Here is a 72089-nt window from a genome sequence, read left to right as displayed (position 1 = left end):
CCTTCAGCAAACCTGTAGTTATCTGATCCTCTCCAGCTGATTTCCCCCTTTTCATAGTTTCTAGTGCTTTCTTGACCTCGTCCTTCGTCACTGGTGGAACGTCTGACTGTTTTTCTCTACCGCCAATCTCATTACGGTCCTGACTACTTTGGCTACTGTAGAGATCTGTATAGAACTCCTCGGCTACTTTGACTATCTTGTCCATATTAGTGATGACGTTGCCCGCCTTGTCCCTTATCGCATACATCTGGTTTTTGCCTATGCCCAATTTCTTCTTTACCGCTTTAAGGCTTGCCCCGTTCTTTAAAGCATGCTCAATTTTCTCCATGTTATACTTCCTTATATCGGCCACCTTGCGCTTATTGATTAGCTTTGATATCTCGGCCAATTCGATCTGGTCTGTTGGATTGGAAGCTTTCATACTCTGGCGTTTCTTAATCAAATCGTTCGTCTCCTTAGACAGCTTACCGGTATCCTCTCTAACTATCCTACCGCCTACTTCTACCGCGCACTCAGTAATGATATCTCTGAAGTTATTGTTCCTTGCCTCTAGGGTAATGTCGCCATCCTCAGTTAGAGCTGAATACCTATTCTGTAGCGAGATCCTGAACTCTTCTGCCCTCCCCCTCACCGCTAATTCGTTGATGGGTTTCTTTCTTACTAATCTATTGCGTTCCTTCTTCAGATTTAGGCTAATTCGGGACCTCACCATCCTGTGGTCACTACATCGCACTTTCCCGATTACCTCTACATCCTGCACAATGGCGGGGGTTGAACACATTATGAAGTCGATTTCATTTTTAGTCTCTCCGTTAGGACTTTTCCATGTCCATTTACGGTTCTTCCGTTTGCTGAAGAAGGTATTCATGATTCGTAAGTTATTGCGCTCTGCAAACTCAACTGGTAACTCCCCCCTGCTATTCCTAGAACCAATGCCATAGTCACCTACTGCCTTGTCCCCTGCCTGTTTTTTCCCTACCTTGGCATTGAAGTCGCCCATTAGTACAGTATACTGCGTCTTTACTTTTCGCATTGCCGATTCTACATCTTCATAGAAGCTTTCAACTGCCTGGTCATCATAACTACATGTAGGTGCATAGGCCTGTACATCCTTCAGTTTATACCGCTTATTAAGCCTAATTACGATGCCTGCAACCCTCTCACTAATACTATAGAATTCATCTATATTACCCGCTATATACTTATTGACAAGGAAACCTACACCTAGTTGTCGCCTCTCTGGTAAACCTCGATAACACAGTACATGCCCATCCTTCAGTGCAGTATATGCCTCATTCGGCCTCCTAACCTCACTAAGCCCTATGAAATCCCATTTCATGCCCTCTAGTTCCTCTAACAGCACTGCTAAACTAGCTTCACTAGCTAGGGTTCTAGCATTAAACGTTGCCAGGGTCAATTTCCAATGGCGGCCGGTCCAGCGGAGCCAGGCTTTCTTAGCACCCCCTGCTGCTTCACAGGTCTGACCGCCGCCGTGGTCAGTTGTTCCGCAGCCGCTGGTGACTGAGGGCCGGGGTTTTATGGAGCTTATCATAGGAGGTTGTGGCCAATTACTGCACCAGGGTGGCCAACTCCTGTTCTGGTGAGGGAGTGCGTTGCCGGAGGTATTCACCGGCATCAGGTCGCACCCCAAACCTGTATATGCAATTCCATCTACACGCGGACTTTTTTTTTCTTTTTTTTTTCATCCGGTGGAGAATTGCGCGGCACCGGGATTTGAACCCCGGTCCTCTTGCATGCGAGGCGGATGTTCTACCGCTACGCCACCGCTGCAACGCGGGCTATGCGAAGAGCTAAAACCCCACCTTGGCCCAACGAGGAAACGCGCTCACAACAGAGCCAAAAGTACTCGGCGCGCTGCGGTTCTTTGCTACTGGAGGCTTCCAGGCGGCAGTCGTCGGTGAGCCGGACAAGTTTGGCCATCGCTCAGGCAATCGTGCGTGTCGGCACGGAGAAAAACTGGGTGTCGTTTCCTCCGATTCCCGAGGAGAAGGCCCGCGCCAAGGCAGAGCAACCGAGATGGGACCGCCCAGCAAAGCCAATTGGCTGTTCTCTGCCTCCAGCGTTCATCCCACCCTTCTCCCCTCAATGCCTACGTCAAATTGACGTCACGGCAAAGCGAACGCGTTCCAAAGCGAACTCTCTCGTGGATTCGGCCCCAGAGGCCCGAGGAAGGGTGGCAGTTCCTGGCCCTACGTGGCTAGGACGGTAGGTGAACACCGCTTTTTTTTATTGATTTATAGGAAGGGAAAGGCGCGGCAACTGTCTCACTTGTTTTCTGTGGGCACCTCAATCGCGCCGTAAGTGAAGGGAGGAAGGTGGAAGTGAAAGTGGAAAGAGAGAGAGAGGAGTCGTAGTGGAGGGCTACCGAGTAATTTCGACCACCTGGGGATCTTTAACGTGCGCTGACATCGCAGGGCACACGGACGCCTTTTCGTTTCGCCTCCGCGTGCTGTGCGATGTCAGCGCACGTTAAAGATCTCTTGTAGCGGGGGCTAGCCAGCCACCGAGTTTTCTATTGTAGGCCGTCATTGCACCCCCCACTGCTTCGGTGTTGGATGACGGCTGTTGTTGCAGCGCGCGTCTTTTTCTCCCTCTTCTTTTTTCTTTCTTCTCTATTTTCTCTTCTGTCCGCACGAGGCAGCGGACGTGCCCCGCCGGGGTGGTGCAGTGGTAAGACGCCCGACTACTGTGCCGGAGTACCCGGGTTCGATCCCGACCTCGGCGGCTGCGTTTTGATGGAGGCGAAACAAAGAGGCGTCCGTGTGTTGTGCGCTGTCAGCGCACGTTAAATATCCCCAGGTGGTCGAAATTACACCGTAGCCCTCCACTACGGCTCCTCTCTCTCTCTCTTTCCACCTTCACTCCCACCTTCCCCCGTTCCCTTAAGGCGCGGTTGAGGTGTCCACAGAAAACAAGTGAGATAGTAACCGCGCCTTTCGTATAAATAAAAATAAATAAATCAAGGCATCGGACGTGGCTCAGCTACATAGCCAGTAGCAGGCCCGTGAATTTTCTTTTACTTCTTCCTACACCTACAACAACAACAGCAGAGGCCCGAGTAGGAAGCTCATGCAAAACCTAATATCACGCGACCTTACGTCCATTAATTGCTCGGTCATGTCAGCTGCCAGCTATCACCTGCCAGCGCCATGCTCGTTATTTGCCCTCACTAGTGCCGACGGACGGCCGCCGAGACCGGAGTTTCACGAACGGGGCTTTTAAAGTTATAAAGCGACCACTGCATCATAAACAGTACATTTGGACCAGACCAATAGCAAAACCTACAACACAAACTCAACTCCCAGAGGAGGAGGAGGAAAAAACTTTATTAAACGAGCGAGTTCAGACCCTTCAAGGGCCCAGGGCCACCGCACGGCCCTCACATTACGTGCATGTGTCCAGGTCACGTAGGGCCATGGCACTGGCACCCCGGTCCACACAGCGACGTTGTATGTCCAGGTCCTGCGACGTAAGGAGGGCCTCCCATTCCTCCCATGATCCGATGGCGGGCTGTCCCTGCGGGGGAGGATCGGCAGGGCAGCCGAAAAGAATGTGGTCCAAGGTGGCGTGCAACTCTCCACAGAGAGTGCACTCAGGGGAAACGGGTCGGTAGTAGGATAGGCGTTGAGGGGTGAGAAGCGTTCGGGTTTGAAGACGCCTCCAGAGGATTTGTTGGGAGTGCGACAGCTGGGAGTGGGGAGGGGAGTAGAGTCGACGGGCAAGGCGTGCTTGCTGTGTGAGCTCAGAAAATGTATGTGCCCGCTCCCTCGAGAAGTCCCGGCATGGGTCGCCATTTGCCCGGCTAATAAGTCCTCGGGCTATGTTATCGGCGGCCTCATTTCCGGGATTGCCAGAGTGAGCCGGCACCCATATAAGCTCAATACGCCTGTCAGAATTCAGGGTGCACATTCTCAATATTTGCCACGCGGGAGGATGGACGCGTCCGCGGGCAAAGTTAAGTATGGCTGTTTTGGAGCCGCTAAGTATGTAAGCCGCATCTGTTTGGGCGATTGCTAAGGCTATAGCCACTTCCTCTGCTTCTTCCGAGTTACAGGGAGGGTCTATGAAGTGAGTGAGTGGGGGGGCTGCTGGATTGTAGGCCACGGCTACCGAACGGTCTGAACCACATGCGGCGTCCACCCAGCGGACATCCTCTGCAGTCCCATAGTGTTTATGGAGAGCTTTGGCTCGCGCGACGCGGCGGGATTGATGGTGTTCTGGGTGGACGTTCTTAGGAAGAGGTTTGAGGATAAGCGCTGAATGCACGGCCTGAGGGAGAGGGTTTAACTCTTCAGCATGTGCGGGTATGCGAATGCCGAGAGTGTCCAGTATATGTCGTCCTGTTTGCGTGCCAGCCAACCGAAGGTACTGTGTGTACCGATGTGCCTCTATAAGTTCTTGTATATTGTTGTGCATTCCTAGTTTTAAGAGCCTGTCCGTGCTAGTGGTCTTCGGTAGGTTGAGCGCTGCTTTGGTAGCCATGCGGATTAAGGCGTTGATTTTATCTTTGTCTGCACAGGAGAGGTTCAGGTAAGGAGAGGTGTAAAGAATACGACTGAGCACAAAGGCATGTAGTACCTTTAAATTGTCAGCTTCATCTAGGCCGGCTCGTGAGTGTGAAACCCTTCTCAAAAGATGGATGACGGAGTAAGTAGACTGTTTTAGTGCCTTCAGGGTAAGGTCGTTTTTCCCCGTGTCCTGTAAGTTCATACCAAGAATGCGGAGGTTGGGGGTTTGTGGTATGGGAGTATCGTGCAAATAAATTGTTATGGGGGCGGTAGGAACACGCCGCGGCCGGAGTAGAAAGAGTGCTGACTTTGTCGGGGAGCATTCAAGGCCAATTTTTTCCGTGTGGGTAGATATAGCTGTGGCCGCTTCTTGAAGTGTAGATTCTATGTCTCCATCCGAGCCGTATGTGGTCCAAACCGTGATATCATCCGCGTAAATGGTGTGTCCCAAGTGTGGGATACTGCTTAAAGCCTTTGCCAGCGGGATCATGGTAATATTAAAAAGGAATGGCGACAACACTGCGCCTTGCGGGGTGCCAATGTTACCAAGTGTGAAAGAGGGGGTCTGTATATCATCTATATGCAGGGAGGCGGTGCGTCCGTTCAGGAAGGCCCTGATATAGTTATAGACCTTAGGCCCTAGCTGCAGCTCTTGAATGCTTTGCAGGATAGCACTGTGCGTGACCTTATCAAATGCTTTGGTGAGGTCTACTGCCAGTATTGCTCTGGTGTGGTGTGGCATATCATTGAGGATAGCATTTGAAATCTGTAGTAGGGCGTCCTGCGCCGATAAATGAGCTCGAAAACCTAGCATGCTATGGGGATACAGTCCATGGGATTCCATGTGTTGCGTAAGACGGTTGAGGATGACATGCTCAAAGAGTTTCCCCAGGCATGATGTCGGGGAGATGGGGCGGAGATTTTGGGCATTTATGGGCTTGTTTGGTTTAGGAATGAATATTATTTTACCGTGCTTCCATTCATCCGGTAGCTGCCCCGCTTCCCAGCACTCGTTAAAGTATTCAGTGAGCAGGGAAAGAGAACGGTCATCTAGGTTTCTGAGCATGACATTGGTGATTTTGTCCTCTCCAGGGGTTGAGTTGCGTAGCTTAAGGAGGGCTGATCTAACTTCGATCTCCATAATGGCGGCATCTAGGGAGGGTTGATCAGGGCCTATGTAGTTTGGATAGGATATTGCTTGGCCCACAGTAGTATAAGTTGATTGCAGTTGGGCTAAGAGCGATTGCTGACTACATCGATGTTTATGGATAAGCCTTTTGAGGGTAAGCCGAGTTTCCTTTTTAGTTTGTGTGGGGTCTATCATGTGTCGAAGAAGATGCCAGGCCCTGGAGGAGGAGAGATTACCTCGCAACCCATCGCATATTTGGTGCCAGTTATGTTTACTGAGGGCGGCGCTGTGCTCCTCTACTTGCTTTTGAATTTGCGCCAGTTTAGGTTAAGCTTTCGATTATGCTTATGTTTTTTCCAGCGCGCAAGGATACTCTTCTGTGCTTCGAGAAGGTGCATTAACCTACTATCTGCAATGGGAGTCTCGGGGGTGGTGTCTAAAGTTTGCGTGAAAGCCTGGACATCCTCCTTGAGCTGTGTCATCCATGTGTGGAGGTTAAAGGGGGTCTTTAATGTTCTGGCCTCTCTATGCTTACGCAGATTATCCCAGCTAGTTTGCCGGACACGGTAGATTTTAGCTTTTTTGGCAAAGTCAAGCTCTATAGTTATTATATAATGTTCACTGCCCAGGGTCTCATTCGAGTTGCTCCATACCAGTGTTGGGAGGTTTCGGCCGAATGTAAGGTCTGGGCTAGTATCGGTGGTGACACTATTGCCGATTCTTGTAGGTGTGCTGAGATCATTATATATAGAGAGGCCCTATATCTGAAGGGTGTTGTGTAATTCCGCTCCTCCCTTGTTGGTGCGCATGTAGCCCCAGTCTACATGTGCGCAGTTAAAGTCGCCTATAATAATGAGGGGGTCCTTTTTTGCCACTGTGGATGCAGCTTTAATGAGAGCAATTAATTCGGCGACCGGCTGCCTCGGAAGGAGGTAAAAGTTAAGGATGAATAGGGGATAGGATTTCTGAGTAGACGGGATTAATTCTAAATATGTGTGAGCCACCGGGGAGTGTATTTCGTGACAAGTGTATGGAATTAAGTGTTGAACATACGTGGTAACCCTAGGGTTGGGAGTGATGTCAGAGGGTACCAGAGCGTAACCTGGTAGTGATACATTTGTTCCAGCATCCTGGAACGCTAATATATCGGGGTGTGTGGAAGAAGCAGATAGTAGTTGCTGCAGGGGGTCTCGTTTGCGGCGAAACCCCCTGCAGTTCCATTACAAAATGCGTAGTCGGGGGTTACTGCCTCCTGTCGACAGGGCCATGCTGGAGGGTAGGAGGGCGAAGGATGGAAGTTGGTGTAGGGTTGTTAGCTGGGGTGTTCGAAGGCATTCCAGCTATCATTTTTAGAATCTGTTGCATAATGGCTGTGGTTACTTGTCTGATAATTGTTTCTGTAAGCCTAGCCATGGCGGTTTCAATGTACGTTTGAGTCTGAGCCAGAATCTTGGCTTCTAGGTTTTGGGCAAAGTCTTTGAATTTGGAGTCAATGTCTGGAACGTCTTCTGGTCTGCGTTTTTTTTTGGGGAGGGGGTGTGAACGATTGGGGTGTTGGCGATTGAGGGGGTTGGTTGGATGTGGAAGGAATAGAGCTAACGGCTGCCCTTAAATGCCTTACCTCTTCCCGCAGGAGTGCTATCTCTTCCTCCCGCCGTGATGTTTGGGGTGTACTGCTGGCTTTGGTCCAGGCTGGCTGGCGATCCTGACGAGGCACTAGGGGTGGAAAGTCTTTTGCCGTGGGCACTGCTGTTTTGGGTTTCGGCGCTGTCCGTCGTCGATGCTGGGGGGTCCTGGCTTTGCATGAGCCTGTACCGGTAAGGTGGTTCCCACCACAAAGAATGCATTTCGGCGTGCAAGTGTCTTCTTGCCTGTCGTGATTCTCTCCACATCGGGGGCAGAGTCCGCTTCTTGGGAGAGGGCACACATCGTACCTGTGACCAGGTTTCCGGCAGTTTGTACAAGCTTCAGGGCTGCCCTTGTATTTGGTGCATCGATGTACAACACACATGTACTTGATGGTGTGGGGTACCGGACCAGAAGCAAATGTTATTAGAATTGACGACGTTTTCCCCATGCGTCGAGCCGCTATGATATTGGCCTCCGGGTTGCGATACTGCAAGTCCTTCAGTATTTCATCTGGTGCTTCATTCCAGTATGCACGGGAAATAACACCCTTGACTGCCGCTGGAGGTGCCGCGATATACGCGGCTACCGGGAATTTCTTTCCATCTATAGTGATTTCCTGCATGTTCACTAAGGCGAGAGCTGTTGCCTCCGCCACCGTCGCTACCGTGAAGGTATTGTTTGTGGGATGAACTCTGATGTGCAGTTCGCCCATCACTGAGCAGCTCGGAGTTGCATGCAGTGCCTGCAAGAGACTTGGAGCTGGAAGCTTTTCCAGGGAGAGCCCGCCTCTCGGGCGAAATACGACTCGGATCGTGCCTGCCGGCAGCGCGGCAAGTTGTTTACTTTTGTGCACAACCGCGCGCGTCATGCGTAGTAAGTGCGGCGTCTCCTGGTTTGGGGCTCGAGAGGTTCCAGGCGCAGCGTCCGACGGCGCGCCGGCGTTGCTTCCGTTAGGGTTGACGTGAACTGAGGCCGTTGATGGGTTTTTTGAGGCCGCGTTTGAATCTGAGGTTTGAGCTCGATAAGCACGTAGGACAGTTTTCCACTCACCAGGGCGATAGTCTTGTGGGTTGGGTATGTCTGCATCCACTGGTTCCTGCATGGTTGTTGGGGACTGAGGAACGCGGCGCGCCGGACAGGGTCGCCTCGATGAGGCGAGGCCTAGTGCGGCGGCGTGGCTGTCAGAGGCGTTTTCACAGGATGATTCTCGAAGATCGCGGGGCACATCCAAAAGATGGCAGTGGTTAGGGTCCGTGTACCTTCCTGGATCCGTTGATCGTTTTGACGTGTCACAGGAAAGATTGGCTGGGCACAAGAGCCAGAAATTGGCTGAGCTGTTGCGAACCGCACCCGCTCCACAGCACACGGACGCTGAAAACCCAACTCCCAGATTGGTCCAACTTTAGGCAAAATAACAAAACAGCGACATCAATACTTGCGCAAGGCTACTAGTCATGGTACCAACAATTGGTTTCTAGCCTTCGCTCCACCGGCGCCAAACTTCAGCTTTCCAAGGAGTTATCAGACGTGGATACCCCCCTCCGTCACCTTTGCGAAGTGCCGCATTGCCTTGTCCGCCGATGGCGCTGACAAAAGCATAACTGTAAAGTTAGGCCCCGCCGGGGTGGTACAGTGGTAAGACGGCAGACTACTGTCCGGAATTCCCGGGAATTCCGGGGTTCGAACCCGGGCGGCTGCGTTGCGATGGAGGCGAAACGAAGAGGCGTCCGTGTGCTGTGCGATGTCAGCGCACGTTAAAGATCACCAGGTGGTCGAAATTACTCCGTAGCCCTCCACTACGGCTCCTCTTTCTCTCTTTCCACTTTCACTCCCACCTTCCTCCCCCGTCCCTTACGGCGCGATTCAGGTGTCCACAGACACACGTGTGACAGATACTGCGCCTTTCCCTTCCTGTGAACCAAATATTATTATTATTATTATTATTATTATTATTATTATTATTATTATTATTATTATTATTATTATATTATTATTATTATTATTATTAAAGTTAGGCTCGAATTTCCGAGCTCACCCAGTAGGCGGCTGAGTATATGGCCCAGTTCCCAAACGCCAACGGGATGTGTCGTTGCGACAAGGTGGCACAGCAGATGTCCAGCAGGAACACCTGGCGGCTCTTCCGTGCCTTTATCGACGCAACGCAGACACACACAGAAACTCAGAAACATCTATAACGTGCCATACACATCTTTCAGGGCAACACAACTCAGCTAGCGTACAAGTTGCGGGACAAATACTTTTGCACTACCTAGGACCCCCGCTTACCTGCGCACTCCGGTGTCGGTTCGGAGAACGCTGAGCTGGATCAGCCGTTCCAACTCCACGACCTGCGGGCGGCCCCGGCGAAAATCAAATGGGGCACAGCCTCCGGTCGGGGAAAAATGTATAGTGAGAATACTGGCTAACTTACTCGACCCGGTCGACCAGTCCTTATTGGATTACATCAATTCAATTTCGCTCGGGGACGCACCACTTCTCCTCAATTGGAAGACCGCATTGGTCACTGATCCCAAAAGCTGGCAAGGCCATCAACACGGACAACCTTCGCCCATCTCTTTCACCTCGTGTGCGGGCAAACTAATGGAGACGCTGGTGCGTGACAGGTTGCCCGAGTTCATGGAAAATAAACACATTTTCGCAGACGTCATGTTCAGATTGCGCCCGCGCATGTCCGTGCAGGATGTTCTGCTACAACGTAATCGAGACGTTCATGACCAGGTCGAACGCCCTCACGACAGGGTTGCACTCGCCTTAGACTTGAAGGGAGCCTTCGACAGCAGCACTCATGACATAATACTCATTCACCTTTCACAAACCAGCTGCGGACGCAACGCGTTCAGATACATTTGGCAATTTTTGACAGATCGCCAATCATGCATTAAAAGCCAGGACAGTGAACATGGCCCGTTCCAACTTGGAACCTTAGGAACATCACTGTGTGTAGCGATGTCTCCTCTCTTATTCAGTCTGACCGCGCCTGCCGGCCCAATTTGGTGCTGTCGCTTGTATGCAGCATGCGCTGTATGCCGATGACATCACCCTGTGGGCAACGCAAGGCTCACTCGAAGATACTGAGGCCAACCTGCAGCAAGCGGCCTCCATAGTGGATCGTTATGTTCGCCGCTGCGGCCTTCAATGCTCCCCTCAAAAATTTTAATTTGTACACATAACCCCATCATCAAAACGTACGGTCCAAATTGAGCTCTCTTTGTAGTCAGGGCCATTTCCTGAACACACAGAAGTCCAGGTACTGAGGCTTTTCAATCACCAACACAGACGGTCGGACACTACTCTGGCCGAACTCCATAATGCGTGGGGACCAGATGGGTTCTAGCAAACGTGGGAGGTTGCGGGGCAAAGATGCCTTGCGGCTGTTGCGTGCATTCGTGACGAGCCGAAGCCTTCAGAAACAAGACCAGGTCATTCTGCCAAAAATTTTAGGAGAGCCCTCGATCTGTCGTAAACACCTCAAACTAGCGTCGCCTAGGTCTGGGCATGGTGAACACGTTCCGGGAGATCAGAGACGCTCAACTAACCAAAAAATACACACGTATTTCTGGGACACTGTTGGGTCGCAGTTTCCTTGCACGGCCACACATTCAACATATCACCCTTATGGAAGAGCGTGTATGTCTCCCTTTCGAGTGGAGATGCGCTCTCCCCGTACGCCCTCTTCCTAACAGCACGGCATGTGAAGACCACAATGATCGGCTTCTGGCGTGGGGGGATCCCTGAATACGTGGACGCCTCCGCCTCCCACATGGTGGACGGTACACGGCCGCAACGGTCCACCAGTCCCAAACAGCTACCGGACTTACCATTTCGCGCCCGCGATATAACTCACGCGGAGGAGGTCATCATTGCGCTATCTGCTACTCACACAGAATTCAAAATAATTATCTTCGACTCGTAAGGGGCCTCTGGGAATGTCGCGCAAGGCTGCGCTCCATACTTAGCCTACCGATTACTGCAAAACTGCACCTATGCCGGGAACCCCGCTCACCAGAACATCGTATGCGCTCATGGGTCTCGAGGGAAATGAGGCGGCCACCGCTGCCGCTGCCCGCGCGATCTCCTTGCGGGCTTCCTCTCTCGACCCCCTAGATCAGAACCTCGAATTCTGACCCGTGTATTCTTTAAAGATATTGTTCTTTGTTATTCATCCTGCCATAGCCTCTACCCTCGCCCGAGTAAAGGTATATTTCAGACGGAGGAGCGGCTTCTACTACGTCTCTATACCAACACTGCTGTGTCCGGCAGCACTCAAACATGTTAATCCTTCCTTCACGGGCAGTAGTTCGCACTGCATGGAGAAGTCTTTGGACATCTACCACATGGTGTGCGGTTGCCCACCCAACCAAGCTATTCCTCCTCCCTCCAACCCCAACCATCACCTGCAGGCCCAGAAGGCCTTGGCCGACGCCGACGCCACTGGGGTCCCGTACTAGGGACCCCGTCCCCTCTAGTATTTGTAAGGGCCAGAAATTTAAGATCCGGCTCATGCATGCCTCTATCCCCATTTACAACAATAAACGTTTTTCACCACCATCACCCCAGCCAAACATTCGATGTGTTTGGAAGAGGCAACAAGTACGCGTGCGCGAAAAAGCGGAGCAACAGGAGCGCTGCTTATGAAGTCACTGCTCGCCGCCGCAGCGGGCGCAGGCCGACTGCACTGCCGACTCAACAGAGATGCCCGAAAGGGAACATCTTGACAAGCAGAGACACCAAGACGCAGAGCGTAAAAAGCGGCGCATAGCAGCAGTAAAGAGAGAATGAGCTTAAGAAGGCGAAGAGAGCTCCAACAGAGAGAGGAACTGCTTGCCAAAGGATGATGCTGATCACGGCGGAAGAAAGGGAGGTAGTCCAACGGGGCTGCCGGGAGCGGCCGCTTAGTATAACTGAGGCATCACGCGGCTGTCAGGGGCAGCACCGTTACTGGGGGCCGGTCTCGTCCCTCGTTTCTCTCACGCTCCTATAGACGCGCCTGGGACGGTGTCACCCGTTAATAATTATGAGGATTACTAACGATGCGCCCTTAATGGTGAGCACACCCCCAGACAATCTTAGAGTGAGGGGGGGGGGGGGGGGGGGGGGTAGCTGTTCCGGTCACAAAGGAGATGCCTCGACCTGCGTGGAAAACTTAGCTGGAATTAAACTACCTTGTAGTGACAGAAGGGGGTGGCCGTTTGGTGCCCAGCGGTCGCCGGTTCAAGCCAGAGTAAGAGTCGGAGTCAGAAGTAACAAACAAAACAAACTTTATACACAGCTAGAGACGATAGAGAGGAACACAAAAACACTAAAATTGCATAGACGAGAGGTTCGCAGAAAAACAAACGCTGAGCATGCAACTACAGAGGTATTCAATAACACAGAGGCTTTACAACATAAATGAAACATGAGAGAGTCACATAAACAAACACCAAATTGTTCACCGGGCACTGTTGCAGTCCGACGCCTCGAGAGTCACGATGTGGCCGCCATGCAAGACGAGCGCCGCTCCCTCGAACGTCCGTGGGCTTGCCAGCAGCGGGTGATCCCCGGGAGTTCAGCCGAAGAACTTGCGAACACGCCGCTATTACTGACTGACTGACTGACTGACTGACTGACTGACTGACTGACTGACTGACTGACTGACTGACTGACTGACTGACTGACAGACTGACAGACTGACAGACTGACAGACTGACTGACTGACTGACTGACTGACTGACTGACTGACTGACTGACTGACTGACTGACTGACTGACTGACTGATTGACTGACTGACTGACTGACTGACTGACTGACTGACTGACTGACTGACTGACTGACTGACTGACTGACTGACTGACTGACTGACTGCACAAGCGGCGTGGTCTCCATAAATAGGGCGTGCCGCGTCTGTCTGTTAAGGCGCGCTAAGGCTAGCGCGCACACACTTAGCTTCGCTGGTTACAGCTAAAACCCCTTAGTTACAGCGCCCCCTTTTCCCCCGTCGAGCCGCGCGTCGTCATTGGCTAGGACCCGTAGACATTTCTGGAGACCTCTGGCATATTCCAAACCAATGAGTCACCATCATCGCCGGTTGATGAGAAAGAGGGCGACGGCGACGCGTACAAAGCTACGTTGTTTTTCTCGAAGCTTCCGTACGACGCTGCCCGGGCCTCGCGCCGCGCCTGGCTTAATGAAAATGTGCACCGATTTCGTGACACTGCCCCTTCCTTAAAGAATATTGTCCTACAATATTCTCAACGCACACGAACATCGTGCGCTCACATGCGCTCACAAACATCACGGGCAAATGTCCACATCACACACATACATTGATGTTCAACATAAGCGTCAAGAACTCAACTGAGTTCCCACCACATAACACAGTGACATGCCACCATAAACATGACACTTTACTCCAGATACATTCAACATAGGCCTATACTCGGCAACACTGCGACGAACTCTTACAACAAGAGTCGCACATAATCAACCATGATACTGCACTTTGACTCATACCACCCGCGCCGTGAGGCAGTCTACAATATACATAACATACAAGGTTTTCATGTTTCCTCATTCGTGGGTTCCAGTTCAAACCTATATCATTCTTCCGGGCGTTATTCCAATTTGCTATCAGTGCATGACGCGCTTCTGTCTGTCAGGTATTCTGTCTTCGCTCTAGGCTCTGGCAATTGAGGTGCATTCATGTTCCTAGATCGGGCTACTGCAAATTCCTGAAGACATGACTGATAGTCACCTTGCAAATCACACAACCAATGTGTGCCGATAAATGCCGCTACAACCAGTAACGCCGACGGATACACGGGAACATGCGCCGACACGCACAGACCCACAAAAAGAATCACTGTAGTAGTGCTTTTCCTAGGCACTGGTATTCCCTTGTGTGAAGCTTGAATATCAACAGAAATGCTCACATAAGCAGGAGAAACAATTGGGCTACCTGTATCAACGACGGCCTAGGCATTCCTCACTTCATTTCCGGTGTCGTCTCTTTCTTTTCGGTTTCTTCCTGAGGTGTTTCCTATTCTTTATTCTTTTCTCGGGGCTGTTTCTCCGGCTTCTCGGGGCCTTGCTTGCCTCGCCTTGGCTTTTTCTTTTTAGATTCACTGCAGCGCACAGGCGCGGAACTTCGATTAGGATCCTCGGGAAAATAGCTATCAGAAAAGTGTGCAGCGATCGCATTTACGGGAAAATATGTCAGCCGCGACCCGATTACTTGTCATGGAGTCGTAATACCGTATGTCTCCAGGCACAGATTCTTGGGAGTAATTATTGACCACCCAGTACCTAGGTCGAAACATATTATTATGATGAAGAAAAGGCTTATCAATTTTTGCCATGTACTTCGTTTTATAGCAGACTTCAAATGAGGTCTAACAGAGCGCTCCTTAATACGCCTTTACGAGGCTATTTGTTGGCGACATCCGGTAGAGTCTCGCAGTACTCTCTAATATGAAGATTTCCTGCTTGCAGATTTTAGACAGCGTGCAAGCACAGACTCTGAAAATTTGCTTTGGACTGCCCAGATGCACCTCTAACAAAGGCACATTTAAAGAGGCACAAGCTCAACCAATATCGTTATGCTTGTCACACGAACCACTACGTGTATATTTACGAGCACATACAAGACACCGTTTTCACCCACTGAGCAATATTCTGGATGAGCGGCCGCACTGCAGTTTTACAAGTCCACTCCGCTGCGAACAGTCGCAAGTGCCAACAGGATATGCCCTCCAATATCGTCCCACCCAACCACCTTGGGTGATGGATAAACATTTGGTGCACCTGCATGTTCCCGGAATACTAAAGAAATCAATGGTGCCACTCAGCGGTCTCAAACAACTTACTCTGAAGCACATCTGGCCACAATATCCTAATTATATTCAGATATAGACCGACGGGTCTATGTCAGCACAGGCATCCGCTGCAGCTGTGGTCATACCAGCTCAGAAAACGACTGTACATTTCCTTTTGGGACATACTTCTAAATCTACCGCTGCTGAACTTGTAGCCATTCAGGAATCTATTCGCTACATATGTAGGGACCACCTAAGAAATGGTGCATATTCACGGATTTAAGACTGCATTGCAAATTTGGAAAACGTCTTACGCCCCACTGCCGACCAGTATCTGGCACTAAACATTAAGAAGCTCCTCAGACCTGCCCAACTGCACGGCCATAGGATAATATTTCAGTGGATCCCCGCCTACTGCAGGCTCCATGGAAATGAACATGCCGATGTTCAAGGGAAAAGCGCACTCAGCAATGGCCTCCAAACAGATGTGCCTTTTTCAAGAGCAGATACGACGTGCCTTCTTACAAACTGTATGAAGAATGCTACGGCAGCTTACTGGGCCCAGCCAGACGCCCGACGCATTCGTCTAAGAAGGCTCGATCAAACATTAAAATTTTATGTTCCGCGTGATATTCCGCGTCATCATGCATGCTTGGTAAGTAAACTTCGTGTAAACGTGGCTTTCACACCCAGTTACATTTAATTGGACAGGTGGACCCCCCGGAATGTTCAACTTGTGGCATCCCCGAGACTCTAGACCATATATTATCGGTGTGCCCAGTGTATGCGTGTGAAAGAAGTGTGCTAGCCCCTTCCTTGAAGTGTTTGGACAAGAGGCCTCTGTCGGAGGAACTGCTGCTGGGCACTTGGCAGGATAAGGTCAACAATATCCAGGCAGTGCGGACTCCTTGCCATTTTTGTGCGACCCTGGACTTCTTTCGCGCTTGTAAGGCAAGCCGCCGTGCAGTACAATGTCACGGTGTTGGTGACGGACTAGCTAAAGAGAGCCGGTACAGGTGAAAATCCACGGGCACAGTTTTAAGATATGTCCTGTGAGGGCGGAGCCGGTTCACTTCAACGTCCTTCATTCCGAGCGCCCCCTGACATTCCTCTCTCCTTAAGCGTAACGCACACAGGCACACGTTCACAGAAGCGGACAAAAGCAAACAAAATAAAGTTTGCAAAGATAGTTTTTCAGTTACTGCGCAAAATACAGCTTCATTCGCAAGACATGAACTGTCTCTGGACGAGGCAGCCGACGGCCGCTCTGCTCTGGGCCATCCGAGAGCACCTCATAGTTGACGTCAGTGAGGCGCCGCAAGATTTTATATGATCGGAAGTAGCAGCAAATTAGCTTTTCTGATAGGCCGCGGCGTCGAACAGGAGTCCACACCCACACCTGGTCCCCGATGTTGTAGGAAGCTTGTCTGTGGTGGAGGTTGTACCAGCGTGAATCCGTGTCCTGTTGCTGGGCGATGTGAACGCATGCTAGGGGCATGCTTGCTCAGCATCTTGGGCAAACTGCTTGGCGTCAGAAGAAAACTCGCTATCTTTTTTGCAAGAGAGCATTGCGCCAAGCATCGTCCGAACCTCATAAACGAACGAAGCTGCGTGAAACGTGTCGTCTCTTGGACTGCCGTATTGTACACGAATGTCGCGTATGGTAGGATCGCATCCCAAGTCTTATGCTGGGCGTGGACATATATCGCCAGAATGTCCGCCATGGTCTTATTAAGCCTTTCCGTCAGCCCATTTATCTGCGGATGGTAAGCAGTAGCTTTTCAATGCGCCGTAATACTGAGATAAAAAAACTTCGGCCATCATTTGCGGAGTAAAGACCGTTCCTCTATCAGTAATAACACAGGTAGGAGCACCGTTTCGCAATATGATCTGGTATACACCGAAATAGGTCACTTCGGAGGCTGTACTACTAGGTAGCGCTTCGGTCTCAGCATAGCGAATCAGATACTCTGTGGCGGTGATTATCCAATGGTCGCCACCGGAGGACCGAGTGAAAGGAACGAAATGGTCCATGCGCGACTTGGTAAAACGGTGGGCGTAGTGATATAGGCATAAGGAGGCCTGTAGACTTTGATTGGGGAACCTTCCGACGCTGACATTGCCGACAGCTCTGGACATAGCGCTTAACAACAGTTGCAAGGTTAGACCAGTAGGATGTCTATTGTATTCTAGCAAGAGTGCGAGAATAGCGCAAGTGGCCAGAAGTTGGTTCATCGGGGCACGCAGAAAGAATTTCCTCTCGCAGAGCTGGGGCTACCACGAGGAGATAAGTTCTCGACTCGGATCTGGAGTTGTACTTATAGAGCACACCACTTCTCAAGCAGAAAGTTGAGAGGCTTTGAGAAAAGCACTTAGGTGTGGTGGCTGGCTGACCTTCTAAATAATCGATCAGGGCTCGCAACACTCGATTTGCACGCTGCTGGTTAGACATATCGGAAGCCTCAACAACTCCGAGGAAGCTGCCAGCGTCTTGCGTGTCCGGTGAAGTGAGCTCGACACGCGCACGAGAGAGCGCGTCAGCGTCTTACTTTTGTCCGGACTATTGTGAGGTCGAACTCCTGTAGGCGAAGGCTCCATCGCGCCAGGCGGCCGGATGGGTCACGCAGGTTGACCAGCCAACACAAAGAATGGTGGTCAGGCACAACTTTAAATTGGCGACCTAAAGGTAAGGGCGAAAATTCGCAGCAGCCAAAATCTGGTGGAGGTGAGGTCTGATGCCCCGTACCACTCCGCTAAGGCGGAGTGCTAGTCCTATATTCGAGGAGACGCCGGTTCACCGCACCAGCCGCGGAAAACGAGACCTACCACCTCAGTTCTCCCCATCGGGCATGACTACCGACAGACACGACTTCGTCGCAATACCTGGCGCGACCCCCACCTATGTGACGTTTCAGAACTGCCGCGTACCGAAATCTTTTCACGGGGACACCTATGAAGACGTCGACGACTGGTTGCAGCACTACGAAAGGGTAGCTACATTTTCAACCTCTGGGATGACAATTCCCGGCTTCGAAATGTCTACTTCTGCCTTGAGGACGGCACTTGGACGTGGTTCGAGAACCATGACGAGCAGCTGCCTTCTTGGAACGAGTTCAAGCGTCATCTTGCGGCAACTTCCTGTAGCTCAGAGGGCCGCGATAGGGCCGAACACGCTCTCCAATCTCGGGTCCAAATGCCTAACGAAACTGTCGCGGCGTGTATCGAATACATGATACGCCTCTTCAAGTGTGCGGACCCTACGATATCCGAGGACAAAAAGCTGCAGTTTCAGTTTTCGGCGATCGAGTCAAAAACGCCTGTGATGCGAAACACCTGTAGTTACGGAGTGGAAGCACCAACCTGCGCATGGCGTCTGCTCACGTAGCGCCCGCAACCTCGGCAGCCCGTTTAACATTCGCTATCAATGGGCGAAAGATTTGAAGACCGTGAAGACCGTCTGTCACGGCTCCGGAAGGGGTGCGAGACACCTTCTCGAACCGAGGCAAAGGTAGTTGGAATTTTGACACCCAGCGTTAGCCGGTTATGTTCAGCGTTGTGAATGAGAACAGAGCCACGAAGTGAATGATGGAAAAACAACTATATATTATCAGTATTATACACAGGATTATACGACGCAAGCATTTACAGACATTTAAAACAACACAGTTAAGGTAGCATACATGAAAAAAACTAGCAATTACAAATACATCAGTCAAAATTCTCACTGTCAAGCTACATGCAAATTGAACACAGACGTTTAAAACAAGATAAGACGAGTGCAGAAAAAAAGTTCGGAAGAAACTAGGAAACGGGCATATTGTCCCACGAGCGCGGCGGCACTCCACTCACAAAGACGACGCAGATGGGGAGCTCTCGAAGGCGATGGTCCTTCCGGAGCCCTGGGGCGAAGTCTTCGTGGTGCGATGCGGCGGCGGTTCGGGGAGCCCGGAGTGCTTGGAGGCGAGAGGCGCACTGCCGTTGGGTCCGAGTCGGCTTCTTTTCTAGCCTTCGGTTGACAATGCGTAAGACACGCCCACACAACAGTTCCCTCCCCAAGTCAGGGTCCGTAGAAACAAACACGCACAAGTGCACACGCAGGAAGGGGCACGTAGGCCCCGCAACTTCCACACTGCATGGCCGCCATGTTGCGGATGAAAAAACGTAAGGCACTACCAAAACAACCAAAAAAGGATGCACGTACGCCAACAACTTCGGCCCTGCTAGGGGTGACTTTGCAAAACAAGCTGGGAAGACGCCCCCGCCGCGCACTGCGAGGGGGTTTCTCGAACTGCGCGGAAACTACCCCGCGAGGAGAACGCGTACGTACGCGTGCTCTTGACATTACTACCGACAAAGCAGAGGCAAACAGAATACACTGAAAGATATCAATAAACTCTTCTAGAATACTACATATGGTTAATTGCCATATTATGAAATATAAATGTTGCCACTTTTGTGACACCGTGAAAAGTGTGAAGACCGCAGAGCCGGTACCACAAAAAGCCCCGGTGTTGGCGAAGACGCCCGACTACTGTGCCGGAGTTCCCGGATTCGAACCAGACCACGGCTGCTGCGTTTTGATGGAGGCGAAACGAAGAGGCGTCCGTGTGCTGTGCGATGTCAGCGCACGTTAAAGGTACCCAGTTGTCAAAATTACTTCGTAGCCCTCCACTACGGCTCCCTCTTCTCACTTTCCACTTTAACTCCCACCTTCATCCCATCCCCTACGGCGCGGTACAGGTGTCCACAGAGCAAGTGTGACAGATACTACGCCTTTCCCTTCTTGTGAACCAATTAATAATATTAATGCAATATCAATTAATTACACTGATTTAATTCGTTCGTCATCTACATTACACACTCCAGTGAATATCAAATCAATCAGTCAATTAAGCCACAGGCTAGTATGATAGTTTTTTACGCAGCCCCCGATTATTTCCGGCACGCGGTGCCGACTACGGTTATGTGATAATTGTAATTGATTCAATAAAAAATAACTAAAAAATGAAAAAAATGAGAAACCCGGGTTCAAGGGGGCAAAAAGCTCAGAATAAAATTCCAAGCACTAATGGTGCTAAAAAACATTTGCGTATGTTATTGATCAACTGATATATCGAAATAATTGAAAATTAAAAACGGAAAATAGCGCATTCAAAGTTGTCGAAATGCTCAATAAAAAGCTAATGCTTGATGATGTTACGAATAATTAAACCGTTAATTGATCATTTAGGTGAACTAATTAAAATGAGAAATTGCAAAATGGGATCCCCCTTTTTGTCAAGGTGTCATAATGCTAAGAATAAGAAATCAATGATTGGCGAGGCAAATTAGTAAAATCATTTGAGGAAAATGAAACATTGCAGAGCGGAGAGTGAAAAGGTATCGAATAATAATGATTGGTTCACAGGAAAGGTAGGGCGCATTATCTGTGACATAAGTTACGTGGATACCTGAACCGCGCAATAAGGCTGAGGCTGATAAAACTTTATGCACAATAAGTGGGAGGAATAGGGGGTCAGCTGGCGTGCCGCAGGCCGTGGAGACTTTTGGAAACGTCGGCCCATTCGACGGCCTTGAACTGAATGCCAGGGTCATCGCTGGACCTTAGCTTGTCCCAAGCTTCTTTAGATGGATCAGGCAAGAGAGGCGCAGTAAGGGAAAGCAGGGAGGAGGCAGTGAAAGCAGAAAGAGAAAACTGTGCCGTAGTGAAGGGCTGCGGAGTAATTTCGGCCACTTGGGGATCGTGCACTACATCGCACAGCACACGTACGCCTCTCTGATTCGCCTCCATCGAAACACAGTCAACTGGGTGCCTCAATGAGCGCGCCTGCCTCCGCCGCTCTTGCGCGATGGGGGCGCGCGCATCGAGGCACCCTTAAGCCGCGTTCAGACTACGTGCGCATCCGTCGTAAGTATCGTATTTATCGCACTGGTGGCTGGAACTCCCGTTTACGTAGCTTGCGACCGCGCATGCTCACACTGGGCCGTTCGGTAAGGTGCGTACTTTACGACCGGCCAATCACCGCTCTCAACATGGCGCCGGTTAGCAAGCGGCTGATAGCGGAGGTCTGGGCTCTTGAAGCTCCAAATGAGATGTGAAAGAAACGACTGGACACACAAATAAAATACAAAAAAGAACAATGGGTATAATAACAATTAACCACTCGATTACAAATACACTTCGTTTCGCACACGCACGTTCGCACACAGTTTTCAAACGTCTGCACTGTGCTGACGCACCACTCACCCCTTCGCACATTTCTTCACGCGCCCGCTCACATTGTCGACGTACAGCGCACTCCTGCTCGGTGTCCCGTGATCGCACTCTCTCGCACCAAAACAGGCGTACGGTCCGCCTGCATCCCTGCTTGCGATTTTACCAGTGCCCCGAAGCGATCTTGGAGACGGGCCGGGGCGGTGACTCAAATGCCGTACTACTGACACCAAACAATGAGCCGGGGCGCGCGGCAGACACGGAAACGTCCGCGGAACCTCGTCACCCCTCAGAAAATGCTGTTTTCTTTTTCTCTTTTACGGTGAGCTTCTTTCAAACTTCGACGAGTCCGCACCAGCTCCGTTCTGCGGCCCGACCGCAACGTCGCCCCGCATCGGCCTTTCGCTGCAGGCCAACTGTTTCCTCACTTGTCAACGGAGCCGATGGGCTGCGAGAATGCACGGGGATGAAGCGGGCATCCCGCGCCTCCATAACCTCACTTTTCTAAACTAGAGGAAACATTTGCTTGTTGATAGCTTGTTCGCGCATGAAAAAACGGATTGATAAACCATTTACTACATTGACTCAGCGCACTGGCAATTTGCAGCCAGGCATCGTTTTGCACTTCTCTCTGTGCGATTTCAGCTACTCGTAGTAGGGAGCCGGCCTCTGCCGAACTTTTTTTTATGCGAGGCTGATAATTCCTCAGCGAAGATTCCGCACTGCACATGATCAAGCTGCGGACAGACACAATCACCGACACAACACCAATAACACCGGCGAGCCGAGACACTGCAGCAGAGTAGGAGCGTTGGATGATGTCGCCTACTAGTGGTTTGCGCGCGAAATCTGGGAGGACCGGAAGCTCCGTGACCGGAAAGGGAAAACCGAAACGGCTGTGCGCATTGGTCGCGCGTAACAGACGTATCTGTAATAGTCGTAAAAGTCGCGGGTCCTCCGACATTTACGCCCACGCTTGCTGCGTACGTTGCGCATTTTACGCTCAATACGACAGCAGTCTGAACAGACACGTTACGTTTTTTGCGCTTACGCTTACGATCCTTACGAACGATACGTGCGTTGCGCACGTAGTCTGAACGCGGCTTTAAGCCGCGTTCAGACTACGTGCGCATCCGTCGTAAGTCTCGTATTTATCGCAGTGCGCATAGTGGCTGGAACTCCCGTTTACGAAGCTTGCGACCGCGCATGTTCACACTGGGCCGTTCGGCAAGATGCGTTCTTTACGACCGGTCAATCAGCGCTCTCAACATGGCGCCGGTTAGCAAGCGGCTGGCGGAGGTCTGGGCTCTTCAAGCTCAAAATGAGATGTGAAAGAAAAGACTGGACACACAAATAAAATACGAAAAAGAACAATGGGTATATTAAAAATTAACAACTCGATTATAAATACACTTCGTTTCACACACGCACGTTCGCACACAGTTTTCCAACGTCCGCTCACCGTGCTGACGCACCGCTCACTCCAAACATTTCTTCACGCGTCCGTTCTCATTGTCGACGTATCGCGCACTCCTGCTCGGTGTCCCGTGATCGCACTCTCTCGCACCAAACCAGGCGTACGGTCCGCCTGCATCCCTGCTTGCGATTTTACCAGTGCCCCGGAGCGATCTTGGAGACGGGCCGGGGCGGTGACTCAAAGGCCGTACTACTGACTCCAAACGATGAGCCGGGGCGCGCGGCGGACACGGAAACGTCCGCGGAACCTCGTCCCCCCTCAGAAAATGCTGTTTTCTTTTTCTCTTTTACGGTGAGCTTCTTTCAAACTTCGACGAGTCCGCACCAGCTCCGTTCTTGTGCCCGACTGCAACGTCGCCCCGCATCGGCCTTTCGCTGCAGGCCAACTGTTTCCTCACTTGTCAGCGGAGCCGATGGGCTGCGAGAATGCACGGGGATGAAGCAGGCATCCCCCGCATCCATAACCTCACTTTTCTAAACTAGAGGAAACATTTGCTTGTTGAGAGCTTGTTCGCGCATGAAAAAACGGATTGATAAACCACTTACTACTTTGACTCAGCGCACTGGCAATTTGCAGCCAGGCATCGTTTTGCACTTCTCTCTGTGCGATTTCAGCTACTCGTAGTAGAGAGCCGGCCTCTGCCGAAATTTTTTTATGAGAGGCTGATAATTCCTCAGCGAAGATTCCGCACTGCACATGATCAAGCTGCGGACAGACACAATCACCGACACAACACCAATAACACAGGCGAGCCGAGACACTGCAGCAGAGTAGGAGCGTTGGATGAGGCCTCCTACTAGTGGTTTGCGCGCGAAATCTGGGAGGACCGGAAGCCCCGTGACCGGAAAGGGAAAACCGAAACGGCTGTGCGCATTGGTCGCGCGTAACAGACGTATCTGTGCTAGTTGTAAAAGTCGCGGGTCCTCCGGCATTTAGCTGCGTACGTTGCGCATTTTACGCTCAATACGACAGCAGTCTGAACAGACACGTTACGTTTTTTGCGCTTACGATCCTTACGAACGATACGTGCGTTGCGCACGTAGTCTGAACGCGGCTTGAGGGTGCCTCGATGTAGCGCGCGGTGCTGATAACGAGGCACCCTAGGCACCCTACTTTCAACGGTGGTCGGGCTCGAACATTGGTACTCGCACAGTAAAGCAATATTAACCATATATCACCGCGTCGGGTTATCAAAATGCTATTAATCGAAAGCCAATGTTTGCTGGTGCTATAAAAAAAAACAAGTGTATAAAAATACAAAATGAAACAAAACATTTCGTCCTTATTTGTAGAATGATATTGCGTCATGCCGTTTATGATGGAGTCTTGCCGACATCCTTGGCGTTGCATCGAACGCAAACAGCGCTGTTTGCTGACCGCGTATTTGACATGGCAAATGTCGAGACGCGGCGTCCGAGCTTCCCGGTGACATTACACTCAACAGGATTTTGAAAATTATAAAGAATTCAAAAAAATCAATAAAGAGCACAGCAGAATCTGCATTGGAGTAATGCTAAAGCACGGATGCTGCTGTTGGTTGCTTCCGGTTGCTTCTAGTTGCTTATTTCACTTCTTGTTAGGTATTTTAGTCTTTGGTACTTTTTAATTACGCGCCAATCCCTCCTATGCCCTTTTTCCGGCTTTGCTTTCGGTTGCGTGACGCCACAGCCTTGACGTCATATCCATTATGGCATCCCTTTCTTTCCGCTTTCAGCCCCACCTTCCTCCCTTCCCTCACAGGCGGTTCAGGTGTTTACTGAACGTGTGGCAGATACTACGCCTTTTTTTTCCTGTGACCCAGTTATTCTAAAATTACCTAATTAACATATTGGCCTAATTATTTTTTCGGCAACAATATAACGTAACCCTCTATCGAATGACACCACTCATTAACCTCTCCCACTTCTCAATCACTCACAACTGCTGCACACATGAATTTGCGGACAAGGCCTGTGAACAAGGTCGCGGACACGGTCTGCGGACGCGATGTGAGGACATGGTCTGTGGACACGGTCTGCGAACAGAAATCTGCGAACATAGCGAAGTAACGTTTTCGCATTAATACAAAACTGAGAAAACAGCGTCCGTGTTTGTGTAGCCCTACTGCTTCATACATGTAAGAGTGGGCTTTAAGTGTCCCCCTATTTCATTCACTAAAGAGCTTTTTGTGGGGCCACAGGAAGAAAGTGGCACTTGCCAGCACATGAACCAGGTAAGAATACGAAGAGAAAGAAAACAGTGACGCCACGTGGCAGTGTTCTATAGCGCCGCATTTGCTGGACACATTTTTAGACATTCGCGTTAACCTCCGGAGCATTTGCCTTCGTAGAGCTTCCTGATTTTGTGCAACTTCTCCGTTTCAATGCGGCTTCTTGGAATCGTGATAGCATTGTTCGTGGCAGTCAACGTGTTCACTACTCTGCTCGTGTGCTTCTTAATATACTGTCATCCTGTGCGTCTTGTGGTTCGGCCTGAAGCACCTCCACTACATGATTCAGCCAGCCCGGTGGGCAGTGATCGCTTTGACGAGCGCTCGTTTGAAAGGCGGTTCACATCTCGAGGTGGCTGGGCTGTGAGTGAGCGCTGTCAGCGGCCATTGAGCGTGCTCCTACTCGTTTACACTACGCCTGCCGGACGAAGGCGTCGCGCCGTGCTCAGAGACACGCTGTTGGAGGACGCGGCAGAGCAGCGTTTCAACTGGACTGCAGTGTTCTTCACTGGGCGTCAACCGACGCCGCTGCTGCAATCATGGGTGGACCTGGAACTGGCCACCACGGGTGATCTTGTGGAGCTCCCGTTCGAGGATGGCTATTCCTGGTTGTCCACCAAGTTTGTAGCTGCGATACGCTGGGCAGCAGAGCACTGTCCAAGGGTCGAGTACGTGATCAAGATGGATGACGATGTCCTCATTGACGCATTTCAGGTGACTTCACTTAAATGCACTATGCATGTTACGGTCGACTGTGTAGGTGCCGTTAATGAGGGCCGATTTCGTCACATTTACTGATGGGCTTATCACGTTGGCATAATTGCGTAGTAAACACTTCTTTCAGCCATAATTTCAGAGCAATCACGGAGGGGTATCTAAAACTCAGTGGTACCGAAGTTACTCTACGAGTTCTGACACTTGCTGCACGTGTATTGCACGAGTTAGGGCTTGGGTTCCCAAGTGTCTCAAGCTGTGATTGTCGCCGCTGCTCATCAGTTCGTAAAATGAACCATTTGCGTCCCTTTAGTGTGCATCCACATTGCACCGTATACACGGCACCTTGCGTTTCGTTTCTGTAAAACTGCCGCTGCGGCCGGCATGAATCCGGCGATCTTGGAATAAGCAATCGATCAGTCTAAGCACAGAAATGTATGAAATAAATAAAAGTATAAAGTACAGCCATTAGCTTTAGAGAGTGGTAACAGGAGCAGGCTGCGCCTTGTTCATCTGCCATTTATCTAATGCACACTTTATCACAGTGTGCGATTGCACGTTGAAAACTTGGGTTCAATGTAAAGGAACAGCCGCTCAAAATACAAGGCTATAAGACACGCCCCCCCCCCCCCCCCCCGAGTGGCCGCCTGCAAATATCTCGGGGAAAACGAAGAACTGATATGCATGGAAAAGCGCGAATAGCCTGTTTTGGCATAAGGGCAGGAAGATAGGGGATAATAGAACATTGAGCACCGTGGGAGTATAACAGGTATAATTTACTTTTTGGAAAGGAATAATGGTGGAAGGGCTTATTTTCGGAAATCTGCTTTTTGTGCCTAAAAGCGAATTTGCGGTTGAGATTACGAAATACGATAACTGTTGGCCACCCACGGCGAAACCACTATCGAGGCGGCCGGGGCAGGTATGAGCTAGGCATCTTTCGAAGCTCAGGAAGCCGATAAAAGTATTGCCAGGAAGGTTACAAATCTTAATTTGCTATTTTTAATAGCCGCTGGCATGCGGCCTTTTCGCCGTGACTGCAGCGTACGGAACGCATTTTTGCTCTTTGTTTATGCGCGCTGTAGCGAAACAAGCCTTTATATTCTTTTTTGTAGCGCGAGATGCGCCGAGATATGTCTGTAATGGCTGCAGGCAAGCACAGCAGTTTTCTTGTTGTTCCAGATTTTTTTTCTGCATAATTTCTGGTTTTTGTAGATGTTTCTGCGCAGACTTTAAATTCAGCTCTATCGTAAGAATCAGGCACTCTCAGTCCGGCAACCACAGAGCGCATTTCCTGTTATCGATGTCATCAAATTTGTTGGTCCTTTTGCGAGTGCAAGTTAGCCCAATAAGGAGTTCATTTAAGAGCAACCCTTCTCGCGATCTGTTGATTACGCGATTGTCACCAACCACGTGACACGGGGTGGAAGTGCTTTTGCATGGTCTGGACGCCTCCTGCAACTTGGCAACAATCCTCCGGAGGACGCACCGGAGGACTTTTCTTACAGCCCGCCGAGCCAGCCGCCTGCTTCAAAGCTCTGAAAATGGACTACAGCCAGCCTACATTGAACAGCTGAATAAAGCTTCGCCATCTACGATGACCGAGGCGGCAGCATCGGTTCCTGTTATGCTATGGGTGTTATGCAAAAACACCCATTTTTCAAGGCACAAAGGGAAAAGAGGCCGAAGAGTGGCTCCATCTATACGAGCGAGTGGCCGCCTTCAAAAACTGGGACGACGTTTAGTAGCTTCGTGACATCTCATTCGCGTTTGGTGGTACCACTTGTACGTGGTTTGAAAACCACGAGACTCCCTAACGGCGTGGGAAGCATTCAAGAGGTAGCTACTGGAGGTATTCGCGATGGTCGTGTGGAGGGAAAGAGTTGAACTTTCTGTTCAGGGTCCAGCTCCCTAACGACTCCGTCTGCGCATCATCATCATCATCATCAGCCTGACTATACCCACTGTAGCGCAAAGACCTCTCCCATACTCCTCCAATTAACCCGGTTCTGTGCTAGCTGCATCCACCTGACCCCTGCGATTTTCTTAACCTCATCCGCCCACCTAACTTTCTGCCGCCCCCTGCTACGCTTTTATTCCCTTGGAATCCAGTTTGTTACCATATGCGACCATCAGTTATCCTTTCTACGCACTCGCATACGCAGAAGACAGGAAGTGCCATTTTCGTCGGGCCGACCCTGACATGTGGGAGGAAAGGAAGGTGATATATCTAATTTGAGACGTTAATCAGTCGAATTTTGGCGACCTCGTCAAGAACATGCCGAAAACCGTTAACGAATTCGCAAAGGAAGCCTCCGTAGTCGAAGGGACCTTCTATGACTGGACTCGACAACACTATAGTCCAGTCCAAACCCGCGGTGTTTGCCCGCGAACTCTCTCCGCTGCTATCAATGACTGGCGGGAAGTGGTAGAATTGCGCCGACTCCTGCCATTCTCCATGCAACCTCAAGTGGCGTCACTCGGAAACGCCGTCCGTGAAGAAGCCCAGCAGGCACTGGGCGTTCAACAAGCAGCGGCTCCGATGGCTCCGAAGCAACAACCCCAACGCTACGTTGCTGCGTTGCGAAGTCCCCCGTTCGAACGAGACCTTCCAAACCACGCCGAGGTCAACAAGCTGCCCCTGGACGCCGCCGCTTGGCCCCTACCCACCAAAAGTACGAATGACCATTCAGTTTGAGGTACAATGACGCCTGGAGGACATCGAACAGCCGCTTAATTTGCCTCCACTGTGGAGATGTTGGACACATCCTTCGCCACAGCCCTTAACTACGATTCGGCTTTCCCGGTTTCACAGTCGACGCTCCAACAGTCAGGATAGGCCTGGCAGGGCTATGAGAGCTAATCAAGAGGTACAAAGCGTCCGACGTAAGGAAGTATAACATCGAGATAATCGAGTAGGCTCTAAAAATGGTGGGAGCCTTAAAGCGGTGAAGAGGAGATTAAGCTGAGGCAAATATCAGATGTATGTGCTAAGGGATAAGCGAGGCAGAGGACACGATAGTCAAAGTAGCCGACGAGTTCTATACTGACCTGTGCAGTAGCCAAATTATTGAGGGCAAAAATGAGATTGACAGTGGTTAAGAAGAATCAGACATTCTGCCAAAAACGAAGCGAGAGGTTAGGAAAGCTTTAGGAGCTATGAAAAAAAGGGAAAGCAGAGGGGGATGATCAGGTAACTACAGATTTTTTGAAGGACGGGGAAGATATCGTGCTAAAAAAACTGGCCACACTATATACTCATGCTTGGTGACATCGACGACACCGCAATCACGGAACGCAAACATTATCTTAATTCATAACAAACTGGGCGCAGAGGACTTGAGCACTTAGAGACCAATAAGCTTACTATCCGTTGCGTGCATGGTATTTACTATGGTAACCGCTCCTAAAACCAGGGCAATCGTAGACGAAGAAGGGGGTTGTCTGGGAAGTGGTCATAAACGTATTTGCAGACGGGGCCCTTGATGAAAAGAGAGATGGAACTTAGACAAAAAGTAAAGGCAAAATTGAACGACGATCAAATAGTGCAGATAGCAGCGTACATAGAGGAAGAAATGGAAAAAAGCTCCATGGAAGACTGGGATTATGAACAGGTAGAACTACTCATAAGGATAAAAATTTAAGAGCTTAAAATAGCAAACCGCTGGAATGGAGAGAGGAAGCCACGGAGCTGGTGGAATGAGGAAATCAGGGAAGCCTTTGAACAACGACGCGCAGCTTCAAGGGAACACAGTGAGGCAAAGAAAGCACAAGTATCTGAGGAGAAAGTGCACAAAAATGGGAATTGTATCGACAAAATCAACTTAATGTGCAGGCCCTCGTCCAAAGTAAAATAATGTAGTCCATGGATCGCTGGATGGCTGAAAAACACGATGCCACTACAAGCAGACAAAGAATATTCTGGAAACATAAAAGCTGGCCAGGTAAAAAGAATCAAAGAAAGCAGGACCAGATTCAAGATAACGAGGGAAATTGTTTAAATGGAGACAGCGCAGTGAACTACATTACATCAGAGAGAGCCGAGTCATTTAAGAGCGACGATAGGGTAATCTCCGCAAATCATGAAACAATAAAAGATAGTAGAATACAAAGCAGCTTAGAACTGACCAATCCAAACTAGAAAAAGACAGAAAAAAATATTCCTAAAAACACATCTACTAGAATAGATGGAATTCTGATCAAGCTGATTGATGAACTTGGTCCAAGAAGTAAGGAAACGTCGTTAAAAGCTTTGGAAACAGTCATAACAATAAGCAAATTACGTACAGCTGGCGGCAGAGTAAACTGAATTTGATTTATAAAGGGAAAGGAGAAAGGATGCGCATAAAATCCTACAGGCTGATTACCATAACATTTGTTATGTACAGGTTGGCCATACAGGCGGTGAAATTAAAGGTGCAAGCATGGGTAGAAAGTAGCAAGATACTCGGAGAACTTCAGAACGGCTTTACAAATGGTAGGCGCTTAGATGATAGCCTGTTCATGTTTACCCAATGCATCGAAATATCTAGAGTGGAAAATAGACTTTCGTATTTGGCTTTCCTGGACATAAATGGGACGTACGACCAACGTAAACAGGGAACTCCCGTGGAACATATTAAAAGAAGATGGTATCGGTTATGAGATAATAGAGATCCTACAGGAAACATGGGTATCCATCAAGGGTGGCAGAATGGGCCAGTCGGTTCTGAAGACTTCTGGCGCTGCAGAAACACACACACACACACGCACACACACACACACACACACACACACACACACACACACACACACACACACACACACACACACACACACACACACACACACACACACACACACACACACACACACACACACACACACACACACACACACACACACACACGCGCGCGCGCGCGCGAAGGATGACAAACTGGCTACAGTTATATTTATATAATTAACTTTATATGATACAATATAAAATTAACTTTATATGATACGAACAAAAGGTACAGAAAATATATCTACAAAACAGAGGCGACAACACTGGCAAACCAGAAAACGAACGCCGTAGAAAATAGCAGTAAACAATCGCGAACCGGAAATCCACGCATCTCTCTGATAACGGCAGGCAAGCGGCCTCAGTCGGGCCTATCGCCACGCGTTCCGCAGTTCGCGTTTCATTTGACGCCGATAGTACATCTTTATTTTCCTCTAACGCGGGCTGGTAATGCTGATCTCAGCGCCTGCGCTTTATAGCGTCGGCGGGCGCTATATTGCCATCTAGGAAACGAGAAGCACAATATCTTCGAAGGAAAATAATATAGCAAACCTAAAATTTTTTCACGACGAAAATCAGCGATACCAGCGAATTTGCGTTACTTAATGACGTTGCTGCAAAAGAAGACAAACACATGCGTTGCAAAAAGTCAGTCCGGCATTGTTGGCATAGCGAAAGCAAGCAACTGATACTTTTAAATGCGGTACTGAAATATATGTAGGTTTGCTTACGTTGTCTCCGCACCACTTTATGTCGCTTATACAAAGCGAGTGATCGTTTCAGAGCATGATAAAGTATTCAAAATTCAACTCCCATCCTTTGTATGCGTGTGGCGCAGCGGTGTCGACATACGGCATTCTACGTGACGCAACTATATGCACACGTCCCTGCGACCTACGCAGGCATGCTCTTTCACACAGTCACTTTAAAATGTTTTAACACTACTGCGATGCGCATAAGGCGAGGTGATCCAGAAGGCCGGGGATTTTACGAGTGCAGGCGACCTGCAGTTCTCGCCGATCCACCCACACACGTGCTGGTTGCTGACTACTGTAATAAAATTAGCGACCACACAATCACTGTTGGCCCCGCCGGGGTGGTGCAGTGGTTACGGCGCTCGACTACTATTCCCAAGGACGCGGGATCGGATCCCGGCCTCGGCGGCCGCTTTTCGTTGGCGGCGAAAAGCAAGGCGCGCCCGTGTGCTGTGCGATGTCAGCGCACGTTAAAGAACCTCAGGTGGTCGAAATTTCCGGAGTCCTCCACTACGGCGTCTCTCATTGCCTGAGTTGCTTTGGGACGTTAAACCCCACAAACCAACCAACAATCACTGTTGGCACTGTTCTGAATAAGCATGCCTGAAGCTTACTGTATTGCTGAGCTTGAAACCATGTTCCAGGCCTTCGATTGCCGCCACTCGCCGCTTAGACAGCGCCGGGCCTGGCGGTCTGGAAAGCAAATGGTGGCCGCGGTCTTCTTTGCGGAACTCGGGATATCTCCAGTCACTCTAGTGAAGTGGGGCCTTCAAGCAGATTGACGGCAGAAACTGCAAAGACTCTCACCCCACCTGCGCAAAGATGTCGGGGCGCGACGCGTTTCCAGAGAGGGGTCGTTATAGAGCAGTGAATGGGTCGAAATTCTGAGCTCAAGTCTGGTCAGCGCCTTGTGCTGATGATAGGAGGCCCGGACCGACGCTGAGGGCCTGATACCGGCTAGGTCCGGCACGTGCCAACTTGCTAAAATTGCTCTTGAAGCGACGATGTAGAAATAACTTCGGCATAATGAGTTTATTTACGGGTTTTTTTATTGCTGTGCGGTTATGTTTATGTGGACGAATATTTCGAATATGCAGTCCTCCATGCGCGATTATAATTATAATTAAAAGGAATTATGCAGAAAACAACATATGGTGCACTGAAGAACGACTGAGTCATGTAACACTCCTGCATTGTGAATCTAGCAGCCGCGTGGTTTTTTTGACTATCCTGGTTGTGGCAGCGATTGATGACTTTTTAGCAAAGCAAATGTTTAAGCCTGCATATATGCACGTAGCGAGAATAATGCCTTATCACGCCCGTTAGCAGCGCTCTCGTGTCTGCCACTAGACGCCCGATTCTGCCGGCGTTGCCTGTTCTTCCGTCCTATATCGCATACGGCCCGCGCCTTTCAGACAGGCCGTATTTTTCCGTATTTGCCATATTTTTCACTTTATGTGGCTCTATTACACAGCCAGACAACACTGTTTCATATTTGGCCTCTCCTTATATACGCTGGTGGCCAGTGACTCCTCTCGATTCCGTTGCCATCTCGGGAGCGTCGCTGGATGTCTTAGTAAACTTCTTTGCGACTCTTTGTCGGTGACATACGGAAGGAATGAATAGCGAGCCAGCCATTTGAAAACACAAGCTTCAGGAGCATGGTATGTGTAGGTGCACATATTCGCGTTTGACTGTCGAAACTAAATATGGTAGAATGTTTTTCAAAACTGTAATGTGCATTGGGAAGGTTCAGGTAATTATACTATAACTACTAACTAATTTATTAATAATAATATAAATTATATTGATAATAATAATATTAATAATAATTAATACAAACAGTATGTAACAGCGCCTTTACTGGGTCATAAAAATCGGGTATCCTATATAATGCGATGTCTTCAAGCGCTACAGGCGGCTGTACTGATTGTCGGACAAGAATTACTGCATTGTTGCTGTTTTACTCGATGAATTTCCCGTGTAACTCTCCCCTTCCCCCTTTCGAATACCATTGCTTCGCGTCTGTAGGTGCCCACTAGCCTGTGCTCTATAACGAGCGGGCCTTACAGATTCCGCCTGATGGCAAGTGTACCGGATTAGTTTTCGGTCTTCCGGCCTCTATCCCAGATGCGATTTCTTCACCGGCAATCATAATCACCTTCTCGAGACATATCACCCAAAACTTGCCCCTTAGTTCTTCCCTTGCTCCAAATGCACGTATTACTATCGCCAATAAAGCACTAGTTTCGTTTAAACTCAGAGCTGCTGGTGCTTTTCTCGTATTCCTTGGGTGTCGGTTTGCTCCGAAAAGTAGTCAATATCTATAGTCTATTCACTCCTGTAAATGAACCAACCACTTTGGAAATTGTATGAGCTGTAAAATGTATTCTTTTTCATTTTTCAGCTGCAGAGATACCTCGAGAGGATGATGCCCATTTACCGACGGTCGCTGCATTGCCATGTCTGGAAGCGTATGACGGTGTACCGGGACCCAAGCGTCAGATTCTTTGAGTCGTACGAAAGCTTCCCGGGCCGCGCCTTTTATGCGTACTGCTCGGGGCGCACTGTCCTCATGACTTACGACGTCATGCGCGACCTGCTGAGGGCTGCATCGGTCATCCAACCGCACACGAATGTACGATATATGCATGCTTTGGCCAGTTATTACATCGAGTAGGTATACTGGAATAGTTCACATAGAGTTATTTCTTAGGATTAATAGGGGGATGCACATGCATTGCAAAAGTACCCATTTGCATGAAAACTCCCAGTCCATTTCTTCATAAAACTGTGATGTGGATTATAATTCCTGCGAATATATACGTGATTTCGTAAAGATTCTTTTAAGCGAGGCTATTACAGCGATATGAACAGGCTTTTCTATGCCATTTGCGTCAAAACACAAGGTCTGAGAGACACATTATAAAAGCATAACTTGCTTTATCGGTCTTGCGTCATCCATTGCTCTTTCGTTATTTATTGGTCTTTCAGAGTTCGGAGAGTAAATTATGCGCGATTTATGTTCATTCAAAATTGTTATGAAAATGTATGAAATTGTTTATCTGTACCAATTCTACCTTCTCACTGCGAGTGTACGAAAAAAATGAAAAATATTTTTTTTTGCATCATAAGTTTAGACCCTTACCACCAGCATCTCATATCTTCAGTTCCTCACAGTTCAACGACGTCCCAAAAAGCTTGACCGGTAACGAATGTAGGGCAAATCGTTATGCGATAGCCAACGGACAAACACGTTAATGAAATCGTGATTAGTCGATTCCAGTGTAAATATGCGATCATGGATTCGCGATTGATTCCGACCAAAACTGTTGGATCGTAGCAGTTAACCAACTTTGCTTCAAATGTGGCGATAATTAATGCGCAATTTCCGGGTGTTTCGTAATTTCCTGCTCAAAATCACTTTTTTTTTCTTCTATTCCATCCTATTCAACTCTACGGATGTATGTCCAAGAATGCTTCATTCTGCAAATCTAGAATATCATCTTTTTTTTGTTTTTTCAATGGTTGTTTATTTAACAGCAATCTTAAAGTTCGCAACTCGGGCACAGTTTTGTTTAATGGCCACTGGTGCCGCCACTATTTGTAAACACCCGAATTTCGACGAATCAACACCGCCCTTTTTCTTTTTTTTGTTATACATCTACCCTATGGGACGTTCTGCAAGTGGTAATATTACAGAGCTCTGATTCCGATAACGGAAGCCATTAACGTTGTCTCGTAACCCACTTAAGGCGGGGTGTAAGTGTTCGCTAAATTTTACAACTAATTTTCTGTAACTTTCTCTTGTCCTTGAGGCCTGCTACAACTGCTTCCGGAAAGGTGGCGTAAGATCCCATTCCAGTGCCGTAAAATGATTCGAAGGTCTCAAAGTTTGACAATTTGGTTTCTGTAATTCGTATCGAGACAGCGCCAAAATCTCGCGTAGCAGCACGGCGCTCTTATTGTTGTGCTTGTTCCGTCTTCGTCTTTTTCGCGCTGTTTGAATAGTGCTGCAAACGCTTCCAATCTTCCCGCTGGGGTGGCGCAGTGGTTACGGCGCTCGACTGCTGTTCCCAAGGACGCGGGATCGAATCCCGGCCTCGGCGGCAGCTTTTCGATAGAGGTGAAAAGCAAGGCGTCCGTGTGCTGTGCGATGTCAGTGCACGTTAAAGAACCCCAGGTGGCCGAAATTTCTGGAGTCCTCCACTACGGCGTCTGTCATAGTCTGAGTTGCTTTGGGACGTTAAACCCCCCAACCCAAACCGCTTCCAATATTCTTGTGTTGATTCTGGCAGCTACTGGCTTATACGACCTAATCACTTTGCTTGCGCAGCACAGAAAGATTAGTGCCATTTGTTTGTTTCATTACCATGTTCTTTGTCGCGTAAACTGGGTTGAGATGTACTTGCAGGGTGGTCCTAAATATGTGCGAACACCGCGAAGCGCGGCCACGCTTCGCAGAGCGTCAGCGCATCCGGCGCGGCCGCGTGTAGAAACAAAGTGGCACAAGCGCACAGGGGCCTGGAGGAGGTGCTTCGTGTCGTCTGCTACCGCACAAATTCGTACCATGTTTCTTTACTGAGAAGCTCACCTAACTGTGTACTGGCAGCAGCCAAACGCGCCGAGATGACGTTATCGTAGCTCACTCACTGCAAAGTTTGCTCAATCCTATTTGCTTGAGCATGGCAATGTCTTATCTGCTAGCGAGGCTGATAAGCTGCTGAAAATGAGTGCTAAGCTGTCTGCCTTAGTGAGTGGTGCTCGAATGACTTGACAAAGCTCGTTCCCTCACATCATTACGTTCTTGGTCTGACGTAATGACATTTCACAGGCTATCAATTTTAAAAGTATGAAAGCCACTTTTCCCTTTGTTGCTTAATAATTATGCTGTCCCGGTGATAAAATCACTAGCAGTGTAAAGACAGTGCACTTTCGCGCTGCAGCGGACGACACAAAGCACCGCCTCCAGGTCCCTGTGTCCTTCGCCATATTGCTTTGATGCGCGGCCGCCACGAATGCGCGGACGCTTCGCGTTGTTCGGACATATTGCCGCGAAACCTTCGAAACTGTATTTGTTGTTTAACAGCCGCCGGCATGCGGCCTTATCACTGTGATTCTGGCAGGCGAATCTATTCTGTATCCCGTGTTTGTTCAGGCTCGTTGTCGCGATATGACACGTTATCATTTTCTTTGTCGCAAACGATACTCCGAGATCTGTCTCGAAGATTCCGATCACTTGCGTATGTTTCCACAATGTTCCAGGTTTTGCAAGTAGCAGTTTGCTACGTTATCTAGATTGTTCTGAGCAGCCTTTAAATTGAGCGTTGACTACTGTGACGGGCATTCTTTGTTCGACGATCGAAGAGCACGTTTGTTGCTATTGCCGCCGCCTAGTTTCTTAGTGCTTTTCCGGGCGCAAGTCAGCCCAATAAACAGTTAATCTCAGTACCATCAAGCTTGTGTCTTCTTTTGGTGTCAACGGCCTTGTCACCACTACGTGACATCGGGTGAAGGTGCTGCCCTTGATCCTTCAAGCGAGAACCTAAGCCTTGTTCCTGTCACCCTGGGGGACCAGAATACGGGTCACTGAGCCAGCCGCCGACTCCAAGGCCTACAACCGGAACACGGTGACGCCGTTCGACTCCAGAAAGCATCAACTACGGAAATGGTCCAGCCAACAGCACCAGCCGTCTTCGTGCAGCCCCGGGAGTCCCCCATCCTCCAAAGACTGCCCAGTGAAGATGCGGAAGAATGGATGGACCTTTTCGACCGTGTAGCAGAATTCAACGGCTGGAACGACGCCGGGAAACTCAGGCAAGTCTACTTTGTTCTTCACGGACATGCCCGAGTTTGGTTTGAAAATCATGAGGCAGTTATGAAAGATGGCGGAGATTTTCAAGGAATCATTTTTGACTGCCTTTTTAAGCGTCGTCCGAAAGGAAAGGGCCCAGGCTCTCCTTCAGACAAGACTTCAACTCCAGAACGAGCCAGTCCTGGCGTACATTGAGGCGATAAAGCGCCTCTGTCGCCGCGCCGAACCTAACATGACCGAAGGTGAGAGAGTCAAATTTTTATTTCGAGGCGTTAAAGAATTCCTTTTTAGCAGGTCTTGATAGAAATCCGCCAAACACCGCGGCGGAATTTGAAACGGAAGCGTCTACCATCGAGAAGACGTTCGACACCCAGATGCGCCACTACGAGCGACCACTTCAACCGGACTACTGAAGCCACTACCCCAGCGCATCTGCAAGCGGAGAGAATCTTCGGGATCTCATCCGGGAGATCGTGCGAGAGGAGCTCCGCCGATTGCTGCCATCATCACAACAACCCCAGGTGGCGACGCTCGCGGACGTCGTACATCAAGAAGTCCAGCAGGCACTGGGCGTTCCTCAAGCGACAACTCCGAAGACTCCAGTGCATGAATCAGCAGCGATGAAATATGCTGCTGCATTACGTCGTCCTGCACCCTGACGCGGCCTCCCAGGCCAACGTGACCTCCCAAGCCTTCGTCGCTACCTACCTGCCCCCAAAAGCCGCCCTTTGGCCCCCGCCCGCCAAGTCTACCAACGATCTCCAAGCCCCAGGAAATGCGACGCCTGGAGGACATCTAACAACCGAGCGCTCTGCTTCCATTGTGGTGAGGCAGGACACATGCTCCGTCACTGCCCGTACAGGCGGATCGGCCTCCGTGGTTTCGCTGTCGACGCTGCACGACTCTGTCCTGGCGAGCGACCACAGGAAATCAACGACTTCATGTGCAGCGGAGAGCACTCGTCGCCAAGGCGTCTGTCACGCTCCCCATCGCCGTACAATGCCCGATTTGCGTCGCCGGGCCGCGGTTACGTGCAAGAACGGTCTCCTAGCCCCCGTAGGGGAAACTAAAGGCAGCAACCTTTGGAGGTGAGGTTGCTCAACGGCGAAAAGATGAACATCCCCCGCCGCCGACGACCACTAACGACGACGCAGCCATTTCACCGCCGCTCCACACGATGACATCGACGGCAACACGACCAGAGTGCAAGCAGACACCGCCGCCCAGCGAAGTAACAACGGTATGCCCAGGCCATGACCTGAAGAAACGACGGAGCCGAGATCGGACGCCAAGGCCCACGTGCAATGCGAGGAAGTTGATATCGACTGTCGCAGACTCATTGCCCTAGTAGACACCGGAGCTGACTTTTCAGTTATCAGTGGACAGTTAGCCTCCCAGCTCAGGAAAGTTACGACCGCTTGGGATGGCCCGCTGATTCGCACCGCAGGTGGCAACCTGATTTCTCCATCGGGACAATGTACTGCAAGAATAACTGTAATTGGGCGTACTTACCCCACCAACTTTGTGGTCTTGCAGCAGTGCTCCCGCGACGGGATTTTAGGCACGGACTTCCTAAATGAACATAGGGCTATCATCGACCAGCGATCCAAGCTCATCAAGCTCTCTGCAGACAAAGCCATACCTGCTACGACGACTTCGACGCAACACATCGCTTTAAACGTCCTCGATGGAGAATTCACCAAGCCGTCCCGATCAAGCGTCGCAATCTGCGTAGTTAGCGCAAACATCGAAACCGCTGAAGGCATCGTCGAAGGAAATATCCAATTGCTCTTGGAACGAGGTTTCGGCGTCGCAAGAGGCATCGCGCAATTCCGGAGAGGACAAGCTCAGGTGCTGGTAACAAACTTCACCGAAGAATGCCGGCATCTCAGCAAGGGCACGACGACCGCTTCTTTCGACGAATTAGCGGACCTCAGAGACGCAATCGCCCTCCACGACCAACCACTGGAAGACGCACCGGACCAATTCCGTCAGCCCACATTTGACATCAACTCGGCATTGACCCACAGCAGGAAAGTTCAGATTCGCAGTATTCTTCGAAGGTATACAAGGAGTGCTTCTCGTCATTATCGAAGGTACGACAAACACCGCTGGCCAAGCACCGCATTATAACAGACGAACACGCCCGACCTCTGCGCCAAAGCCCCTATTGTATATGGCCACGAGAACGCCAGGCCATACGCGATCAAGTTGAGGAAATGCTGCGTGATGATGTAATCCAACCATCGAACAGCCCCTGGGCGGCATAACTAAGAAGGATGTTTATCCACTACGCCGCATCGACGACACATTTGACCGCTCTGCAATGCAAGATACTTCTCATCGATGGACCTGAAGAGCGGATATTGGCATATTGAGGTCGACGAAAGGGATCGCGAGAAGACCGCATTCATCACACCGGACGGCTTTTTCGAGTTAAAGGTGATGCCTTTTGGCCTCTGCTCCGCACCAGCGACGTTTCAACGAGTAATGGACACTGTGCTGGCGGGCTTTAAGTGACAGATTTGCCTGGTATACTAGGATGATGTCGCTGGCTTCTCGTCAAACTTTGAAGACCAACAGAAACGGCTGCAGACTGTGTTGGAAGCCATCAAATCATCGGGACTAACGTTAAAACCAGAGGATAAGTGCCATTTCGCCTATGAGAAACTGCGGTTCCTCGGTCACATCGTTAACAAGGATGGTGTTCGGCCAGAGCCGGAGAAAACAGCTGCAATCGCACAATTTCCACCGCCTGCTGACAATAAAGCCGTGCTCAAGTTCCTTGGGCTGTGCGCTTATTATCGACGATTTGTCAGGGACTTTTCGCGCATCGCCGAACCGTTGATACAGCTCGCAAAGTCTGACGTACCTTATAAACGGGAAGCGCCGCAAGAAGTCTTTGACGAACTCAAGCGCCGCCTGCAGTGCCCTCCTCTACTTGGTCACTGTGATGAAAACGCCGAGACCAAAATTCACACAGCCGCGTGCAGTTTGTACCTAGGAGTCGTTCTTGTCCAGAAGAGTGCCGAACAGGAGAAAGTAATCGCCTACGCTAGCAGGTCCCTCACAAAAGCCGAAGTCAATTACTCGACGACCGAGCAGGAGTGCCTCGCGATCATCTGGGCCACTTTTAAGTTTCGTCCATACTTACACAGCCGACCATTCAAGGTGGTAAGCGACCATCACGCGCTCTGCTGGCTGGCTAATTTTAAAGATCCCTCCAGCCGCCTTGCCAGATGAAGCCTACGACTTCAAGACTTTGACTTGACTGTACTCTATAAGTCGGGCCGGAAGCATTCAGACGCAGACTGCTTACCACGCGCTCCCGTCGACGCTCCCCCGAAGGACGATGACGACGACGCCTTTTTGGGACCGGTAAGCGCCAGCAGTTTCGCAGAACAGCGATCAGACCTTGAGCTGAAAGCTCTAGCCGATTACTTAGAAGGAAAGACCGCTTCCTCTCCTGGTGTGTTCAGGCGACATTTATCTTCGTTCGCATTAAGCAATGGTCTCCTCGTGAATAAGGATTTCGCACCCAACAGGACTGCGCAACTTCTTGTAGTGCCTGAAAACCTCCGGCAGGAAATTCTGCAGGCGTTGCATGATGAGCCCACAGCAGGCCATCTCGGATTTGCACGCACGTTGCGTTGACTTCAGGAGAAGTACTACTGGCCTCGACTGCCTGTCGAAGTTGCCCACTACGTGAATACATGTCGTGAGTGCCAACGACGCAGGACGCCACCTACCAGACCAGCAGGACTACTAAACCCGATTCCGCCCCCAGACCTGCCTTTTCAACAAATTGGGATGGAGCTGCTCGGCCCCTTTCCAGCTTCGTCTGTCGGTAACAAGTGGATCGTCGTGGCCACTGACTACCTTACCCGTTACGCCGAAGCAAAAGCAGTGCCCAATGGTACTGCGACAGAAGTTGCCAAATTTTTTGTGTAACAAATTCTCTTGCGACACGGCGCCGCAGAAGTGCTCATCACGGACAGGGGAACGGCGTTTACGGCAGAGTTGACGCAAGCCATCCTGGAAAACAGTCATACAAGCCATCGATGAACAACTGCATACCATCCCCAGACCAATGGCCATACGGAGCGCATGAACAAAACGATCGTGGACATGATCGCCATGTACGCCGACGCTGAACACAAGACCTGGGACGCCATTTGCCGTACGTGATTTTCGCATATAACACGGCAGTCCAGTAGACGACCAGAGTGAATCTGTTCAAGCTTGGGTACGGCAGGGATCCCACGACGACGCTCGACGCAATGCTGCCGCACGTAACCAAAGAGGACAATGTTGATGTCGCCGCCTCCCTGCAGCATGCAGAGGAAGCCCGACGACTCGCACGGCTGCGTATAAAAAGCCAACAGCGCACCGACACCCGACGATACAACTTACGACGACGCCACGCAGAGTACAACCCAGGAGACCAAGTGTGGGTTTGGACTCCAATTCGCCGCCTTGAACTAAGTGAAAAGCTGCTGCGTTCATACTTTGGGCCATACAAAATCCTTTGCCACGTCGGACAACTGGACTATGATGTCATTCCCGAAGGTACGACAGCATCACAACGGCGACGCGCGCATCCATAAATCGTACATGTTGGTCGTCTGAAGCCTTATTACGCGCGGTAAAGAATCCGTTGTGTTTAAACTTTGTAATGTTTCTATTTAAGTTGCTTTGTTTATTTAAGGACATCTGGATGTTCTTTAACGGGGGAAAATGCCGCGAAACCTTCAAAACTATACTTGTTGTTTTTAACAACCGCCGGCATGCGGCCTTATCACTGTGATTCTGGCACGCGTATCAATTCTCTATCCTGTGTTTGTTCATGCTCGTTGTCGCGATATGACGCGTTATCATTTTCTTTGTCGCGAACAATACTCCGAGATCCGTCTCGAAGATTCCGATCACTTCGCATGTTTCCACAATGTTCCAGGTTTTGCTAGTGGCAGTTTGCGACATTATCTAGATTGTTCAGAGCAGCCTTTAAATTGAGCTTTGATGAGTGTGACGGGCATTCTTTGTTCGACGATCGACGAGCACGTTTGTTGCTATCACCGCCGCCGAGTTGCTTGGTTGTTTTGCGGGCGCAAGTCAGCCCAATAAAGAGTTAATCTCAGTACCATCAAGCCTGTGTCTTCTTTTGGTGTCAATGGCCTTGTCACCACTGCGTGACAATATTTAGGACCACCCTGCACAGTCTTTGTCAAAGGTGTAGGGCACAAGGGGTCTGTTTCTGAGCAATTTTGTGCGGCTTGTAAATCATTTGCAGGGTTCCAAATTTCGGGATGTTAAGGTTTTTTTGTTCTGCCCTCTTCAATGGGAAGGACCTCCACTAATGTTAAATCAGCGCCACTACACGGCTCAGAAGCAGACCCGCTGGGCTCTCCACTTTTGACAAAGGTTGTACCTGTAATGAGTACAGCCATTCGCGTCTGTTTCAATATTTTCGAGGTTGTTGTGGTCACATCTTGCGACCTTATATCGAAGGTTATTCGTCCAGTGCTAACCAGTGCAAGGGCGTTTGCTATTAGGCGACCGCCGAGTCATTTTACTGCCATCGCCTTTATATATATATATATATATATATATATATATATATATATATATATATATATATATTGACACATGCCATTCAAAGACGGCGGAGAATTGAACGGGGGATTGGGGAACGACGACGGAGTGGCACTGCTCCGTCTCGTGCTGATCTAACTGGATGTCGGTGTTCCTAGGTGCCAGAGTGCCTTATGCGTAATATTACGTTACAAGTCTGGTGGAGGCATTGCCGGGTATCGATCCAGTTCTTACCCCGGTACATCAGCACCTCAGCCGCTGCCTACGTAGAGAGCCGCTTGAATTCGGACCCCTTCCGGCCGCTACCAGGACGACGCAGCCTCAGACGGCCGTAGAACCTGCTGCAATGACATCTAAGACCAGGCTTCCCACGCACATTCTGTGTCATCAGCCTCAAACACCTGCGTCTTCTCATGGCGACGTGTTCGAGGACGCCGAGGACTGGCTTGAGAACTACGAGCGAGTCCTCGTTACAACGGGTGGACCGATGAGCGTAACCTCCACTACGCGTACTTCGGTCTTGAGTAGTCTGCACGGACATGGTTTGAAAACCATGAGGCTTCTTTTCCATCCTGGGAAGCCTTCTGTCGTGACCTGAAAGCCACTTTTCCTAGTGCCGACCGCCGGGAGAGAGGAGAAGCTGCGCTACACGCGCATAGTCAGCGCCAGAAAAAGAGCGTGCGTATGTTCTTTGAGGGCATGACACGCCTCTTCAATCGCGCAGACCCCCACATACCGGAAGAGAAGCTGTGTCACCCGATGCGGGGAGTTAAGCAAGAACTCTTCGCAGGACTGGTGCGCAACCCACCGCGCACTGTGGCGGTTTCTCAGCGAGGCTGCGACCATGGAGACAATGCTGAAACACCGGCCCTGTCAATACAACCGTGACGGGAACACCATTGGGTCCGACGTAATCCCTATGCATGTCGGCAGCGAAATGAATGAATTACGCAACCTCATTCGTTCTGTAGGGCGAAAGGAACAGCAAGCCCTTCAGATGCCTTGCAACACGACATCCTTTCCTTCACTGGCTCAAGTTGTTTGGGACGAGGTGCATATGGCAGATGAGCAACTGCCTGACGTGCCCCACCAGTTTGACGCGAGACCCACCTACGCGTTCATCCTACGCAAGGCTCCCACGCAGGCACATGGTATCAATGCCGCAGCTCCAGCAATGGAGCCGCAAGGTCCTCGCTACTCCCCTCTGCCAACCTACCAGCGACCACGTGAAGGTCAGCCATGGCGGACCCGGGACCGTCGACCACTCTGCTATCATTGCGGTGGAGCCAGTCACCTCTACTGGCCGTGCCCGTACCGCTGCATCAACATGCGAAGTTTCGACCCGAGTGACACCTGCCTTCGGCATGGCGAACGGCCTACTGAGGTCGCAAGCAACCTTGCTCCGCGACAGTATCCCATCTCGTCCGGTTAGCAAGAGCGTCGGTCTAAGTCCCTGACAAGCTACCGCTCGCCAAGTCCAAACTATTCCCGACGCCGCTCTCCCAGCCCTCGCCGGGAACACAATACCAGCGGCCTTCGGAGGCAGGGTCACTGATGTCGGGAAATGGGAAGATCCTCCGTCATCGTCAGGCCGATCCGACGAGATGTCGCTGGTGGCAGGTAGCGACAGCATCCAACGTGCTACCTCCGACCGGTACGGCGACATTTCACTAGGGACAGGTAGCGACAGCGTCCGACATACTACCTCCGATTTGTGCGCAACGATTGAAGGAGTGGATGTCAACGTGTTACTCGACACCGGTGCCGATTATTCTGTAATGAGCCATGGTTTCGCCCGAGATTTGAAAGTTTTGACGCATTGGTCCGGCCCGAAAATTCGCACGGCGTGAAGTCACTTGATTGCCCCTCTAGGCAAGTGCACAGCGCGGGTCGGCATCCGTGGTTTTGCGTATGTCGGAGAATTCTTCGTACTTCCTGAGTGTTCGAAAGACTTGATTCTTGACCTAGACTTCCTGCCGACTAACGGCGCTGTCATGGATCTGAAAGAAGCGCGTGTGACCTTTTCGACAAAACGGGCCGTGGCGTGCACTGAAAACGAGGATCCGGGACTGAACATTTTGCGAACAGTTGACGATGACGTGAGGGTGCCAGCACGGCCTAGTGTGCTGGTTCTTATGAGGCATTACTTGTTTCACGATTACGACGGCATCGCGGATGTGTACCTTCCACTATAACTCGAGAAGGAATTAGCCGTTGCTCTACGACTCGTGCAACTCCAGAACGGTTGTGCTACTGTGCTCCTGACAAATTTTGCTAAGGAGATGCAGCATCTCGCCAAGGATGCGGCTGTTGCCTTCCTTCACGATATTACTGCCTTGCCTCATTTTTGCTCCACCGGGGCAAACCCTGAAGAAGAGGCCGCACCTTGTCATGCTCTTCAGACCGTTAAAATTAGACCGGACTTGAGGCCCGATCAGAGGAATCTTCTCTCGGTTCTTCTGACCGAATTCGCCGACTGCTCCGCCACGGCCTCCAAGGTCGGTCGTATTCCGGCCGCCAAGCAACGCATTATCACCGAAAAACCACGTTACGGGTATGCCAGCGCCCGTAGCGGGTTTCTCCTAAGGAAAGTGAAGCCAATAAAACGCAAGCTGCTGAAATACGTGCGGACGACGTGATCCAGCCTTCGACGACCCCATAGCCATCGCCCGTGGTCATTGTCAAAAAGAAAGATGCACCTTGAGATTCTGTGTCAATTACCGAAAGCTAAATAACGTCACCAAAAAGGAGGTCTACGCTGCCCAGGATTGACAATGCCCTCGACCTACTACGCGACGCCAGGCACTTTTCCTCATTAGACCTCAAAAGCGGATACTGGCAAATCGAGGTGGATCAGAGATATCGAGAGAAGACTGCATTTGTGACGCCCGGCGGCCTATACGAGTTTAAGGTGCTTCCGTTTGGTCTTCGCTCTGCGCCGGCCACGTTCCAACATATGATGAACACGGTTTTATCAGGTCTAAAGCGGCAGTCATGCTTGGTGTACTTAGATGTTCGAGCAACACCTGGACCTGTTGCGCATTGTGCTTCAAGCACTCAAAGACGCGCAACTAACGATCAAGCCTGAGAAATGCCACTTCGCTTTCAAGGAACTACGCTTTCTCGGCGATGTTGTTAGTTTGTGAGCTAACAACATCGATGGGGCGTCCTCCCTGATCCCGACAAGACCACGGCAGTGTCAACTTTTCTACGCCCCACCGACAAAAAGGCACTTCGGCGCTTTCTGGGTCTTTGTTCTTACTACCGATGCTTCGTCTAAGATTTTTCCAAGATAGCTGAACCGCTGACAGCACTATCCACAGAAGACATACCCTTCCTGTGGGAAGGCGATCAAGAACAAGCCTTCTAGGAGCTCCGAAGTCGCCTACACAGACCCCCAATACTGGCGTATTTCGATGAAGACGCCCCAACCGAAATACACACTGATGCCAGCAACTTTGGCCTCGGGGCGGTACTTATCCAGTGGCAAGACGAACGGGTTATCGCTTACGCTAGCCGAACACTCTCACAATCGGAGATGAATCATTCGACCACACAGAGGAGTGCCTTGTGGTAATCTGGGCCATCAGCATGTTTCGACCATATATGTACGGACGACCGTTCCGTATAGCCAGCGACCATCATTCGTTGGGCTGGCTGGCAAGTCCTAAAGACCCGTCTTGACGCTTGGCTCCATGAGGCGCCCGTCTTCAAGAGTATGACGTTACTGTTGTTTATAAGTCGGGACATAAACGCAAAGATGCGGATTGCTTTTCACGCGCGCCTTTGGACTCCACTACAGTAGAAAACACAGACGATTTTCCCTTTATTGGGGCCATTACCGAATCCCATATGGCTGACCTTCAACGCAAGGACCCGGAACTGGTGCCGCTCATCGAGTATCTGGAAGGACGTGGTGGTAGGGTACCGCTTGTTTTTCGTCGTGGCTTGCAGTTATACGCTTTACGAAGTGGAGTTCTCTACAAGCGCATTTTTCAAAGATCAGAAGAGACATTTCTACTCGTAGTACCTACGCACCTACGGCCTGACAGCTTGAGCGCTTGTCACGACGAACCGTCTGCCCGCCACTTAGGTGTTAGTCGTACGCTTGCAAAACTTCGAGAGAAACACTATTGGCCGAAATTATTACCTTCAGTATGATCTTACCTCAAGACCTGCCGTGCCGGTCAACCCCGAAAGACTCCACTCGTAAAACCAACCGGATGTCTCCAACCCAATCTCATCATCAGCCTGACTATACCTACTACAGGGCGAAGGCCTCTCCCATATTTTTCCAATTAACCCGGTTTTGTGCTAGCTGCATCCACTTCACCCCTGCGAACTTCTTACCCTCATCCGCCCACCTAACTTTCTGGCGTCCTCTGCTACGCTTTCCTTCCATCAGTTATCCTCTCATTGCAACACATGTCCTGCCATGTCCATTTTTTCGTCTTGATTTCCACTAGAATGTCAGTAACTTGAGTTATTTCTCTGACCAACTCTGCACGCTTCCTATCTCTTAATGTTACCCCTACCATTTTTCGTTCCATAGCCCTCTGCGTTGTCCTCAACTTAAGTAGAATCCTCTTGGTTAGCCTCCAAGTTTCAGCCCCATAGGTGAGTACAGGTTAGATGTAACTATTGTATACTTTCCTCTTGAGCGATACCGGTAAGCTGCTAGTCATAATCTGCGAGTGCTTGCCAAATACGCTCCATCCCAATCTTATTCTTCTTATTTCCTTTTCATGGTCCGGATCTGCGGTTAGTACCTGTCCTAAGAAGACATATTCGCCTACTACTTCCAGTGCTTCGCTACCGAACGTAAACTGCGGTTCCTTCCCAATGCTGTTGAAAATTACCTTAGTCTTCTACATATTGATTTTCAAGCCTACCTTTCTACCTTTCCTGTCTAGGTCATCAATCAATCATTTGCAGTTCATCCCCCGAGTTACTTAGCAGGGCAATGCCATCAGCAAATCACAGATTGCTGAGATATTCTCCATCTACCCTTATCCCTAACTGCTCCCATTCCAAGCCTCTGAATACTTCCTCTGAGCAAGCTGCGAATAGTACTAGAAGATCACGTCTCCTTGACTAACGCCTTTCTTTATGGGAATGTTGTTACTTTCTTTATGCAGAACTATGGTTGCTGTGCAGCCACTATATATATCTTCCAGCACTTCCAGCAACTTGACTTGAGTAAGAACGGCTGTAGAGTTCTATTGAGGGCCGCAACCACCGCGCCACCACGGGTGAAGGAAGTGAGGCACGAGGCAAGAGCTAGGCCGTCGGAGGTCCACCGAGGAGGGGGCATAACGAAGGCCTCGCCATAGAGAGGGTAGTCCAATGCCACGATGATCAGCTGCTCGCGTCCTGGGGTAAAACGAAAGCAACTGCTGCGAACACGTGTGGTGGTGAACAATCAGAAGTCTGTAATATATCGGGGTCCGCGAGATGAATAAGGCGCTCACGGCAAGAGATGAGGGCGGACGCCGACGATAAGAAATCCCACCCCAAGATCATGACATGAACGCACGTGGGGAGCACAATAAATTCAATATAATGCCGCTGGTTATCGATGAGGACACGTGCTGTGCATTGGCCGGTGGGTTTCATAAGAGTTCTATTAGCTTCACGAAGTGGCGGACCGATGTATGGCGTTAGAACTTTGCGCAGATGAGAACACAGAGAGAAATGCATGACGGAATAAGCGGGGCCGGTGTCGATTAGGGCCTCAACGTACAATCCTTCAACAATCACTATTAACATATTCGACGGTCGCCCAGGAGGAATTGTAGATTTCGAACTCGAAGCAGCTTTCCCCCAAAAGACTGCTTCGGTTACCTTTCCGTTATAGGTTGGAAGGGTTGCGAGGCAGGACGAAGCGGTGACGTGCGGCGAAAAGGCGAAGGGGATCGGCGTCGGGAAGGACGCGAGGGCCGTGAAACATCGGTAGAATTCGGAGGAGAGGAAGAACGCCTATAAAAGTCTGAGTAGGGCAATGTAGAATCGTCAGGCTGGCGCACTCGGGCACGTTCAAAGGGAGCATAACCCCGTTGCTCGTCTTGCTGGCGGCGGCGACAGACACGGGCAATGTGGCCACGTATTCCACAATAGTAACATACAGGGCGGGAGGGGCGCCAGGCTGTAATAGGACTGTGCACTGTAGGATATGCTACGGAGAAGCTTATTATTGGCGCAGTCTGGGCCGGCTGCCCAGCCAGGACGTAACTTAGCTAGCGCTGCCCGGACCTCTGCCACTGTGAATCGGTGCACTGAGAGAAGGGTTGTCGGAACCTGAATAGTCTGGGAGCAGAGTAGGGGACAGCGGATTGATGCATGTGTTCCTCAGCTGGGCGAGTAACTCATCTGGAGAGCATGTAAACTGATATAGGAGGCGTTCCAGTTTTAGGGCGTTCTCTGCACGAGTGCTAGAGGGGTCTACGAGGTGATGCAGGAAGCGCGACGCATCTGCTCTTGCAATGTTTCTATTTAGTTATATACATAAAGCATCCAAAGTCATCCAAACTTTGCCGATCCAGGGTGAGGGCGTAGCTTTCAATCTTTGTTCAGCGCAGCCGTTGTTTACGTGCATAACAGTCGAGCTTATGACTGTGCGTTTGGAAAGTGAGCTGTTGCTTGAGACGCCAGAGGGCTAGCAGGCGTGAGTCGTAGGAGATCAGAGGATCTTCCGGGTAGACTGATTCCGTGGCGGCTTGTACGTCTTGAAATAGCTCAGAGGTCCATAGAGCAATATCGCCAATCTTCTCGGGCACAAATCTGGGCAGTGATCACGACCTACTGGAGCTCGTTCGCGCAAGTGACCCGGCAGGTCGCCCCGCTCACCCCCAACTCTTCACTAACTGGCATCGCTTCCGAGAGGGCCGCTCTGCGCCTGAAAAGATTGACGATATTGGTCTCTGGACCCCGAAGCTATCGGCAGATGGCGTACGGCGGCAGTCGATGTGCGGCTGTGGCCGATTACGGTCCTCATCCCCCTTCGCTGTGGTGGCACTTTTCTTCATATGTTCCGCTGAGCGTCAAGATACTCCACACGTTGCCATGGAAATGGCACGCTAGATAGACAAGGCGAACTATGATGTTTTTCGCGACTCTGGCGTGGAATAGTGGTTTGCACGCTTGGATGGGGAGCAGAGGGATAGTGATTTGATTCCCTATTATATTTTTTTTTCTTCGAGCGCCACTGCGGTGGGCACTTTCTGCGCAAAGATTTAGACCATGCCAGTGATGAGCCAAGTAAGGCATTCGCCTTACGAAAAATGCTTCACGAGTAACTGCCTGCAGTTTTCATTCATTTGGGCTTTCCTTGTAGCACTGGAAACGCACAGACATGACAACAGGTCTGCGATGTTATTGCTGTTATATGGCGGCAAGTTCGCGATATCATCTGCCTCACTTGCTGAGTGTGGTATTTGTCTTCTTGCTGAGCGCTTCGTAATGGGAAACACTACTTGATGTTCGTTTTTCTTTTCCCTTTCACATCTGTGCAGGACGACGCGTACGTGACGGGAGACCTGGCCCTCGTAAACAACATTGGCCACGTGAACATACAGGAGCGATACCAGTGGGATCAGAAAATGACGGACGAGTGCATCTTTAACGGCACCTGCGTGTTCACGCACGAGTACTTTCCGTACGGGATGACCATAGGTCGCCGCAGCCAGTGGGGCATGGTGCTGTGGCGCCAGAGGCTGGACAAGGGTGAAACGCTAGACCTGTCCAGCAGGCTTCAGAGGGTGGAATACGCGGATGCGTTCAACCAAACCAAAGCTGCCCTTCTGAGAGTTACAATGGCAACTACAATGGCAACGACAAGAACCACAAACGCAGCATCTTAGTGCAACACAAGCAGCTTAAAGTTAGGCAAAAGTCGACATCAGTTTGAAAACAAGTGAAAGCGGGATCGAGTAGTTCTTTAACCGGAATTTCAGCGGCGGGCGACTAAACGCCTTGTTTTCAAATATTATCGAATGCCGCAGATGGAATGTTCGTGGAGGCCATTTCATCACCAAACAAGACTTCTTCGTTAAATTACATTTTCTGACACCTAATAAAATATAGTTTGCGATCATCTACTCGGGTAGAAACATTTATTTCGTTTATTATACCAGAATTAAATCAAATTTCTAGACCCCACTGCTACGGCGGCCCTTGTAACCTCATAACTTTAGACCATATATATAAACCAAACCAGTCCAATGCAAACTTGTCGTTCAAGATGCGGAAGGAGAACGAATGATTTGAGAACATCTAGAATTATTACGACCGCAGCACACCTCGTGCGGAGAAGGGTTTCCAATGCCCAGCCACAAATTCTGTAGTCTGAACTTATTTTTCTATCACACGTACCTTTCGGCTAAAAAAGGATGTTTATCACACAATCCTGCCTGCTTTGGGCTGTATTTATTTATTGATTCTCTACGTTATTAGTATTTGGTCCGTTGAACAATACATGTGTCTGAATGTACTGCTTCGAAGGCATTCTATATAGCGTGGTTAACTGCATCTGCTGGAAGCCGGTAGCAGCCCTTGGCGGACCGTGAAAAAAAAATGTTAACATGCGCAACGCTATGTGTGGAGGGCAGTTTGGCTATTTTGCTGTTCATGCACTTTTTTTTCATACTTCATCATCGTCATCATGATCAGCCGGACGATACCCACTGCATGGCGAAGGCCTCTGCCATATTCCTCCAATCAACCCGGTCGTCTGCTAGCTGCATCCACTTCACCTCGGCGAACCTCTTAACCTCATCCGCCCCCCAAACCTTCTGCCACCCCCTGCTGTGCTCTCCTTCCCTTGTGTCACACCCCCCGCCTTTACGGCCAAAAGAGGCGCGGCATCCCCTTTACGGTTGCCCGTCGTCTCTGTATGAGGTATGCGAACACATTTAAAAGCTTAGGCCGGTCAACCCGTGAAGTACATGTGTCGGTGTGTGATAGAGGAATAAGTTAAAAACAGGTCACTTTCGTTTACAAACAACTGAATGTTTATAAATAGTAGTCCATATTACACTGCATAATTATAGAGTACAATAAAAAAAATAGAACGATATTGATAGGAAGACGACAATGAGGTTATATAGAAACTGCTGGAGCGGAGGGGGCGCCCGTCAAGTGAAGCCGCCGCGCCGCCATCTTGCGGGGGGCAGAAAGCACGCATGTCGCCGCAGCGCGCGCCGAGTGTGTATACGGACAAGTGGTGCTGCTTCACTTGCGCGGCATGTAACACGGCCAGAACAAGCATGGTTGGCTCGTGCGTAGCTTACGGTTGTACAAACCGCGTGAAGACGACGCCAGGTGTCACATTTCACAAGTAAGTTGAACTCGTGAAAGTTTATTCCGGACTGCTGTGCTTCTTGTATTGCGCCGCGCAGCACGTGCGTGCCCACAACCAACAATTTCTTTACTGCTAGGTTTCCGAAGGATACTGAGGCGCGAAGACTTTGGGAACAAGCTGTTCGTCGCGAAGGCTGGCACGCAAAAGACGGTGACCGCTTGTGTTCGGTTCACTTTACTCCGGAATGCTTTGACCAGACCGGCCAGACTACGCGGCTGCGCCCAAGCACAGTGCCGGCAGTGTTTCCTGCATTCCCGGAGCGACTGCAAGCGCCGGTAAGCACGAAAAGATGTTCAAGACAGTTGCTGGTTTGCATTAAAACACAGACGGCTGAAGGAGCCGCGCATGATTATTATTCTAATGTTGTATGCTGAACATTACTGAACTTGTCTCGACACTTCGTGCGTAGATCCTGATAGGCGTTCAGTGTCGTTAGCTTAGAAATTTCGGGTCATCGTATATTGCCGTGCTCTTGGCGAGGTGTGCTTTTAGGAAAGTTGACGTGCAAGCAGTCAAAGTGCTGGCGTTATCCCTCTAATTTAAATCCGGTTGCTGACTTGTCTTTCCATGCACTTGAATAAACAAAATTTTATATTTCAGGCTAAAAGGAAGCGTCCGCCACCAAAGTCCCGAGACCCTCCATTTAATGAGGATGCTAAAGCACCAGAAACTCCTGCTAATTATGAGGAGGCTGCCTTACCTTCACCTAGCAAGGAATGGTATAAGAATAGACTCCACGCCACTGAAGAAGAAACAATGCACCTAAAGAAAAAATCACAGTTCTACAGCAAATCAAGCGAAGGCTACAGAAAAGAAATGAGACAGCCCTAGAAATTATTAAAACAATAAACGAAAGGAAGCTTCTATCCGATGAAGGAGCTGAAGTGTTTAGAGCAGCGTTCTCAGATGACATACAGCAGCTGCTGGAACGGGCAGGAGCTGCAAAGAAAGGGAAATTCCCTCCAGCATTGCGCACCTTCGCTCTTACACTACATTTTTATTCACCAGCAGCCTATGAATACGTTCGCTCGAAGTTCAATGATGCTCTACCATCGCAACGCACAATCCGCGAGTGGTATCGATCCCTTGATGGACGTCCAGGTTTCACAGCTGAAGCATTTGCTTTTCTGGAGAATCTTGTGCAAACACGATCAGAAGTACTCTACTGTGCACTCATTGTGGATGACATGGCGCTACGAAAGCATGTTGAGCTGGTCGGCGACAGGCTGGTCGGCTATGTCAATTTTGGCACAGGTTTGGAAGATGACAGCCTTCCTGAGGCAAGGAACGTTTGTGTCTACGTGCTCGTTGGAGTCAACATGCGGCTAAAATTCCTGTAGGGTATTTTCTGATTGACTCTCTCACGGGCTCAGAGAGAGCTGAACTCGCAAAGCAGTGCATCGAAAAATTGGCTTCTGTAGGAGTCAAGGTCATCCATCTCACTGACATTTGATGGTGCATCGTCTAATTTTAGCATGGCTGCAAGTTTGGGGGCTGAGCTTCGCAGTGGAGGTGAAAACCTTTGCACATATTTGAAAAACCAAATGATTCCTCAAAAAAAGTGCATATCATGTTAGATGTATGCCATATGATCAAGCTGATAAGAAACTCATTAGCGACTGTAAGCTATCTTGTCGATGTTGACGGGCAATTTGTGAAGTGGTGTTACATACACGCGCTAAATGCCTTGCAGCGTGAGGAAGGTCTGAGACTTGGAAATAAGCTAACAAAAATGCACATAGAGTGGGCAAAACAAAAAATGAAGGTCCGGCTGGCAGTCCAAGCACTGAGTTCTTCGGTAGCTGACGCTCTCGATTTTTGTGAGCAGGTATTGAAGCTCCCACAGTTCAGAGGCGCTGCTCCCACGGCCAGATTTGTGAGGTTGTTCGACAATTTGTTCGACATTTTCAATTCAAGGAATCCTTTGGCGAAATCTTACAAGGCGCCTTTGCGAACACAAAATGAATCCTGCTGGAGAGAGAGAGAGAAATAACATTTATTGCACCCGTCAAAAGGTTGGTGAGGATCCGAGGCGAAGCTCTGTCCCAACCATGTCCTCCCCCTCAGCCGTCGACCTGGATCCCTTGGATCTTAGCAGCGGCCAGGGCAAGACGGATGACTTCTCGTTGCCCTTTTTCGTCCTGCTTGAGAAGTAGTGCCTCCCAGGACTCATCTGTTTGGTCAGGTTCTCCAAATCTAGGACACGTCCATATCATATGGATCATGTCCGCTATGCCATCGCAACGTTTGCACCTGGGGCTAAAAATTTCCGGGTGCCACTTGCTGTAAAGCTGGGGGTTCGGGAATACTCCAGTCTGTAGCTTACGCCACATAACCTCCTCGCTTTTGTTGAGTTGCTTACACGCTTTTGGTAGTACTGATCTGCCTAATTTGTAATGATTTAGGATATCTTGGTAGGTGTTAAGGTCATCGTCGAACTGCAGGGGCTCCTCATCGCGCAAGGGGTACGGTGTTGCGCATAAGTCGTCACTGGGATCCCGGAATGTAGCTAATCCTCGGGCCACTACGTGCGCTTTCTCGTTCCCCCTCAACCCCTGGTGCGCCGGTGTCCAAATGAGCGCGACCTGCTCTGCCGGTGGTGAACCACTGGCCAACACTCTTGCTGCTATGGCCGAAATGCGGCCCGCGTCAAAGTTTCTAATCGCTGATTTCGAGTCTGTAACTATAATTTTGACCTGTTGTTGTGTTAGAGCTAGCGCGATGGCCACCTCTTCCGCCTCCGTTGTGGTCGAATTTCTGGTGCTGCAGCATACTACCGAGCCCCCGTCTTCTCTAGTTGCTACTGAAACACGTCCCCTACCGTTCGCGCATTGTGCGGCATCTGTATATAAGACGTCCTGTCTTCCCTCAAAACGGGCTTGCAGCCCTGTTGCTCTATCACTCCTCCGGCTCTCATGGTAAACGGGGTGCATGTTTTTGGGGAGCGGAGGTATTTTTAATTTGTCTCTAACCTGTCTAGGTACTTTTTCTGTACGTCTTGAGCATGCTTGCGGCTCATACCCCAGTTTTTCCAAAATGCTCCGACCAGTACGACTGCGCAGCAGTCTCTGGTATTGTGAAGTCCTTGCAGCTTCAATGAGCTCTTCGAGGGTATTGGAGACCCCTAGTTTCATAATCTTGTTTGTTGATGTATTGGGTGGTAAACCTAGTGCCGTTTTTATCCCTTTACGAATGAGAACGTCAAGTTTCTCCTTTTCTGCCTTGTGAAGCCGTAAATACGGCGCCACGTAGACTATCCTACTGATTATAAAAGACTGGACTAGCCTAAGGAGGTTAGCTTCTTTCATTCCCGCATGTTTGTTTGCGATCCGCTTCAGGAGTCTACAGGTTTGACTCGTGCTAGCGTCTAGCCTCTGTATCGTTTCCGAGTTCCTGCCGTTGGCCTGAATTCGTAATCCCAGAACTCTAATGGTTTCCACCGATGGTATAACGTTACCGTTGACCCTGAGTGTTATTTTCGGGTTATCCTGCTTTATACGTCGACGATGGGGCGATCGCATTGACGTGAGAACGAGCGCTTCCGATTTCTCGGCCGAACATCTGAGCCCGATCGGTTCTAAGTATCTTTCTATAACTTCGATTGCCCGCTGGAGTGTCTGTTCAATTTCACCGTCACTGCCCCTGCACATCCACAGAGTCAGGTCATCTGCATATAATGTATGGTGTAGCCCTTGGATTTCGTCTAGTTTTGGGGGGAGACCAATCATGGCGATATTAAACAGCGTCGGGGACAACACCGATCCCTGTGGTGTGGCTTTGTTTCCCAGTCGAATACCTTCTACTGTGTGTCCCCCCATACTGATAGTTGCCGTTCTATCGCTGAGGAAGTCGCGTATGTAGTTGTACGTGCGAACTCCAACATCTAATGCACTGAGATTCTGCAGAATAGCCGAGTGCTTCACGTTGTCAAAAGCTTTTGACACGTCTAGACCAACGATCACCCTGGTGTCTACTGTTGAATTGTGTATGATCTGTTCTTTTAGCTGCAGCATGACATCGCATGCGGCCAATTGCGGTCTAAATCCTATCATGGTGTTCGGATAGATATTGTCCTCCAAAAACCGGTTCAGCCGGGCCTGAACAACATGCTCCATTAGTTTCCCCACGCATGACGTGAGCGAGATCGGACACAAGTGTTCGAAACCCGGCCGCTTCCCCGGCTTCGGGAGGAATACGAGGTTTGCGGCCTTCCATGTCGCCGGCAGCCGACCGGCCTCCCAACACTCCTGCATGAATGCTGCGAGGTGTCGGATCGACGCGTCGTCCAAGTTTCTTAGCATTCGATTGCTGACTCTGTCCGGACCTGCAGCAGTCTTTGTTCTCAGTCTATTTATTTCTGCCCGGACTTCGGCAACCGTTATCGGGCTATCTAGCTCCGGGTTTTCCTGGCCCTTGTAATCAGGCATTTGTTGGCCTATACCCTCTGCACAGTTCAAATACCTGTCTCGGACTTGGGCTATGAGAGTAGCCGCGGTCCCATCGAAGGTATGTATTAGCCTGTGAATTTGCTGCCTGGCCTCCAGTTTAGATTTGTCGGGATCTAGAAGATGCCGAAGTAAGTGCCACGTACTTGCGTTCCCGATATTCCTGTCCAGTTTTTCACAAATGCTGCCCCAGTTTTGCCTCGTTAAAACAAGCGCATATTCTTCAATTTCTTTGTTAAGCACTGCCAGTTCTCTGCGCAAGTTCCTATCCCCTCTTTTCTGTGCGAGTCTCGTTTCTAGATCCTTCTTTTTACGCCAGAGCCTGACCATATGACGGTCTACTCCTTCAATGTCCTCGTCAACCTCCACCTCCTCCGTTGCTTCGTTGACCGACTGAATGACCTTTTTATTCCAATCGTCAATGTTACTTATGCCTTCCTCGTCCCCTGTGCGGCCATTTCGGAAAGCCTCCCAGTTCACCAACGTTGCCTTTTTGGTGCGGACGACCGGTGGGCCGTTATCTACTACGATTTCTATAACTTTATGGTCGCTGCCTAAGTTTTCGCCTGTGTTGCACCACGTGGCGTAAATGCAGCCTCCGGTTAGAGTTAAGTCCGGAGATGTGTCTATCGAAACGCTGTTACCCTGGCGGGTTGGTTTCAGGGGATCCGTCAGAAGCGATAAGCCATTCTGCTGAATGCTGTTCCATAGTTCACGTCCTTTTACCTGCGTGTATCTATACCCCCATGCCGTGTGATGCGCGTTAAAGTCCCCTACTATCAACAGGGGTCCTCCTTTCGCGATCACTCGCGCTTTGGCGAATAGCTCATTGAAGTTGCATTGACGTTTTTGTCGAGGCGGGCTATATACATTGAGGATGAATAGACTTTTGAATTTTCTTTTTTGTGGGATTATTTCGATTAGTATATGGTCAACATTTGTTATCCCGGTATTATGCTGCCGCACCGTTATATTCCTTTTGACAAGGGTGACCACTCGCGTGTTGTCATCTCGTCCCGCGTATGATTTGTAACTCGCTAGCTTAGCGTGCTTACTGCACTCCTGCAATGCGATTACTTCGGGTTTGTCAATGTTCGTCAAAAAAGTTTCCAGTACCGCGCGTTTGCGACTGAAGCCCCTACAGTTCCACTGCCAAATGGTATTTCTACGGTGATGCAGAGCCATTTTTAATGTTATGAATCTCTTGGTAAACCAACTGAATTCTCTCGTCTCTCCCAGCCATTTCGGCCCGCATCTCTGCCATAGCACTGTTCAGGCGTTCTAACGCGGTCATAACTTGTTGTTGGAAAATTTTGTCGTCGTCTTCTTTTTTAGCGAATCGTTTTTCCAATCCTTGGACGCGGGTTTCGAGATCCGGCTCGGGACCTCTTTTCTTTTTTGCTGCAGGAGGACTGTCCCTAGGGGTCTTTTCCTGTTCCTTCTGCGGTGCCTCCGCTACCGGCATTTCGGTCTCCATTGGTTGTGAAATTTTGCCTATCGCAATGATTTGTTCCTGCAGTGCCTTAACTTGCGCCTGTAACAACTGATTCTGTTTTTTTAGAGCCTGAACCTCAGCTGAGTCCTGAGAGTCACTACTCACTCCTTTTGATGGTGTCTGCGGCGGTTTCTGCTGCTGCTGCTGCTGCTGCTGCTGCTGCGGCTGCTGCTGCGGCTGTTGCTTTGGTCGAGAGCCCTCCATTATCGTCTTGGACGACGGCGGCTCCAGTCGCGGGAACGAAGAGGAACGGGTTCTTGTACGGCTCTGGGACCGGTTGTGGGACTCACTACGCCCATCGCGACGACTAAAGCGGACCTGTTGCAGCTTCTTGGCCTCCTCCTCGGCGGCTAGCTTCTGTTTGGCTGCCTCCTCGGCGGCTAATTTTGCTTCCCACTTTCTCTTCTTGATAATGTAGGGTGTACGGAAGAGTTCTTTGCAGCGTCTGTCTCCCGTTAGGTGGCCCTTTCCACATAGGCGACATTGGGGAGTGCACTGGTGATCTTCGGGCGGCGATACCACCCCCCAACCACGGCACTTAGGTTTTTCACTATCGCACACATCTGAGTGATGACCAAGTTCTCCACACCTGAAGCAAACTTCATATCTTTTTTTGAACAATTGACATGGCATAAGCATGCCTTCAATCCTGACAAATCTTGGGACTTCAGGTTCCAAAAAGGTGATAATAATAGTGGAAGTCTTCCCCATCCGCCGCACCCCAGCGACCGTTGGGTTCTGTGGATCCTTCCTCAATGCTCTGAACAACTGTTCTTCCGTAAATGTATCACAGATGCCATGGACGACTCCTCGGCCGCAATCCTCCGGTGCGATCAGATTGGCCACCACTTCATGCTCCTTGTCATCGAGTTTAAACCAACGGATTGCGGCTACCTTCACGCCTCGACTAAAGTCCAAGGAATGAAAGAGCACCGTACCTTGCTTTCCGTTGACACACCATGAGTCCAGCTCCGACCAGCTGATTCCGGCAGCCATGGCGAGGGCCTGACTAAGCAGCGGGCCCGACGTGCGTTTAATGACGGCTAGACCTTCACGAGGCCTAATAATCACCTTGATACCTTCTTCCGGGAACCTCGGAAGATTCATAGCTATTGATCGTTCAGCCAATTTTCTTCTAGTTGCTTTAGCAGCGCCATGAGCGGCTTCCCCGTTTGGAACGCGGTGTTGCACCCCCTTGTCCTCCTTGGAATCATTCAGAAGCGTCCGCTTGGTTTTCGATTCAACCTTTTTCCTGAGCGTTTGTACCCAGGTGCTGTCGTAGTCTTCTGGATCGAGATCAGTACCTTCTACGGTCACGTGCATCGTCATTTTTGGTCCACAAACGCGGCGGTAGACCAGCGGTGAAGGGGCCTCCGGGCCGGTCTCCTCGGCCGAAGCCTCGCTAGGCCAAACGGGCGCTAGCGTTTCGCAGGTGGTCCGCACAAGACCGACAATAAAAACCAAACTGCTGCACTCACAGTCACAAATTCGGTGTCCACAAGATCACGACGCCTTCCGACGCACAATGGCACCACTGAAACCAAATTCCGGTGAAAATTTCTGGCACATCGAGACAAAAAGTGTGGAGTCGGCGCAAAACGCGTCCGCACTCCTCAGCCCCTGGTTGCGTAGACCCCTGCTGGAGGACATTTTTTTCTGATGCTCGAGCGTATATAAGCGCTCTCAAGGAGCCAGCTGGACGGCCCGTTCTGGAAGGTGTCAAGAAAACAGGATTTCTGGGCTTTCTAATATGCATGCAAAGCACCGAGGAGATTTTTGATGAGCTTATTCACAGGGGCCCTTTGAAGTACTTGCTGACTCACAAGATGAGCCAAGATCATGCGGAGACATTTTTTGGTTGCATAAGAGGGCGAGGTGGATTCAATAATAATCCAACAGCAGCTCAGTTTATGGCTGCCTACAAGCGTCTGCTCGTGCAGACGGAGGTGAAGTCCTCCGAATATGGAAACTGTTCACAAGACGTGGTGTCTGTCTTGGGCGCATCTGTTATTGCTTCGGAGGAGAGCGCAACTACGGCTGTCACCACGATGCGAAGGTGTTCCATACTGCAAGCTGAGGACCACGACTACACGCATAGAGTTGACTACCCAGAAAGCCTCTCTCCATTTGTTAGTTCTATTGTACCGTACGTTGCAGGATTTGTCGCTCGAAAAATTGCTGCAAAAAGTACCTCTGACCAGTGCGTTGCAGCTGTTTATGTTGAAGAACAACCGGCGTTGGTCAAACAAAAAACCCGAGGAGGACTTGTATCACCTTCAAAAGATGTGATTTCGCTGTGTGAAATGGCAGAGAAGGGACTCCGTCGGTTGCAAGCACAATATGAAAGCATTCAGACAGTTCATCTGAAAACAAAGCACCTAGTGATGGAGGTGTTGAGCACGTCGCCAGAGAAAAATTGGTTTTCTCAGTTGAATCAGCACCTCATGGACTGCGATGCATTAGACAATCATGTCTACAAGCTATGCAAGGATATAGTGGAGATGTACACTAAAGTCAGGATCCATCACATAACAAAAGAGAGGAATAGGTGCATCACAAAGGACAAAGTAAGGTCCGTCCTCACAAGACTGATCATATTTAAGAACCAGTGAAGATGCAGTGTGTAGAATCAGTCATGGAATTAAAACCAACTAGTGCCACTCTTTGTATTTGAAAGAAAAAAAAAATGTCGGTACTGAGGATGTGTCATTTAGAACATTTGAATGTATTTGCAGCACTTTATGAATTCTACTTGCTTTCTTTAGCTTTTGCTTACTCCAGTATGTCTTTGAATTGATTTTTGTTCTGACATCTTCCATGACTGATCAATTTCTGTATTTAAAGAGAGTGCATTTAAGAATATGAATAAACGATAATTGCTGAGCTCGTTTTGTCCTACTTTACTTTTCTGCTTTGCGGCAGCTGCATACAGCTCATATTGGTGCCAAGATTGGTGCCGATCAGCTTTAAAAAAGCGCAGGTGTTTAAAATCGATCCTGTTATCACCTATATGGCTCGCCTCATAGTCTAGAGTGTTGCATTAGGGCTTAAAAACCCGTTAAACAATTAAAAACCGCTGGTAATGTCGGCGAACAGCGCTGCGAAGCGCTTGGCAGGCTGCTTCTTGCCCCCCGCAAGATGGCTGCCGTCGGCTTCACCCGAACCCATTGGCCGGTATAGGCGTCCTCCGCTCCAGCAGTTTTTATATAACCTCCTTGGAAGACGACTAATTAAATGACAGGTGGGAAACCCGACAATTAACAAAACGCTGCGATAAAAAGGCTATAAAGATAACAAGACAATATTCTAGATACAGTAAGTATGGGCCAAACTCACATAGAAAACACAGCATAAAATTTTACTAAATCAGGTAAAGGTTACCAAAAGCGAAAATAATGTTCTAGGCCGGCTTTAGAGTAGGGGAGAATGAACCGTGCACAATTGCTCGACGGGGTTAGCCTGGCGTCCATCCATCAGGCACTGGCGACGGGACGATTTGAAAGACAGCTGGCGAGAGCGTCTGGTGCGAGAAGGGAAGGCAAGGCGAACTAGGACAACGGAGATCTCAATGAGTTAACGCGCCGGATTCGCATAATCGAGGCTGGAGGCACGCGGACGCTCTTCGGGAGCGAGTATCTCGCAATGCTGTGCGTGCGATATTAGAGTCCCAACGCAAGGCTCGTGTAATACTTCGGCCACGTAGAAGTCGTCTTACAGAACGGCCGAGGAGTACCGTAAAGCGTGAGAGCGTGAAAATGAAACCATAGGTTTCTCAGAAGTTTTGCCGAACGGACGCCACTCCTATGCCCCGTCCGATATGGAGATAGCTTTTACGACCCATGTCGTGTCGCCGTTTTTCTCTGAATACGAAATCCAAGCGGCGGATTTCTGACGCAGGACGCAGAAGCAGTGTGGCGCGTAAACCGCCCCTGACATATTTGGCGCCCTAGGGTGTAGTCACTAAAGAAGAGGTGCGGCCGGCGCTCGTTCGCATGAAGGCAACCTCGGCCCCAGGTCCGGACGGAATCCTCGCTGGATCTACTCTGCCTTCTTCGACATTATTGGTGACCATGTGACAGTGCTGTTAGAGAGGGACAAGCCGTCCTCTTTTTCGTTGGAATATGTTATCTCAATTGAACCGCGCCGAGGTGGCGAGTGGTTGGGGCGCTCGACTAATATACAATATGTTGGGCGAATTGGTTTCGCACATCCATATTAACAGCGCTATGCTTGACGGCACAAACAATAAGCGAAGACACAACAGCGCTGAATGTCAACTAAATTTCATTAGGAAGCCAACACCTGCCGCTAACCATGAAGGAAAATACATAAAAACCCAAAAAACACATACACGGAAAATTACAGTTGTTCTTTTATTATTATCGAAGTTTCTTCAGCCATTTGTTTTAACTCTTGAAACCCCATTTAATGACACCATCAACTTCTGGGTCTTTCGCTGCACTTCGCTCCATACCATGTGTGTTCATCCTACGAACCCCGTGCTCATGAACCATCCTGCCTAATCCATCAGCTCATTCAAGACTTGTCAAAAGAGCAATTGTTCATTGCGTGTTTAATAATGCGTTAAAAAGTGCTCTGGGCATAGTATGGAATGAAGCTTTGTAAAACAAGTCGATAGTGTTACGAAAGCAGGCTGCCGGTATGAAGTTCTGACTTCATCGACTTAAAGCAAAAAAACTACCTAAAATCTCGGAACACTAGTAGTGTATTTAAGTAAATAAAAATAAAACATCCGGTTGGCAAGCAGAGAAAAGGAGGGTTGTTTTATGCCCTATCTTCATCAGGTGTCGCACAACCTCAGAAAATTAGAAAACGGCCGGGTAAGAACCCCAGGTGGTCGAAATTTCCAGAGTCTTCCACTACGGCGTCTCTCTTAGCCCGAGACGCTTTCGGTCGTTACACCAAACAAGCGAAACGAAACCAAACATTATCTTGATTTCCAAGTCTGGAAACACCCTCTCGGAGCAAAGCTCACGGCGACTGAGCGCGTTACTGAATACCGATTACTATTTGGTGCCACCATACTAACCGAGCGCCTGAAGCCATGCCTAGGCGAAGTAGGGAGTACGCTCCAGAGCTCCTCTGCATTCGGGAGAGCCATATTCTCTTTTTGAGTTCTGTACTGAGGCCATGAAGTTGATCGGATGCTTCATATCCCTACACCAACTCGTGAAATGACTATACATACTTTAATTTTGTCATGTTTTCGGACAGACTCCCCCTTGTGCTCGGCTCTGTCTAGTAAGCTGGTTGTGAACAGGGCGCTCAGCGGACAGCTTGAGGTGACGTTTTCGCCCACTCTTAATGCTTGCCCTGGACCCCACTCCTTCGTCTTTCAATTCGAGGCTTTCCTCTGCCGGAACAGGGATGTCTCCGCATACGCGATGACATTTCGCTGTTCAACCGAGGCATAGACAGCTTTCTGGCTTTTATTCGGGTTTTTTTTCTGAATACGCAGGTCTCTTGCGGGACCAGCTCAGCACAGAGAAAAGCTAAGCTTAAAGGCTCGGCTTGCTCCGAGGCTCGTTACCTATCGTCATCATCATCATCATTACCATCATCCTCTGCCTGACTATACCCACTGCAGGGCGGTGACCTCTCCCATATTTCTCCAATTAACCCGGTCCTGTGCGAGCTGCATCCAATTGACCCCTGCGAACTCCTTAATCTCATCCGCCCACCTGATATTCTGCCGCCCCCTCATACGCTTTCCTTCCCTTGGAATCCAGTTCGTTGCCCTAAGCGATCATTGGTTATCCTTTCTTCGCACTACATGTTTTGCATATTGCATATGCAGTTTTTGCATATTGAAAATGAATATGCAAAAAACTAAGGTAATGTTCAACAGCCTCGGGAAGGAACAGGAGTTTACGTTTGGTAGCGAAGCAATGGAAGTCTAGTAGGCAAATATGTCTACTTAAGATAAGTAGTAACCGCAGATCCGGACCATTCAAAAGAAATAAGAAGAAAAAGATTGGGATGGAGCGAATTTGGCAAGCACTCGCAGATTATTACTAGCAGCTTACCGGTATCGCTCAAGAGGAAAGTATACAATAGTTACATCTAACCTGTACTCACCTATGGGGCTGAAACCTGGAGGCTAACCAAGAGGGTTCTACTTAAGTTGAGGACAACGCAGAGGGCTATGGAACGAAAAATGGTAGGGGTAACAGTAAGCGATAGGAAGCGTGTAGAGTTGGTCAGAGAAATAACTCAAGTTAGTGACATTCTAGTGGAAATCAAGAAGAAGAAATGGGCATGGCAGGACATATATTGCAATGAGAGGACAACTGATGGTCGCTTAGGTTAACAACCTGGATTCCAAGAGAAGGAAAGCGTAGCAGGGGGCGGCAGAAAGTTAGGTGGGCGGATGAGGTTAAGAAGTTCGCAGGGGTCAAGAGGTTGCAGCTAGCACAGAACCGGGTTAATTGGAGAAATATGGGAGAGGCCTTCGCCCTGCAGTGGGTATATTCAGGCTGATGATGATAATGATGACTTTAGTTATTTCCCTGATCCACTCCACGTTTCCTACCTCTTAACGTTATCCCTACCATTTTCCTTCCATAGCCCTCTGGGTTGTCCTCCACTTAAGTAGAATCCTCTTTGTTAGCTTCCACGTTTCGTCCCCATAGGTAAGTACAGGTAAGATGCAACTGTTGTATACTTTTCTCTTGAGCGATACCTTTTCCTGGTGGTGTGCAATTTGTGGATGGTGTGTGTGCGCGTCGTTTTCGAGCCAGCAGGCGTGTCGCCGAGAGCTTGGGACGACGCCGTCTTGGGCGCGCAGCGTGCACTGCAATCGATTGCGCATTTAGGCCCGTATTCGGAGTTTGCATCGTTATCGAAGTGTCGCTGTCTCACGTGACCTCTAGTTATCTGATTGGTGGAGACGGTGGAAAATTATGTTGCCACCTCTTCCGGTTCCGTAGTGGGAACACCCGGTTCTGGTGTTTCCACAAATCAGATGACTCAATATCACATGAGATAGCAACACATCGATAACGACGAAAACTCGGAATCCGAGCCCTGGACCTGTCGTGACTGCGAAAGTGCTGTTCTTTAGTACTTGTTCAGCAGTGTATACGCTTGCTATTTTTAGCACGCGTGGCTGTCAGGCTAAACGTGCTTGCAGGTCAGCTGATGTGGAGCGGGAAGCTGGGCCCAGCATTCTGCCAAGTCTTGTGCGCGGAACAGGACAGGGAAAGGGGGCCCAACCTGCCCTCCTGGCAGACTACAGAGAGTGCCCTTGCCACCAAGACAGTGAAGGGCCTGTTGGGCACTCCGGTATACAGAGGTCGGTCCCTAGCCCTGTGATGAGTCGGCAGAGGAAGCCGAATGTTTCTAACGCATCGGTACACGGGGCCAGACGCCGAGCAGCTCATGCCATTCGACAAAGCGGCAACCGGCTTTTTCCGGTTCCAGACTAGCCAGTTACCGGAAAAGGATATCAGAGAGGGTGCCGTGGCACGAATTAGGGCAGCTGTAGCTGTCCTGGAGCTCGATCCAGACCAGGCGGGATAGGCGCACTTTCTCAGAGAAATAAAATCTTCGCGGTCAGCCCACTGCCTCGAGAAGTTCAGAACTTCAAATGCTGTCGCAGCTGGCGTGTTCTTCAAGCAAGGAAGCGCCTCGCAATGCTGGGCGTCGTGTCCAACTCACGCTGCCCCAACTGTGACGCAGTTGGGACGCAGCGGCATGATCTCGAGGACTACGGCGAGGCGCGAGCCTCATGTATCCTCATCTACGAAATGTTTAGTGTCCATCCGAGCCGGCGGATTTGCTTAGCGCTCAACGTTTGAACGCCTTTTGATTGCCATCGTAATGAATGTGTAATGGAAGAGGCGTAGCCTAACGGAAGTGAGCGGAAGACGAGATCAAGCCCTGTTCCCACTATTTCAATGCGTGCGCCTCTGTGCGAGGTTTAGAGAAAGAGCTCGCAATTGTGTGCGCATGACCCCTTCCTCTTTCTGTTTTTCTTTCCTTAAAACCATATTGTGCTCAGTATAAAGGATGTTTATTCTGCGGTTCCTGCCAAGATCAGCAACTTTTTTTTTTTCACCCACAGCCGACTGAATGGATAGCCGCTCAGTCGAGCCTTTCTTTTGTGTATGCTTGAGGGAATGTATGGTTTCGTCAGTTTTGAAGTTAAATAAATTTCTCTCTCTGCTGCTATCGACGACACCGTGTTTGTAATTAGTTTGCGGGCGCCAGGCAGCCCAATAAAGAGTTCGTTTCGGTCCTACACATGTGTGTTCATCTGTCGTCTACAGCATTGTCATGACCACGTGACATCAACCAGGAGACTCGTTAGACACTCGTAAGCGCAGCTCTGAACATCGCGCAGCAAGAGAACGTACGTTCCACTGCAGGATGGAAGGAATTCGGGGAGTTGTCCGGCGACTAGCTATGATGTTGGACATCCTGTAAGTAGGCGCCTGCTGCTCTAAGCAGACGCGCCTGTCGGGAGAGTCCTCCGGGTTATACCGGGCGAGGACGCGAATTGCAGCCATCAGCTGCTCGATCGTTTTGTCTCGCTCGTCCAGAGAGGTGGTGTGGATGTTGCCTGCACCGAAAATGGGTTGTGCGGTGCGAGCTGTGGTCTGGGAGCCCACGGGGTGCTGCTGGCGTTGCTGCTGGCATTGCCGCTGCTGACGCCCATGCTGCTGGCGCGGTCCCTGCACCTGGCCCTGGTCCTGTCGGGCTGCTGGGGCGGGCGCTGGTGCGCGCCGTGGGAGGCCATTTGCGCATAGCTGGGAGCACGCTGGTGCTGCTGGCCACCCGAAGGAATGGTTCCCTCACAGACAACCGCGCGAACGGCCTACCGGGAGAGGGGCACTTCTGACATCGGGAGGATGGTGGCCACGTGCCTCTCTCTCTGCCACCCAGGGCAGACTGGATTCGTGGCAGCATGGCGACCTCCACAGTTTGAGCACCGCGGCTTCGCTCTGGCGCATTCCGCACTTAGCGCATTCCGCAAAGCCCTGAGGGTACAATAAATGAAATGAAATGAATTTCTGCAGTGCAGGATCTGCAGTGTTATGGCAATGTTTTGCTCTCTTTTACGCTCCGTTTATATTTTTCATTTGATTGACATTCATGAGGCACTTCTGATCATTACCACGCATTTATTTGGGTCATTAAGTCACATGCACCTCCACTTTCGTTTTGAGTGTCGTCACAATTAATTCTTGGGCACCGATATTAATTGTACGGTCAACTTCTGATTGATTTTACCTTCTTGGCTCCAATAATTAAATAATTATCCTATCGACACAAATTTTGTTTACCAGCCTCACATCATTGTTTTTCGATTACAACCGCTTTTTCCTAACTCTTAAGTGAAGTACACAAGTCTGTACACACGTTCCGTACACACAACCTTGCTCCCGGCGGCCTAGTATTGCTTTCGCATTAATAAGTTGCCAATGGAGAGGGCAGAAATTTGTTTCGAAATAATGTTTTTCTCTTGCTTTCAGTGGCGCCGAGTCTTCGTTCCTGTCGTTCTATATAAGTTCAGTTCACTAGATTAGTTGTGTCCGGCTCTTCGTGACGCTAAATACCATATCTCGCTTCGTTCTATATGCCGTCAGGTCTAATTCTATGCGGCCACGTAGCAAAAGATACCGCTAAGAATCACGTGCGCTAATTCGATGAAAAAACGACGAAGAAGAGATCACCGTGCGTGAACACCAGTGCATATTTGATGAGCTGTGCCTTCGCACCAGTGCAGACTTGTGTCCCCAAGCACAGAGAACAAACGGTAAGGCCATATGCGTTTTAATAAGTTCTGTGTTCGTCCGTTTTATATTATTACAAGGGTGAATCAGAGTAGCAGCCTTAACTTCAGGTTGAGCACCACCTGTTGCTTAAATGAGCGTAAAGGTACGGGCATTCACATCCAGCGAAAGGCGGCCCCGGAAAAAGGGATTGACCACGTGTGTTTAACGAAAAGAGTACATGTTGCACAAATATACAGCTTGATTATCTAAGCCACTTGAATTCCAGTCGTATCTGATTTTGCAATAACTACTGACAGGCAAGATGCGGCATCTCACACTTCGTAGTGGACGCAGTAAGCAACCGCGTTCGGCTCCTGAGCCCGAGGTCCCAGTTCGAAACTGACGGCATCTTGAGGGGATTGTAATGCTAACCACGTAAGTGTGCTGTACATTGTCAGTGCATGCTTAAAATGTTTTGTTCATTTAAATAAAGTGAAGTCCTCATACGTGTTGCCGCTCGTGGGTGACTTCACGCATGGAGACAAATTGGAGATTAGGGGCGCGAATATCAGAACACAAACTGACCCTTTGAATGCAAGATGGCATGCACGTCGTGCCGGAAATTTTACGTTGGACCGGGTGCATTGGGTGTGAGGAACCTCGAGAAGAAACGCAGCATTTTTTAACCTGTCTGGACGACCGGTGTTTATGATTCAGGTTTACCTGACCCAATATTGATGGCCTGAATCCGGAAATGGTACCTGAATGCAACCCAGTATGTAATCTGCAGTCAGATGATAGTTTTGTGCTGCTGCATGTAGATAAAGCTTTTGTAAATAATAATGATACTGGTACTTAGCCGCTGTGAACGTTCCAAGATGATGGAAATTGTGTAGTCTGAGCGGTTGTTTAATTCCTCTTACTAATTAGGATCGGAAACCCTTAATAATAATTGGTTCACAGGAAGGGAAAGGCACAGTGTCTATCACGCTTTTTGAGTGGATACTTGAAGCGCGCTGTAATGGAACAAAGGAAGGTGGGAGTAAAAGTGTAAACAGAGGCAGAGGAGTAATAGTGGAGGGCTTTGTAGTAATTTCGACCACCTGTGAGCTGACAACGCACAGCACACGGACGCCTCTAAATTGATTTGTTCTAAAAGAAGGCGCAGTATCTGTTACACTTGCCGGACGACACCTGAACTGCGTAGTACGAACAGGAGAGGAAGGTAGACGAAAACTTTAATGTTGAGCCTTAAAGAACGTGCTGAATCCTAGGGTTGCTCTAGCTCTTGATCGCTGGTGGTGGCCAGCAGTCCATGACATGCGGCGACCTGTTCAGCCCAATCTACCGGTCGCCTTTGTGAGGCCGGCTCGGAGCTAGAGAACGTGACCTCCGAGCCCTCTAGGTCCGTGAGGTGCCAGAGAAATGCTGGTTGGAATTATTGGCAGAGGTATAAAATGTGACTGAAGTTGGCTTGTGGAGCCGCGCAAAGAGAGCATTCGAGTTTGTGATGGCCTGGTGTATAATGGATGACAAAGCCAGTGAAGGGAATGTGTGAGCCTGGAGCTGTCTCTAGCTAGTTCGCTGTTCCTTCGAGAGGGAGATATGACGGGGGATAGACGAGACGAGTCTTTGCTTCCTATAATCTAGCGTAATGTCATGGTACGTAACGAGCCGGTCCCTAGAACTACGCTGGTTTACGAGAGAGTGGACCACTTCTTTGCCGTGGTAAGCTGCGTGCTCTGACACCCACTGCTTGAATTGATCTGGGTCTGTGAAACATGAATTGAGAATTTGTCGGGATGATCCGAGTGATGTTCGTTGGATGAGAAGGCTGTTCCAAAGGCGGCAAGTCAGCGCAGGATGATGTAGCCGCCGTGTTTGGAATGCGGTCAAATCGATGTACGATACGGCGTTGTTTAGCCTGCTCGAAGTTTCGACAGACTTGAAGTACCGAGTCGACGGTAGCGCAATCCGTACAGAAGGGGATGTTGAACGCATCATCCGCTATACCCTTGAGAATATGTCCTATCTTGTCACTTTCTGTCAAGGAGCTGTTCACCTTGCGGCACAACGAAAGGACGTCTTGAATATAGGCAAGGTAGGACTCCGTTGGGGATTGGGTGCGAGTGGAAAGTTCTGTTTTTGCTGCGCGAGCCCGCCCGATCGGCTTTCCGAACAAGTCATGTAGCTTTTGTTTACAGATTTCCCAGGTCACTTGTTCCAAAATCACGAGCTCTTGCTCGTGATTTTGGAACCACGTCCGAGCTGTTCCCGCCAAATAGAAGATTACGTTCGCCAGCATAATGGTCGCGTCCGAGTGGTTGTTTCTGCTCCAGCGCTCGTACTTACCTAGCCAGTCGTCAACGTCCGGCTTGTCTTCGCCATTAAAGATGGGAGGGCGGCGGATCTTCGTGAGTACTACTGGCTGAGCTGATGTTGCGGCGATGGCAAGGGCTGCCTCGGAGGTCATAGTTGTCGTTGCTGACGTTGTTGTGAGCCCAGATAGGTGGCGGCCACTGCGCAAATCCAGATTTTCTGGGTTATTTTGCTCTTATATTCTGTTCTGAGCGCACGGGGATTTTGAGTCACCTCCACCAAGATGATACGTGGCAAGGTTAAAGCCAAGAGATTAGTCCAAGATGACTACGCACACAGCACACAGAAACACAGCAGCGTTAACCGGGCACCAACCGACACTGCTCGCACGTTGTCTTCACCAAAACTCACGAGCTTCTCCCGTCCTTATGCAGATACCAGTGCATGCACCGCCTAATGTAGCAATATATTAGCTTCGCGCAGCAGGGACGAGGCTCGACGAGGCCGGTGAACCGGCGCCGATGCGTCGAAAACACTCTTTAGTTTTCTTTAGTTTCTAACCGCCCAACGTTATGGCATATCCACAATACAGGTTTGCCACAACTACCGCCTGCTAAGCCTGTTAGTGTACATAAGGCATCAGCGGCGTGTACAATTGGTTAACAGCAAAGACAAGGCTCAGTATCTGTCACAATTCTGCGCGGACCTCTTAAGCGAGCTGTAAAAAAAAGGAGAACGGTGGCAGTGAATAAAGAGAGCGGCTGCCGAATTTCGCTCCCAGTATCTAGAAGAGGCAACTGATCAAGTACACCACAGCCTGCATCCATTCTAGGAATAGGGAGGTGGTGAAGGGTGGCAGGTCCTGGCCCTACGGGGCTGGGACGGTAGGTCAACGCTGCTTGCCGCGGGGGCTAGCCAGCCACCGAATTTTTTGCCCCACCGGGGTAGTGCAGTGGTCAGACGCCCGACTACTGTGCCGGAGTACTAGGGTTCGAACCCGACCTCGGCGGCTCCGTTTCGATGGAGGCAAAACGAAGAGGCGTCCGTGTGCTGCGCGATGTCAGCGTACGTTCAAGATCCCCAGGTAGTCGAAATTATTCCGTAGCCCTCTACTACGGCTCCTCTTTCACTCTTTCCACTTTCACTCCCACCTTCCTCCCTTCCCTCACGGCGCGGTTGAGGTGTCCACAGAAAACAAGTGAGGCAGTTACCGCGCCTTTGCCTTCCTATAGCAGTAGTATAGTAGTAAAAACATTTATTTTAACAGAGGGGTTCGGGCCGCGCAGGCCCCTGGGCCACCTCACGGTTCACTACACTCGAACGTTCATGTTCCTACGGTTCATGACGTCGGCAGCTCGGTCTGTGGCGGTCTTTTGCCGGACCGGGTCCTCAGAGCGTAGCAGGGTCTCCCATTCCTCCCAGGTGGTGAAGTGCTCCAGACCCCGCGGGGGAGAACCGCCGGGCTATAATTAATCAGGCAGCGGAGGGGGCTCGCCTACAGAGCCAGTAGCAGGCCCATGCATTTTATTTTCCTTCTTCCTACAGCCACAACAACAACAACAACCCATGCAAAATCTCAGTGGCGAAAGCATTTCTCTAGTGCAACACAATGTAGTAAGGCATTGAAAGCCCAGCTCGACCTCAAATCTCCTCTTCTTGCTTATGTTACAACATGGTGCGAAGTATTACAGTGCGAGCTCTACCCTTCGCGCTGCACTTATAGCACTGCTACCCAAGGCCTCTTGGTTATGCAAATTTGAGCTGCAGCTAAAACACTGTAAATGAAAGGTGTAGGGAATTTCAGCCTCTACGCACTCAACAACGTCGAAGGTCGTTCACTGACGCCTTTAATCTTGCGCCGCGTAACGCTCAACGGGAAGGTCGGGGAAATTTCGATCTAGTGTGTTATAGATCATTCACTTGCGCGTTTCTTATTGAGCAGGAGACGCCTTAGTGGAGGGTTCCAAAAATGTATACTGCTTGAGATTGTTTAACGTGAATTGAACATAGCCGGCGGTTATTTAACAACTTTGTCTATGGCGATTCGCTTCTCAGAGTAATGGAGAGGTCCGACTGCACCAACAGTTCGGTGC

The 72089-nt window shown here is 49.9% G+C and overlaps 2 protein-coding genes across 2 annotated transcripts; one reads left to right on the top strand and one right to left on the bottom strand.

The window, feature by feature from the left end:
• Positions 1-7147: 7147 nt before the first annotated feature.
• LOC146180976 (uncharacterized) lies at positions 7148-8097 on the bottom strand. The gene has a single exon (XM_084575679.1). It carries the CDS (start codon positions 7997-7999, stop codon positions 7148-7150), a length of 852 nt encoding a protein of 283 aa, XP_084431805.1. The 5' UTR covers positions 8000-8097.
• A 17057-nt stretch (positions 8098-25154) lies between these two features.
• On the top strand, positions 25155-50498 carry LOC146180975 (acetylgalactosaminyl-O-glycosyl-glycoprotein beta-1,3-N-acetylglucosaminyltransferase-like). Its single transcript, XM_084575678.1, has 3 exons — positions 25155-25715; positions 33640-33870; positions 50151-50498. Exons 1-3 carry the CDS (start codon positions 25155-25157, stop codon positions 50496-50498), a joined length of 1140 nt encoding a protein of 379 aa, XP_084431804.1.
• Positions 50499-72089: the final 21591 nt, after the last annotated feature.

The sequence above is a fragment of the Amblyomma maculatum genome, chromosome 8, assembly GCF_055883805.1.
Source record: "Amblyomma maculatum isolate TAMU_Amacu chromosome 8, ASM5588380v1, whole genome shotgun sequence".
Classification (NCBI taxonomy): domain Eukaryota; kingdom Metazoa; phylum Arthropoda; class Arachnida; order Ixodida; family Ixodidae; genus Amblyomma; species Amblyomma maculatum.
Note: the sequence above shows the minus strand (reverse complement) of the source record. Positions and strands in the feature narration are given on the sequence as shown.

Coding starts and splice junctions, on each gene's coding strand:
- LOC146180975 (XM_084575678.1), top strand. CDS start 25,155: ATGCGGCTTCTTGGAATCGTGATAGCATTGTTCGTGGCAGTCAACGTG. Junction 25,716..33,639: donor TCCTCATTGACGCATTTCAG/GTGACTTCACTT, acceptor TTCATTTTTCAG/CTGCAGAGATACCTCGAGAG. Junction 33,871..50,150: donor TCATCCAACCGCACACGAAT/GTACGATATATG, acceptor ACATCTGTGCAG/GACGACGCGTACGTGACGGG.
- LOC146180976 (XM_084575679.1), bottom strand. CDS start 7,999: ATGGGCGAACTGCACATCAGAGTTCATCCCACAAACAATACCTTCACG.